Source organism: Dermacentor silvarum, chromosome 4 (genome assembly GCF_013339745.2).
Source record: "Dermacentor silvarum isolate Dsil-2018 chromosome 4, BIME_Dsil_1.4, whole genome shotgun sequence".
NCBI classification, from domain to species: Eukaryota; Metazoa; Arthropoda; class Arachnida; order Ixodida; family Ixodidae; genus Dermacentor; species Dermacentor silvarum.
In genome coordinates, this window is record NC_051157.2 from 172,400,771 (window position 1) to 172,472,859 (window position 72,089).

Sequence of the window (72,089 nt, forward strand, 5' to 3'; positions counted from 1 at the left end):
AAATGACAGAGAAAATGCGACGATACGCATGTTTCTCAACTGTCATTGCATATGGCCGCTCATTACCACAATTCGCGCGGCTCGTCGCACCACAAATTATGGCGGAAAATATCTGCAATGGCGGCCCAGCGCAACGTCACGCAACGTCAAATTGACGTTTACGAAACTGCCCTTCCCGTGACGCTCTTTACGGCATATTCCTTCAGCCAATCAACAAGCTGACATGCCGGCTATCTTGGAACGCCACCACATATTCGCGAAATTGCAGATGCATTGCACGGGCTTCTGCATGCTACCGTCCACTTTCTTTTTAAAGCACTAAAGTCGCAATATAGGTGCCAATGACCACAAAAAAGTATTAGTCGATAAAAATTGCAGCTTCACGTCACGTTTCGTCATTCTGACGAAAACGCAAAATTGCATTTTGCAAAACTTCCGTTTCCCGGCACAAATTTCAAAACACGTGACCTCTGAACAGCCAATGAGACAGCCAAGATGGCGGATAATGGCGGCCGTGCAGCCGCCATGCGTGTCCAGAATAGAGCCCACGGATTAGTTCATAGCCAGTTGCCAGCGGCAGCAGTATAAAAGCTGTGATTTGCATGGACAAAGAGCATTGCAGGAATGTGCAGTCTTATCATGGAATAAATTCTAATATATGATACTTGGCGTAAACGTTGCAACTAGAAAAAATGCATTTTTATTTCGCCCTTTATGTAAATTGCTGGCGCCATCTGTGAATCTGAGCACATAACGACATGTCGCTATGTGCCTTGCGCACGTTGCCGCGTGGTGATGGCAAAACACGGCCACCGGTATTGCGCTGAGTATTATTTACGAATTTTCTTTGCGTTTTCGCTAGTCTCATCTGGCTTCAAACTGCTAAGGTCGTTTTTTTGAGCGCGAAGGTGTATTAGGCTGGGCTTCACTGAAAATCAGTCCCATGTACGCACATCAAGCGATTCCTCGAGATGGTTGAGAAAGTTGGCAGAAAGATGTTAAAATTTGTCAAGCAATTGTGCTTTCATTAACGTATATTTGTCTTAATTAGGATGTTTAGGTATAATTTGTTTTATTGCTGATTAATTTCATAGAAAAAGTTATGCCCGACAGTCTGGACAGCTATAAGGGTAGTAAAGATGGTACAGTGTTCCTGGAGCGTTACTGGCGTTTTTCGAACGGTGACCTACGAAGCTGTCACCACTCGGGTGGCGCCGCGGCCAGGCCTCGGAAACTCCGCTGGTTTTTTGTCCACGCGAATTGCAGCGCCATCCATGAGATGGATGCGAAACCAAAATCACTTTTCCTTTTTTTTTCTTGTCAACCCTCTCTCAACTTTGTCGTTTCTCTGTCGACTTCAACTATCGGCGGCGCGGCTGGCGCGGCCGCGCTCGTCATCGGCCGTGTTGATAACGGTCAAAACGGCAGAATTTTTTTTCCCGGCATTATGCGGTCAGTTTTTCGCCTTCCGTGCTAGCAGTGTGGTCCGTGCGGTAACCTACCGTTGCACGTTTGTCGGCTTTCCCCCGCAATGTCTCGCAGCTGTCGCTGTTCGTGTGTGGTTCAGTGGTGTGCGAACACATCAAGACGAAGTGAGCCATGCGACGTGAAACTTTACCGCATCCCTAAAGACAACAGGTGAGCACTGTGCAGTTTACTTCCCGGTTTTTATTTGTGATAGTAATTGTGCGCAGTCGTACATGCATGCTGTCCGGTGGTGAGGCAGCAGCTAGCTGATTTGAAAACACCACAGCGATGCAGTAAATCGTTATGTCAACAAGCAGCGAACATAAAGCTCCTTATAAAAATAGTACCACCTGTGCGTATCGCAAGGAACACGTGTGTAGGTGTGCACTTTGCACTTATTTCTAGCTAATTGGTCGCCGTCGTTTAAAAGTGCGTTTCTGAGAATTAAGGTTGACATATCACGGACTAGTACTCGGCCGCGCCGCGAAACGAGCTCAGTTTTGTATGTTCCAACTGCGATGTTGTAATTTATGATCTTCACTATTCTTCAGGATGGAAGCGTTTTTAACCTACGCAGGAAGGATGGGCCTAATGGGTTTGCCCATAGACAAGGTCAACAACCGCAGAATATGCTCGGCGCACTTCACGGAGGTCGATTTTATGGACCGTGCGAGAAGCAGGCCGTGAGAAGCTATGCTGCTCATTGGCCATTAGATCAATTACAATAAATGTTTTTTTCACGTGCGTAGATGAAACACCATCCGTGTTTTGTTGCATTCTATAGTGTGTTGCATTGTCTGCTCCAATTCTGGTTTTCACAAACGAACACAATAAAGTGAGTCCAAAGAACTGTTGTGTTGAAAGCGGAATTATTTTTAATACAATTTGGGCAGATGCTTGCTTGATTGTAAGAATGAACGCGACTGTGTGCATGAAAACACAAAAAGAATGCACTGCGCACAAGCACAAATGCACGAATGACACGGCTGGACTGGAGAGGAGCGCGGAGCGCGCGCTTCGGTCCGGCGGTGCGTCTGATAACGCTCGACAAAAAAAAAAAAAAAGAAAAGCGCGCCGTGGACAGCTAAAGAAATAAAAAGAGCATTGCGCGAGGCATGAGGGGAGGATGAGGTGAGGCATGGGAGAGAGATATGAAAGTCAAGAGGAAAAGGAGAAACGAGCGGCACAACGTTATCATAAAAAAAAGGAAGGAGAAAAGTGCTATAGCGAAAGAGGGAAGGTAAACAAAATCGCGCCGCTTTTCTTTTTTTAACACGAAAGTGTTTTATGCCGGGGTCCACCAAGTCTTCACTGACGTATTTCCGTCACGGAAATACGTCACACGAACATACACGAACATAATACAAAGAAAGAAACCAGAAGAAAAAGTTCCACAAACATGCAAAATTTGGAAATCGAACCCACGACCCTCTCGGTTCGCGACGATAGATCGCCGAGCGTTTAACCCATTGCGCCACAAACGCATTTGCAGAGAGCTACACAGACGCGCCTTATATATCTAACACTCCTCCGTGTACCTGCGCTCTTGCTCGGGGCGGTGCCGCCGCCTACGAGCAGAAAAGAGAAGTACTGCATTATGACACTAACGCGCACCGACAGTGAACGCTTCGGTGGTCTCAGCACTACGACGCCTCGATGCCAGCATTCGAAGGGACGCTGGCATCAAGAAGCACTACCAACGCCACCTAGGTGGCGTTCACCGTACTCAGCACAGCGGAGCGCGGCCTCCGCAATTAGCTCTGAAAATGTTTCTGAAGTTGATCGCGGAGGCTGCAATTACGACGCGCTGTACACGCTGATTTGACTCGGTGACGATTCAGTTACGTGCTTTGTCTTGCGCGTTGTATTAGTGTGTCAGTTACGTGCTTCGTCTTTCGCGTTGTGCTAGCGTGTGCAGCGTAGTGCAGCTTCCATATGCACGACGGTTGCTCATGGTCATCGACGTTGGTAGTCGTGATGGAGGAGACGTGCCACCAGGCGTCAGCGTGGGTGCATCAACGCCTAAGGGCGCTTTAGCCACAAAACACCAATAGCCATTATATATCAATGTGCAATAAACATTACACTACTTCTGTGAAGACACGTTTCACTTTCGTGTTCTATACCGATTCCTATATAAGAGGGATCAACCACATTTTTTTTTCTCTCTTTTTCGCCACCGTAGTACCGTCATCCATCCGCTAAGGCCTAACTGAAGTGCGCCTTGGCGCTAGCGTCGACTGAGCGTCTGCTATTGGAGAACCAATGGGAGGTATAGGAAGATCACCCCGCTGCCGCGGCGTCGCAGGCTGCTTTTGCGCATCTGATAACCGGCTCACCTTTGAACATGATGTGTATGAGCGCGCGAGGCCAGCTGAGCTGTGCAGTTTCCTCACACACACACGCTCATCGCCGTGTCGGATATACATTTGACGCGTGGTTTATGCTGCGCAGTAGCACACGCCTCGTGTGCTTGCTATCGCTGCCATTTCTTCGCCCTTCGAGCTTGACTGCAATTATCAAAAAAAGGACTGTGCACATCTCCGGATTTGTATTTCTAAATGTGCAACAAAGCTGCCACTGTTTCTTAGAATGCATTTTTTCCTTTCGTGATAACACTAATTCCGATAAAAGAGGCATCAACTATTTTTTTGTTATTTCGTAGAGCAGCGTGCTTATTAGCCACCTCATGGCCTGGCCATCTTCATTACCATGGCTCTTCGCCATGTGATGAGACGCTCTAGTATAGCAGTGTATGTCTAAGCTTTCACAATATTGGCCAACGTGACGCTGGCGTTGTACTAGAGGGCTGAAACTTGCTATACCGTGGCTTTGCACGTCTTCATAGCCCTGGTCGTCAGGGAAGGACGCAACGGTAATGCTGCGTCCTTCCCTGGCGGTTCCCAGGGAAATATGTCCCGCTGGTGACGTCAGCTCATTTATTTCAGGTATAACGAGAGGGTACGGCACCGGCCGCCCCAGGTAACGAGCGCGCCCACCCGCGCGCGGCTCACCAGGCAAACGGTGGCTCCGTCGCAAGTTTGCACGAATAGTAATTATACAGGCCAAATCAAGATTGAATCAAATTGAATTGGCTATCGGATACATACTTTTTCAATAGTTGTCGAATAATGAACAACTAAACCGAGAAAGTGTGAGAGTGGAGTTGAAACTTAATATCCAAAATACAAACAATGTTCATCAGCCTGGCAAATGAAGAAGAATTCTGGATCGCCAGTCAGTCTCTGGAGTAAGTACGCCTGCCTGGCTCAGTTACTCACACGGGACCCTGTTCATGAGAAGGAAATTTACAGAAGAATAAAAGTGCATTGCAATGAATAAGGCAGGCATTGCCAAAGCTTACCACTGTCGTTGAAACTAAAAGTGTGCAATCATTGCATTCTACCGGCGCTAACATATAAGGTAGGAACTAGGAGGTTAACAAAGAAGCTCGAGAAGAAGTTAGAGACCCCTCGAAGAGCAATTGAACGAGAAAAAAATGTTAGGCCTAGCGTTAAGAGACAGGAACCAAGCGGCGGGAATCAGAGCAAACGGGGATGGTCGATATTCTAGTTCACATTAAGAGAAAAAAATTGAGCTGGGCAGGCCATGTAATGCGTAGGATGGATAACCGCTGGAACATTTGAGTTACAGAATGGGTGCCAAGGGAACGGAAGCGCAGTCGAGGACGACAGAAAACTAGGTGGGGTGATAACATTAGCGAATTTGTAGGGGCAAGTTCGAATCAGCTAGCGCAAGAGAGGAGTAACTGGTAATTGCAGGGAGGAGACCTTCGTCTTGCAGTGGACATAAAAAAATAGGCTGCTGCTGATGATGATAATCAACAGCCAATATTTTAAACTATGTTCACATTCTAGTATTAAAATTAGCAAGTTCCTCTTATTACATTGCCGTTATGAGGCGTTTCGAAAAAAAAGTGCCCTGAATGAGCTTTCGTAACAAATTAGTAGTTTCTTATGGCAGCAACGTAGGAAATAAGGTATCGTCTTTTTCGTACGTGCGTCCTCAACCTACAAGTTCCGAGATATGTATATAGAAGGACGGAGAATAAAGAGAGCCGAGACGCCCAGTTTTTATTATTCATATTATAAGAAGCCAAAAAGACACCACGGACAACATAGGGGAAATAACTTGTACTTACTAATTGAAGTAAAGAAATGATAGAATACTGGGAATGAAAATTGAATATATATATATATGAGCTACGGTAGCTGAATTGGTGATAGCAGCGCACGCGTAATGTGAAGACCAGTTGGTGTCCCACCGGCGGCCTCTTGTTTTTTTCGTTTCAGTTTAATTTTACCTTATAATTTCTACATTTCAATTCGCATACAAGTAATTAGCCTTATGCTTTCCTTGTTCTCATTAATTGTTGGCGTTGTGTGCTAGTGACGGACCAGACAACTGTCAGTTGCACTATATACCGGGTGCTCAAAATGAAAAGTTATAAGGAATTTTTAAAAATCGCATGTCGCAGGTAGCATAATGCTTATCTTTGAGCTGGGTTATTCGAAGAGGTGGACATTAGTAGCATTATAAATCGACACACATATTCAACTAATTAACAAAAATTGAGTAATGAACTATTTTGTTAATTACTTCACGACGGATATTGCAATTTAGGAATTATAACCGGTGAACATACAAGACACATCCACTTGAAATGAATTTCCAGGATGACACCAGTTTCGAGACATTATTTCTAAAAATGTGGGACGCAATACAAGGGCGTTCCAGTTACGTTTGTGCTTCTATGTATGAAACAGCATTTTGGTAAAAAAGTAAGTGGAACAACAGTGTATTTTTACAGTGAGTTCGATGGCGCATATCTCCAAACTGCTGTTATTCTGGAAATTCATTCCAAGTGGGTGCGCGTGACTAGCTTAGCGGCTAGAATTCATAAATTGCAATGAGTGTCGTAAAGTAATATCTACACAGAACTTAAAAATGACTATCTTGTATATACACAGTGTCCCAACTATGATGCACCAAGATTTCAAAATATGCAAATACCCCGTAGCTAGACAAAACCAAGGTAATGTTGTTTACCGTCGCTTGGAGATGCTCATATTATATTGTGCATTCTGCCTAATTACCTAATTTGTCTTAATTAATCAATCAATTTCTCAAATATACTAAGATTAAAAATGTCAATGAGCAAATTATGGAGCAACTTGAGAAACTTCCGGTACAGCTTTCTGTAGCTCAATACGTGCTACATCAAAGTGTTTTTCGATTGTGAAAGAAGCCCGCGAATACACGCCAAGTGCCTCGAGCGGCCAGACGCGCGGCAATTTTGCGTGTATTCGAGGACTTCTTTCACGCTCGGAAAAACACTTTTATGCAGCAAGTATTGAGCAACAGAAATCTATACACATAGAAACAGAAATATACACATATAGTGCAACTGACAGTTGTCTGCTCCGGACCACCATCATCTGCAATTAGCTCCTCGATGAGGGATGACGCTTGTCGATTGAGCTCCTGAACAACACTCTGCAAAGTGGTGAACGTGGTTTAAATCATGTATCCGAGACTCAAAAAGTGTAGTGGTAACGCATGTCTCGCGCATTTAGCGCTAAATGGCTTAGAATTTTTTTAGAGAAAGCGTCGAAGGTAATCAGGAAGACTAAGGAAAGTTCTGCAGTTTGACTTCCTTATTTCCATTACCCAGGCGGTTTCACACGCCTTGCACGACGAGATAGCAGGCATTGCTTTCTGTGCGTGCGCACATGATAAGAGCTAGGGAAAGCAAGGATCATCTGTTTCAGCCACTCCGTGGCTGAAACATTGTACGTGACGCAACGCTTCAATGCCGATGTTGCTGCAACAGCCCGTCACGTTGAATTATTTGGTACCGCGGCGTTATCTTATGTTCATGCTGCTTGTCCTCCTCTATCTCTCGCGTCAAATATTGCCGGCCTCTACGCCGGCACTCAATGTCTATCTGTTCTCAGCGGCAGAGAAGAACGACCACAACAGCAAACTCGGTCCCGAAGACAGGAGTGGCGGTCGACAATGAAGGCTCGAATCGAGGATGGCATCGTATATTCGCCCTATCCTGAAGTTGAAATTTTCAATTGTTCGTTCTTCGAAGCAACAAAGAAGGCGTGTCTCACGGATCCCGACAAGCCTGCTTTGGTAAGCGGTCTTCTTTGCCACTTTTATAGAAGTGCACATTTGCATAACTTATATCTGGCCTTACTCTTTGTCCTAAATTATAGTACGTTTGCCTAAATAATTGTATTTTGCCATATAAAATGAAATTATGCGTTATAAAGCATAATGCTGCTTATTGTGTTCACCAAAAGCCAAGGGCATGTAACTGCAACGTAAGGTGCCGTAAAGTCACAAGTTAGCCACCTGTCACTGAGTTATTGGTTACGCTAGCTGCAGAGTCAAATAGCTCTTCTGCAATTAAACGTTAACCTACGTGAAAGCTAACCGTGAAACGAGTGCCATCACTATACACGGACTGATGGCGACTCTGTTTTCAAGTTCAGGAACAATCTCCCGGTGTGCATATAGTGTTCGGAGTTGTTGAGCTGGGGCCACCTTATTGCTTAACAAATAAATGTGACCATTACTGCGAAAACAAGCTGAAATCGAACGACATTTTTAGTTTGTCTGAAATTTGTCTGCGCGAAAAGAACCTAAATAAAATGAAATATTTAAATATTATTTTACTGGTGACAAGCTTATAGTTTCCGACGAAGATAGAGGCGGATCGGGTGTCAGCCATGTAGTTCTCTTTTTAATGTTCAGCGATGAATACATAGTATATACGGGCCCATTTTTATCGCTGCATCATTTCTTACCAAATGATTACCGTATAGAGAAGCGATTGCAAAAATGCAAAAGAAAACCCAGCCGCCGCTGTGAAACGATGCGCTCCCACACTATACCACATGCCGTGCGTTATAGGTCGTTCTTTATTTTTCTTTTGTGCGTAGAAAGCGTATCGCGTATACTGCAGTTAGTTAGCATCAACATAAACATTCGTCTCGCGAATTTCTGAACACATCTTGTCGAATGAGAATAGCTTTCATAAAGAAATATGCTGCTCACAGGCGAAACATTCAACAATTGCTTCAAACCATTTCGCAGTGCGAAATGCGCAGTGCGCAGTGCGAAATGTACCATTTCGCACTGCGCTTAAAGCTTTTTATTCGTCAGCAAGTATACAGGGTGTTTCACTTAACTTGGGCAGAAACTTTAAAAATATGCCAATGCTATGTAGCTGGACAGAACCAAGCTAATGTTGTTTTCCGTCGCTTGGAGATACTCCGATTATTTATGGTATTCCCCCTAATCAGGTAATTAGTTTTAATTAATTAGTCAACTTCTCAAATATTATAATTAGTTTAACAGTGCCAATGACCAAATTTTATAGCAACATATGAAAATCCCGATACAGCTTTGTGTTTCTCAATACGTGCTATAGAAAATTGTTTTTCCTCGCGTAAAAGAGTATGCTGTAGAAAGATAGCGTGCTTCATGGGAAGCATGCTGTATTGCGGCCTGCACCCAAGAAAATTACTCAAGAAGCTGTAATGTCACAGACGCGAAAAAATGGCTGGGACATGCTGCAAGAGCGACATTTAGTAAATCATAGAGTGAAACTGTGCCATGATATATTTCATTCAATAACAGGTATAGATCGCATGCCCGACTACATGTCTAGAAGATCACGAACTTATTGTGAAATAAGCTTTATGTAAAACTAACGTGTTTAGTAAGCCTTTTTTCCCTAATAGTACTCGAGCCTGGAATCGGTTACCAAGTGATATTGTCACCATAGCTTCAAATGGTATGTTCGTACAGTCGCTTCATGATGTAATAATATAGACATGAACATGGTGTGGTGTTTTTTCCTATACTGCCTGTATTATGTTTATCTTCTTCATTTTTTATGTAATCCCCCTTCCCCCCACTGTAACAACTATTGAACGCGCTACACGAGGCAAATGAGTAGTTCCAGAAAGTGTGTTGTGCTATAAGAACAATGTTTACTTCTTTTTTTTTTTTTACTAAGAGGGAGCGCTAGCTCGGGAGTTCGCATCTACTCGTCAATAGCGTACATGGGCAATGAGAACTTGTTTTTCTGGGCATCCCATGTACCAAAGTTATTGAAGATTGTTTTGCAATTAAAAGAAAGATTTCACATCTGGTAACGGTAGGCGGGAAATGTTTACTTACGCAGTCAACTATTGTAAGTAAAATTGTTCGAAATACGAAAATATAAACGAAACGCAAACATCCGGTTCTGAAACTTTACTTTAGTAATAAAACAAGACATTACATAGCGTGAAACTGCGTCTATTTAAATATAGCACGAGTAAAATTATGTATAACACGTTGCTCGGTAGTTTACCACTAACTTACAATGAGAACCCTTCCAAAGCCTCTGAAAGTTGGCACACCCTGGGACACCGTGCACTGCATGAATTTTTCGCAACCTGCAAACTTTCATATCAAGTGCGTCCGCTCTAGATGGTCTGATAAATTTTGCAGAACGGGGATTTATCTTCGTTGCGCAAACTTACAAATTTGTAAACTTACTGTTTGAATTGTTGGCAAGCTGGCTGATTTTGGACATTTTTCTCAGATATGTGAGGATAAAAAATCAAGATCTTGCTGATTAAATTTTTTACAATATCGAAATTGGAGTTGGCCTCGCGCAAAACCTTCTTATGACACCAGGAAAGGTCCTACACACAGGCCAGGTTAGCCGCGGTATATAGGCAGTGGCGATAGCTTCCTGTTGCTGTATGCGACGTCCCGGTGTCCATCCTGGCCGCGGCGGTTGCACTTCTATGACGGCGAAACGTAAAAATAATAGCAACGCTCACAACAGAACTCCGACTAAAAAGCTATTGCCGGAGGGCGTAGTTGTCGCGGCTTCCACACGAAAGCCTTTTTCCCTGTGAACAAGCCTTCAGTGTGGGAGCCAAGACATCAACCCCCTTCAACAACAATAGTTTGGTCGGCGTTCGGTTTTTTGCGTTTTTAATATGAATCTGCTTCCCGAGCAGATGACATGCCGCGCAGTTATTGGTATCAGATGCAAAACTGATTGCGCAGTTATTTTTAGGCGCATGTTATCGAACTCCAGGTGGCCAAATAATTGCGGAGTCCCCCACTAAGGTGTACCTCTTACGTCAGTCGTTATCCTGAAAGATTCTGCGTAAACTGTGTCTCGAATGACTGAAAAAAAATTGAAAGTTATGCTCATGAAAAATATTTATGAACTTCTATCTTACATTTAGGTTAATGCATTGAAGCTCTCAAGTATCGCATTTCTTGAAGTATGGAAGATAATCTGCATTTCCCACTTGCCTCGCAGATTGACGATTCCGTAACACTCACTAAAAGTGAGTTTGTCGCTCGGCTAAGGCGTTATGCTGCGGGTTTGCAACGACATGGCGTCCGGCCGGGTGATCGCATCTGCGTCCACGTGGGCAACAGTGTTGACAACTTCGTAGCCATGTGCAGCTGCTTAGTGGCTGGGGCAAGCATCGTCCTCGCCAAGCCATCGCTCACCGAGAGTAGGTTGCGGTTGTATCTTGCTCACTCTTTTTTAGCTTTGAAAAGGATGTTGATCGAATTGTGAAATACGTATTTAGAGCCGGTCTCTACCTCAATATGGTTTGATAGATGAGTTGTTATTCCACTCGTCAGGCGAGCACCATGAAACATTACTTGATGCAAAGGGAAGGATGACGAACGCAGCGCTGGTGGATGATGCGCAACCAGATTATATGGTTGATGAGCACCCAGAAACTTTATCTACGAATATCCTCTACCTAGAGTGATTTGTCAGTGTCTTGTTGCCTGATATTTCGCATTTATATATATATATATATATATATATATATATATATATATATATATATATATATATATATATATATATTGCTACACGCGTGTGGTATTTGATTGTTTGACCGAGGCGCGCGGGCGCCATCACTCGAGAAAAGAACAGGAAGAACGAGCTGGGCTCGCGCTGTGAACCTAACCGGTCAGCGCTGCAACTGCTAAATACAACCTGTAAATAGTTGCCCGTCCTACTGACTGGTTCTTCGCGTAACATCGCGGTGGAGGTGGAACGTTCCCCGTCCTCGCCACGGAGCTCCGAAGCGGCCACACCGTCGTCTTCTCAGCCATGGCTTCCGATGGAAACACCCCGTCGCCACCTACACCTGCGGCGCCTACCACAACGTACGTTACGCTTCCTAGTCTCCGTGATCCTGGGACATTCTCCGCCCAAAATGGCGTTGACGTCGACGACTGGCTCAGCATGTATGAGCGTGTTAGCCGAAGCCACCACTGGGACCCTACCATCATGCTTGCCAATGTTATATATTATCTGGACGGGACACCGCTTGTCTGGTTTCGCACCCATGAGGTTGAGATATCCAGCTGGGACACTTTCAAAGAGAGGCTTCGCGACCTCTTTGGCAACCCATCAGGTCGCCAACAGGCTGCGCGAAAGGTGCTTGCTACCCGTTACCAGTCGTCGACAGAATCGTATGTCGCCCACATACAGGAAGTGCTCGCGCTTTGCCGGAAAGTCGACGAGCACATGAACGAGGTTGATAAGGTGGGCCATATCCTAAAAGACATCGCGGACGACGCCTTAAATTTGCTCGTCTATAACGACGTCTCTACTGTCGACGCCATCGTCAAAGAATGCCGCCGCTTCGAGGTAGCCAAAAGCCGCCGCGTCGTCCCACAGTTTTCCCGGCTCCCAAACACCCCTGCCACGTCCTCTTGCTCCGCTCTTCCTGCCACACGACCTTTTCAAGAGAACGTCACAAACCCCCCCTTCATCCACGACCCCTCGACGGTACCTTTGACCCAGCGGCCCCTACTATTTCCGTCATACAAGCAGTTGTGCGGCAAGAAATTGCAAACCTTGGCATCCCTACCGCCTGCTCTGTCTCCCGACCTGATTCGGCATCCATTCCCATGGCCACATCCTTCAACGACCAGTATTTCGCTCCCCGACAACGCAATCCTGCTGAATGGCGTACCCCCGACGACAAACCGATCTGCTTCCGCTGCCACCGAGTTGGTCACGTATCCCGCCACTGCCGCAGCACCTGGATGCCGCCGTACTGGAGCTCATTCCCTGCTCCTCGCCCATACGCCGACGCTCGCCGTTACTCGCCTCGCCGTCCGTACTCTACTTCTGATGCCCCTAACAGCCGTTCCTCCGGGCGATCGCCGTCGCCTCAACGGCGTCGCTCCCCGTCGCCCCAACCTCGCCGCTTTTCCTCGCCAAACCGCCGGACGGAAAACTAGGCCATGCAGCTCTTGGAGGTAGTGCTGCTTCCCGTCCGTCCTGTACAATTCCTCCGCTGACGCTCCTCACGAACGCGAACCTAATTGACGTAGACGTGGATGGTGTTCCATTCAAGGCATTGGTTGATATTGGAGCCCAAGTGCCCATAATGAGCGCTAATCTTTGTCGTCGCCTCAAAAAAGTTCTTACGCCTGCCATCACTCGGGCCGTACGCGTCGCCAATGGCGCCACTGTTGCCGTCAGTGGTATGTGCACTGCGCGCGTAGGAATTGCTGGCCGCCACGTTCCAGTCCTGTTCACCGTGCTGACCAGTTGCCCTCACGACCTCATCTTCGGGCTCGACTTTCTGACGACGCAGTCTGCCCTCATCGACTGTTCCACCGGTACGCTGTGCCTCGAGCTTCTTGTTTCCGACGTTCGCCCCGAAAAACCGAACACCCTCTGCACTACAGCGTTTGTTCGGTTACCTCCAAAAGCCCTAACCTTCGTCGAATTGGCCTCAACGGCAACCGTGCCTGATGGCGACTTATGTCGTTGCACCTATTCGTGACGTCCTCCTGGCGCGCGACGTCTCTGTGCCCCACTCCATCGTTACCCTTGCTGCTAATCGGATGTGTCTCCCCGTCATCAATTTTGGCTTGACGAAGCAAGTGTTACCTGAAGGCATAGTGGTGGCCACGCTCCGGTCTGTGACAGACGACCACGTCACTGCTTTTGCAGCCGACGCGTCTCCAGATCCTCCTGATTACCCACAGGATGCCTTGAACCTCGAGGGCCCATTACGTCCCATGGTCGCTCCGGACCTCGCCCCTGACCAAGCAGCCGCCCTATATCGCCTTTTGTTGTCCTACCACGACATATTTGACACTGAAAATCGCCCACTTGGTCAGACGTCCCTAGTTCAGCATCGGATAAACACTGGTGATGCTTTTCCCATTCACCGCCGACCGTATCGTGTGTCCACGGCAGAGCGGCAAGTTATTCAGCAGGAAGTAAACAAGATGCTCGCCAAAGGCATTGTTGAGCCCTCGTCGAGTCCTTGGGCGTCGCCGGTCGTGCTAGTCAAAAAGAAAGATGGCACGTGGCGTTCTGCGTTGATTACCGCCACCTAAACCGAATCACTAAGAAGGACGTTTACCCTTTACCACGAATTGACGACCCTCTTGATTGTCTTCACGGTGCCAAATACTTTTCGTCCATTGACCTTCGATCTGGTTATTGGCAGATTTCCGTCGATGAGCGAGATCAAGAAAAGACCGCTTTCGTCACTCCAGATGGCGTCTACCAATTTAAGGTTATGCCGTTCGGTTTATGCAATGCCCCCGCCACGTTCGAACGCATGATGGACTCTCTGCTTCAAGGTTTCAAATGATCAACTTGCCTTTGTTACCTCGACGACGTCCTTGTGTTTTATCCTACGTTTGAGACGCACCTTGAGCGCGTTGCAGCCATCCTTGACGTCTTCCGCAAGGCTGGGCTCCAATTAAACTCATCGAAGTGCCACTTCGGGCGCCGACAGATTACAGTGCTCGGCCATCTCGTCGATGCTTCCGGAGTACAACCCGACCCGGAGAAGGTTCGAACAGTAACGGCTTTCCCTGTTCCTCAGTCTGTCAAAGACGTCCGGAGTTTTGTGGGGCTCTGTTCTTATTTCAGACGGTTCGTGAAAGATTTCGCAGCAATCGCTCAACCACTCACAGAACTTATGAAGAAAGACGTGCCTTTTACGTGGGGTTCCCCTCAGGCTGCCCCATTTTCACGCCTTATCACGATTCTGACTAATCCACCGATCTTGGCCCACTTTGACCCGTCCGCACCAACAGAGGTCCGAACCGATGCCAGTGGTTATGGGATCGGCGCCGTCTTAGCGCAACGCCAACACGGACACGACCGCGTATAGCCTACGCTAGCCGACTCCTGACAACTGCAGAGCGCAACTATTCGATTACCGAGCGCGAATGTCTTGCTCTCGTCTGGGCTGTTTCAACGTTCCGCCCATATTTATATGGCAAGCCCTTCTTAGTAATCACAGACCATCATGCGCTGTGTTGGCTTTCGTCGCTGAAGGATCCTACTGGCCGGCTCGGTCGTTGGGCTCTCCGACTACAAGAGTATCCCTACACAGTGACGTACAAGTCGGGACGCCAACACCAGGACGCAGATTGCCTCTCTCGCTACCCAGTCGAAGACCCGACCTCTACGTCTGAGCCTGACACTGACGCCTGCGTTCTCTCTGTTTTTCCACTGGTCCATGTCGCCGACGAGCAGCGCCGTGACCCGTCCTTGCGTGTCATCATTGACCGCCTGGAATCTCCACTTGCCGACAGTTCCCTTCGCTTATTCACACTTCAAGATGGCGTACTCTACCGCCACAACGTTCACCCCGACGGCCCAGCATTACTCCTTGTGATCCCTAAACACCTTCGCTCGGCTGTTCTCCACGAACTTCACGACCTCCCCACTGCCGGTCACCTCGGTGTGTCACGTACCTACGACCGGATCCGCCGACGCTTCTTTTGGCCTGGGCTTGCTCGCTCCGTTCGAAGATACGTAGCTGCGTGTGATAAATGCCAGCGACGCAAGACACCATCGACGCTACCTGCTGGGTACCTACAACCAATCGACATTACCACGGAGACATTCTTTCGGGTTGGTTTAGATTTACTTGGTCCCTTTCCTCTTTCTACCTCTGGGAACAGGTGGATCGCTGTGGCCACAGATTACGCCACGCGCTACGCCATCACCCGAGCGCTCCCTACAAGCTGCGCCACAGATGTTGCCGATTTTCTTTTACGCGACGTGATTTTATTACATGGAGCTCCGCGACAGCTTCTCACAGACCGTGGCCGGACATTCCTGTCAAAAGTTATCGCTGACATCCTGCAGTCCTGTGCCACGAGGCACAAGCTATCCACGTCATACCATCCGCAAACTAATGGCCTCACGGAGCGTCTTAATCGCACTCTCACAGACATGCTCGCGAAGTATGTCTCTTCAGACCATACAGGACTGGGACCTCACTCTGCCGTTTGTCACCTTTGCCTATAATTCCTCGCGCCACGACACAGCCGGCTATTCCCCATTTTTCCTCCTGTTCGGCCGAGAACCAGCACTGCCCCTCGACACAACTCTCCCTGTCCACGCGGCACCCACCAGTGAATATGCACTTGATGCCGTCGCCCGCGCTGCTCACGCAAGGGAAATTGCCCGTGACCACCTTCTGAACTCCCAAGATAGTCAAAGGCGTTTGTACGACCAGCGACACCGAGACGTGCACTTCCCGCCTGGTTCTTTGGTGCTTCTATGGTCCCCGTCGCGTCAGGTCGGCCTGTCAGAAAAACTGCTGTCGCGTTACCCAGGCCCCTACCGAGTGCTTCGTGCCGTGACTCCCGTCACATACGAGATCGCCCCTGACGCCCCATCTGCTTCCCAGTTCAGCGATATCGTGCACGTTACACGACCGAAGCAGTATCACTCTCCCAGTGATGACATTTAGACGCTCCGGGACGTCGCTTCTGCCGCCGGGGGATTATGCTACACGTGTGTGGTATTTGATTGTTTGACCGAGGCGCGCGGGCGCCATCACTCGAGAAAAGAAGAGGAAGAACCAGCTGGGCTCGCGCTGTGAACCTAACTGGTCAGCGCTGCAACCGCTGTTGTAAATACAACCTGTAAATAGTTGCCCGTCTTACTGACTCGTTCTTCGCGTAACAATATATTTCTATCACGTGTTCATAGTGAAATCGTTTTGCGTGCACAATCGACACGGACACAGTGAAGGGGGGACAAACGAGCGCTTACTCACAACTGTTAATTTTCGGAAAGATACAAAGCATATATACCCCAGCTATCTGCACTGAGCATGTGCAACAAGAGTCGTCAGTATAAACAGAAAAGATTAAAAAGGTTTACCCAGTTTTCAAAAATGTAAATTCTTTGTCAGAAATTGCAACCGATGGTTGACTTATGCATTTTCAGCACACTTCTTGATATGGAACGCTTCTGTTATTTCACGTGTTAGTTTGTTTTTATCTGAAAACAAAATCACAGTGTCAATAAATACCGGATCACAATGACATAGATTACAGTGGTTTGATAAATGTGAACGATTTTCTTTACCGAGAAAACGTTCATGTTTTTTTAAACGGGTGTTTATACAGCGACCGGTTGGTCCTATGTACATCTGGCCACAGGCCAACGGAAGTGGGTCATCATCATCCGCAGCAGCAGCAGCCTATATTTTATGTCCACTGCAGGACCAAGGCCTCTCCCTGCGATTTCCAATTACCCCTGTCTTGCGCTAGCGTATTCCAACTTGCGCCTGCAAATTTCCTAACTTCATCACCCCACCTGGTTTTCTGCCGACCTCGACTGCGCTTCCCTTCTCTTGGTATCCATTCTGTAACCCTAATGGCACACCGGTTATCCATCCTACGCATTACATGGCCTGCCCAGCTCAATTTCTTCCGCTTAATGTCAACTAGAATATCGGCTATCCCTGTTTGTTCTCTGATCCAAACCGCTCTCTTCCTGTCTCTTAGCGTTAGTCCTAAGATTTTTCGTTCCATCGCTCTTTGTACGGTCCTTAAGTTGTTCTCGAGCTTCTTTGTTAACCTCAAGGTTTCTGCCCCATATGTTGGTACCGGTAGAATGCAATTATTGTACACTTTTCTTTTCAGCGACAGTGGTAAGCTCCCAGTCAGGATTTGGCAATGTCTGCGGTATGCACTCCAACCCAATTTTATTCTTCTGTAAATTTCTAATTCTAAATTTCGAAAATTTTCTAAAGCGGCCCGAAGGCCGCTTTAGAAAATTTAGAAAAATCTTGTTACCACCGAATAAAAGATAGCTTTGCCAATCAGGTAACAAGGCAAGCTTCAGCGGGATTCCCGGAACACTATATAGTCAGAGCGGCCGCAAAAGTAGTTAAAATAGTAAAGGGTGTACAACCCACCGATCCAAGGAACAGGTTTAGCACAAACCGAAAGCGTCTTGCAGTTGTACCTTACGTTCATTATTTTTCCCATGGGCTAAAGAGTGTAGCCAGCCGGTATGTTGTTGAAGTGGTTTTCAGTGCATCTAACAAGGTGCAAAAACTGTGCCAAGCTATTTCAAAAAAGTTTGATAATAAGGTAAACAAATGCAGCTGCGGTCTTAAAGAAGATAAAAAATTCACAAAATGCAGAATAGGTGCTGTGTACCGGCTTCCGTTGACCTCTCGCCAGATGTACATAGGACAAACCGGTCGGTGCATAAACACCCGTCTAAATGAACATGAACGTTCTCTCGGTAAAGAAAATCATTCACATTTATCAAACCACTGTAATCTATGTCATTGTGATCCGGTATTTATTGACACTGACATTTTGTTTTCAGATAAAAACAAACTAACACGTGAAATAACAGAAGCGTTCCATATCAAGAAGTGTGCTGAAAAATGGATGTCAACCATCGGTTGCAATTTCTGACAAAGAATTAACATTTTTGAATACTTGGTAAATCTTTTTATTCTTTTCTGTTTATGCTGACGACTCGTGTTGCACATGCTCAGTGCAGATAGCTGGCGTATATATATTTTGTATCTTTCCGAAAATAAACAATTGTGAGTAAGCGCTCGTGTGTCCCCCCTTCACTGCGTCCGCGTCGATTGTGCGCGCAAAAGATTTCACTATGAATTCGTACCAACTCGCCCAACTATCAGTTCTGCTGCAGTTCATTTCTGTCACGTGTTTGGTAAGAGTATTTATACTTGTGTGATTTCAATACATCGCTGCTTTTATCTCCGTTGCCTTTGTATTAAACCATTTTTCAGTGCTTGTCTCAAGAATGGTTTCTAATTTTATAGACTCCTAGATTTTAAATATTGCCGCGTGAGCGTCGACCGCACGGGATCAGCGCTTTATAAATAGCGAAACACATAGTGAGATTTTGCGCGGGATCCGTACTACGACTTTTCGCACCAACAGCCGCACCAGACAGGTTCCATCAGCATGCGGCGTCGGATCGCACGCTCGACCAACTCGCTGGATATGGTCATACCGGGTAGCACGACTGCTGCGTCGGTCGGATGTTCGCAGCAAATGGCACCGCCTCGAGCGGGACATCACGGTCACGTATTAGACCAGTCCATTCGGACCCGACGGTGCGGGGCCGAGCTAGTCGATCGCCGCTCCGATTATATGGACACTCCAAGCGGATTTCTGCCGTCTCCGTCATCGTCCTCTCGCCGTGAGGTTCCGTATAAAGACCAAGGGCGATAAAATCTTCGCCGCGCGCCGTATGCTGTATGTGCGAGGTACGCACATACAGCGCGCGAGGGATGCGCGCTTTCGCTGAGAGCGAACGCGCGGCGGAGAGCAAAGGCGACCGCCGCGCGCAAGGCCATAGGGGGATGAGAGGGAGGGAGGGAGGGAGGGGGGAGGCAAAGTTGTGCTAGAGTGACCTAGTTGTGCTGCGGCACCAACGGCCCAAGGGTAACTGGCGAATCAGTGACTCAGTCTCGCACGCGAAAGGAGGAAAGCGGGAAGGCAGCGTGGGAGGGAATGGGTGCGGCTTCTACTTTGACTGGAACTGTGTACTTGCACTTTGCCTGGCTGCGGGCGGTTGCCCGCACCGTATCTTGAAAGCGATCTGCAGGCGGCTCATAGCTTTGTATGCGCTGTGCTTTCACCGCTCAGTTTCCGTTCAAGCGATAGACAGCACGAACTTCGCTCGCTACTGCTGCTGCGCTTGCTCACGGCAGCGTATTGACAGCGGTTGTCTGTGGTCGTCGAGTGGGATCGTCGAATGTTTGCTTGTGCGCGCTGACACCATGATTGTTAATTCAGTTAGTAAGCGAATGTGTCCAAGTTTATACAGCCGATAAAAATTCTATCCTTACTGCGCTCTCTACTAATTTGCTATCGCAATTTATGCTTCGCTTTTCGAGAGAAAGTGCGACTTTTTTTTTCTTCCCGGTGAAGACGCTCGCGTCTTTCACCGCTGACGGCTGCTAAAAAATCAGCTGCAATTTGCTCCTGACACAAAATAATAGAATAAGGTGGCCTTGAACATGTGCCTCTTAAAAAACGCTGCGCGAAATAGTAAGTCTTTGGCCTGATATCGACTCGCAAGCGGTCAGAGCCGCCACAGAAGCAATCGTCTAAGGGAAGCAGCTCTCCTGGCTGGCGCGCTTGCTCATCGCTACGGATGGCGTCGGGAAAATTAAGCGCACTGGCGGCTGACAGCGGATCCGACACTGCGGACGACATTTCTGCTTGCATAGACGTGTCTTTATTGGCATCGTTTGCGTAAAACGAAAGACCTGTGCGAAGACGTTTGTTTTCAACTTTGTTTGCGAAGTTATGAAATATTCCGAGCGTCCATGCAGGGGCACCGGTACTAGGAGGAGCGACGCGCTTCACGCTCGTTCGTACCATGTGTCGCAAATCGTGTCCGCCACGTTGAACCCTGACACTCCGTACGACGAATCGCACGAAAAATCGCACCACGTGTCTCCCGCTTAGCGTCGGATAGCGGCGAGATCAGCAATAGTTCGCAGAAGCTCCCAAAACCGTCTTGAGTGCGGGCGTCGTGTACTAATTGCTGTTCACTTCAGGACCGCACACAGTATGTGTATCGATCTCTGAGGCCTAATCATTCAAATACGATATCTCGTTGTACTATTAAATACCGATTTGGTTAAAAGCACGATGAACAACACGGGAAGTAACAGAAGTGATGGGACTTAGTGATAATTCCTGTAACTTCGTTTTCTTCCCATGGAGATGGTCGCGCTTCTCACATGCATTATGCAACATTTTCACCATGCCCGTTCAGCCACCTTTGTTATATTCCTGTATAGTTTTTTTATTTTGTCATATTTGTACCACGGCGCTTCGTTAGGCGAGTAATACGAAAGAAAAGTGCAAAGCGCTTCGCAGATGACATATGTTGCCTGCGTGTAATACTTCACACCGTTTTTTTTTAATGCGTTAGCATCCTTATTGTACTCCACGCACTTTCCGAGGGCCAAGTATCTATTTATGTATGTTTATATGTATGTTTATATCTATGTATGTTTGTTAGTTACCGGTCCAATGTGTAGTGCATCGGGTGCTGAGCGGAGGGAACATGTTTGGAAACCAACCGTCGGAACAGGTTGGGAATCTGAGTCTGTGGCAATCTGTATAACTGTGCCACTCTATATAGGCATGTTCGGCGCACATATCGAAGTTATTTCGAGGCTTTAGCACAAATTCGGGCCATCATACAATAAAAGAAAAATTCAAACCTCTCCCCTACCGGGAACAGGGGGACACGCGAAGCTTGTCCTGTGAAACCGTAAACCAATCCCTTGCTAAATGTTGGGTTGTAGTTGGTAAAGGGTAAAGGGTTGGGCATTCGGTTTGTTGTCGTTACGCTTCTGCTTCGGCTTGACGAACTCCTTCATCGGTCCAGCGTTGGTGTTTCGCTTCTGCTTGTAAAACTAGGTCATCGGTGCGGCGTTATCGTTTCGCTTCCGCTTGCCGAAACTTAGGATCACTGCGGCAAGCTCGCGCACGTTCACGGGCCCGCTCCCGATGTCGTTTTTGAAGCTGCCTCCTGTTCGGCGGAACTAGTGTACTAGACAATGGTGGAGTGGGCCGAACGGCGCTCTCCCGGTGAGGCGCCGCGTGTGGAAAAATTGTGCGAGGGCGCTGCGAGCGAACTGGATTGGGGCGGAAACGCGCTCCGCAGCATATTCAACGTACTTTCGCTGCGGGCGCCGATGCCGATTGCACATAGTACGCTCTTAAAATAGTTCTATATTTCAACTGCAAAATTATGTTTGCACCATTTTACAAAACATATATATTTGAGGCATGGATTGTACAACGCGACGTCTTCAATTTTGCTGTCGTTGTCAAGCGCGTCGTCTGCTAGCGAGCACGCGTTCGCTACGCGGACGCTGGCGGACACCCAGTTTTTCTCGCAGAACGTCTGTGCAGTATATTTGTTTTAATTTTTTTAGTTGCTTTTGTGCGCCCATGACTCTTGACGGCCGGTACCAAATGTAGTTTTAGCCAGGTGAACTGTTGTTTTTACCACTGTCTTCTAAAAGTAACTGGTATCTCTGCTACTTCAAGCTACGTAAGAACATTTTATATTTGATGCGTCATTTTGCGCGCGCTTCTTGTTGGTGGATATTGATCAGGGACAATGATCGAAGAAAACAATATTAGAGTGAAATAAATCAGGCTTATTAACTGCGTGGCGCGAAGAATGGCGAATATATTTCTAGGCAATTAAATCAAAGGGTACATAAACCTATATATTCACAATATATGTGTCAGGGAAGAAATAAGAAATATTCTAAATGCACTAATTGAAAAAGTGATAACTCCCGACCGGAGGGGGGGGGGGATAGGCACACGTGTTTGCAGTAACAAACACACTTATTAGTGAATACTGCACATAAAACTCTCATTCGCAGAAATAATATTCACAGCAGGCTAAACCATCTTCTATATATATATATATATATATATATATATATATATAAGCAAGTGTTATTGTTATACCATACGACGCCGAATAGTCGTTTCCGTTCGAATGTAACGCATAACTGCACCATTGAAGTCTCGAAGGTGAGTGACCGATGCAAGTGATGACTGTTATTCCGTATGATTGTGCTGCCGGGGAGTTCTAGCTGTTGCGCAGAGGCGCAGTTCCTGAGAGAATTAACGCACTGGTGTTAGTAAGTCCTGCTTAACAAGTTCCAGCTGTCATTCAATATAAACGCCCCCGTTTGGGGGCAGCCTGTAAATCTGCTAACTTGATTCAGACAAGGAAAACTTTTTTTTGACAGTCTCACCATGTTTGCAACCCATTAAAACTGGGTGCCCCATGTGGTACAATTATCAACAAACGCAACAGATCGGCACATATCTCCATGTGCATGTGAGGTATGCCGTTCCTTTAATTGTTTCATTATGGTCGTTATGATAGTGCACCGGATAACTGAAAGCAGCCGTTTATAATATACAAGCTGCTGAGTTGAGCGTTCATACATTTTGGAACGGCATTACATTTATGTATGAAATATAGGATTAGCGTAACATTTTTTTCACGGAAATCAGACTCGAGAATAATTTACAACGATTTTGTTTACACCCCTAAAATAAAGCTGAAGAACGCAGCCGCATGGCTTTTCTCACTCTTTTTTAATTTAAATAAATTCTTGGGTCTACGTGGCAAAACCACGATATGATTATGAGGTTTAGTTTTCACCACCTAGGCGTCTTTAACGCGCACCTAAGTAGAAGTACACGAGTGTTTTTCGATTTTGCTCCCGTCGAATTCCGCGACCTGGATTGAACCCGCGGGTTCCGTGTAGTTTAGCAACCCAACGCCGTATCCACTATATAGCCACTCCACTAATTAGGCTACCGCGCCAGCTTGCTTTCTTTCCTTCTTTTTTAGAAGTATGGACAGGGAAAAAAATTCCACGTACGGCTTATACGGCCAAAGATGAGAATATAGAATGACTAACTAAAACTGTTTTCGGCGCTCGAGGTCCTACCGCAATAAATGATCCCGTAGCAATTTTACTCCGCATTCTGTCACGCGAGGAAGCCGGAAACTTGAATGAAATGATGCGCAGCAGTTTATTTTTTTTATCTATAGCAACGCTTCCCGTCAATCTGAGTACAAGGCGCCAGATGGGGCAGATATGCTGTATACTTGTTTGAAGCGGCAAGCCGGAAGGTTACATGTGTTTCTCTGTCTGCGTTTCGCAAGACCTACTGATGGAAAACTATATGCGCAACAACACACGGGAGAGATACATGCTGCGTGAAGAACGAGAAAAATATTCGTTCTCGAAAGGGAACCGTACAATAACGTAGTAGAATGAAAGCCGACACTGCGGCCGCACTGCACGCGCATCACCGAGCGGCATTAAAAAATAAAATAAAACGAAGAAGAGAAAGCAAGGAATTTTTAAGGCATAAATACATGTCATATGCAATTATGAACACCATTTGAGCGGTCTGAACGCAAAGTATTCCATATAAACCTTATATGTTGCCCACGTATGTGAAGCTCTGTTATGCCTAACTAAAAATTACATAAAACCTGGATGTCTGGTGTCGGCTGACCGACATCTCTGAAGCAGACCCATCTCTTAATAGAATGGCGAAATATATAAAACGGATTTACTTTTTGTACATTTAGCCACTCGGTATGTGCCACGGGCCGTGGCTCATTATCTTTAAAGCCTCGAGAGGGGTTTGTCCCATTATGACACACGTGGCACAGAAGCCCTTAAAGGGATACGGACACAAAAGTTGGCGGGTGGTTTTTTGCGTCGGAACAAAAGTGGAACTGTTGACAATGACGAATACAACAAGCTGCTTTGAAAAAAAGATCGAGAAACTTTTTTTTGTTATTTTCTGTTGCACCTTGCCTCCAAGCGGCCGCCGGAAGAAGCTGAAATTTGACTTCATAACACCCACCCGCGGCCAAGGTCGGCCACAGCTGTCGCCGTGTTTCCAGGGGTGTCGGTCCCTTGCAGCGTTTGTTTAACCCCTTTCGGGCGGCGAGGCGCGCGCTCACAAAAACGCCCAAAATAAAGCCATCGGCTCAAAAATGAGCTAAGTGACTACTTCTTTTCGGTGTAATCACACAATGAGCATTCATTTTCGGCATTTTCGTAAAATTTTCAGATTTTGTGTCCGTATCCCTTTAATGTTGCTCGATACATGTCATACGTTTTTGTGCATACACCTGTCATCACTAAATTGCATGAATCGCTGTCAGTCGTAAAGCAGTTAATCACCCGCTTTACCTAAGTTTCTTTCGGATAGATTCCAACATGTACGTTGAATGTGCAAATGTATTTTTCTTGTTTTCGTATAAAAATGTCACAGTTTCGCCCTAAGGCGAAGCAATGAATGCGATAGCAACACAGCAATGTCATACGAAGTAAGGTGAGCGGCTTTGGTAGCAATATGAATTGTAGTAAACATGAGCTGATTAAGTAAGCAGGTGTGCTGCGGCGTAAGTAGACCGACATGAAAGAGACTCGATGACCAGGAGAAGGCGCGTATGAAACGGTGGTGTTGATGAGAAGCGCTTCCCGTGGGCAGCGCGTGCGAAGGGACACACCTGTAGTGATGCACTGCCGATCCGGGCAGCATTGCATGTGTAGCGTGCGTTGGAAAAAGTCGCCCGACTATTACTAACTGAATGAACAAGCGTGGTGTGAGCGCGCACAAACAAACATGAACAGATCACACTGAATGACTGCAGACAACGACTGTCAAAACGCTGGCAGCAAGCACATACGCCGCCGCGGGCGAAGGTACGTGCGGTCTATCGCTTCAACGGAAACTGAGCGGCGAATGCACGGCGCATAAAGGTCAGAGCCGTGTGGAGATAAGAGACGGTGCGGACGAGCGACGAGCGCGGTTGTTGGCAGCGTAGAAGTGCCCCCCCCCCCCCCCCCCCCCGCGCTCCCTCCGGCGCTGGCTTCCCGCTTCCTTGCTTGCGCGTGGGTGATTGAGTGCGTTCGCTCTCCGTGATAGCGCGCGTCCCCGCACGCTTCCGCTCGGGCATAAGGCGCGCGGCGAAGATTTTATCTATAGGGAACCTCACGGCGAAGGCGACGGCAGAAATCCGGTTGAAGTGTCCATATAATTGCTATCGCAATAAAAATAGGGGTAGCTTCTGACTAGTGGTGCGAAGACTGGGTAAACAGCGAAGATGGCGACCCCACCTAGCTTTATCTCGGTTGGGGCAAGTTTTTGCGAGGTATATATGCTTCAAGGCTCGGCCTCGTTTTGCGCAAGATCACCCCGGAATCATCGATAGCCCAAGGAACACTCGGTAAATAAAGTATCGGGACGCTTCTGGACGCTCAAACGCTTTTGCTCGGTTTCGCGGGCTCGTAACTCCGGATCCTCTGTGAATCGCCGACTTTTCGCCGCCGCTTCGGAAGCGCGATAATTGGGATACTCCGCACGGCGCGGTGACGTCATTGCTCGGCAAAGATAAGGCGAAGCGATGCGGCGCGCGCGATGACGTGACGGCTCACGAATCTGTGGCGAGGCTGGGCGCGGTCGGCGCAGCTGGGGCGAAGCGTGGCTAGGGGAGCCATGGCGACGTCATCGCCAGGCGGAGGTTTTGCGCCGTACACTCGACGGACCATCCTCGAGCCTTGGCAAGTTCACAGGGGTATGTGCCATTGCGCTAGGGCCCTTTCTGCACAACCGCCAGGATCGGCCCACATTTTCTGTTCGCTGTGCGCGGACCAACGGTCGGCTTAAACAGCTCCTCTGTTAAAATAGAAAAAGTTGGCTCATTGCGTTGAATGTGTGCGTTCAAAATATGCAGGAGAACTACGATACCAGATTACGGACAGCGACAGCACGCACCTTCTTGTGGAGCCCGAACTGGCTGGAAAAGGCTTGAAGGTGGCATCCGAATTGAAGCTGAAGGTCAGTAATGCGCGAGATGCTCTGTTCATAACCAAAATAAAATGGCAACAAAGAATGCTTCCGCAGCAATTACTAAGTTATTTTTAAAACAATAACGCTTCAATGCATCGACCCTAGGCTCCTGAGACCCGAATACAGCTATGGGGACAATCGCTCTTCAAGGTGCTTTTTATTGTCTATACTGTTACGCAATGAACGTGAAAAACAATGTTTAAAATTTCATTACCACCGTTTGATGCCAAAAGCTGCATCTCCATGTGCGTGAAAAATAACTACCTCCTCATGTTTGCTATGGTAAAAACTGCCTTTCAGTGCCTAAATGCACATATGAAATGGAACTACGTGTATACCATTGACATGTTGCTACCGCGTGCGGTATTTTCACGCAGTCTCAGTGATTGCGAAATACGCCTAAAGGTTTGTTTCCGCCGTCTGGGACGACACAGAGGTCTAGATCAATTTTTCCTTAATTATGCTAACAGAAACATGGTACCATGATGACTCAGACGTTATTAATTTCGCAGGTTATAATTTATTTAAATGGGAAAACAAGGACAGGAGGTGGCGTATGTATGTATGCTAAACATGAGATGAGATATGAATTCCTTAACGAATGGTATCAATGCACGGATGATATTGAAATTGTATGTCTTAAAGTAGGTAACTGTTTTTTGCAGTATACAGACCACCCGATGGCAGCATAAACAATTTTATACAGTTGTTAGATAACATAATTTCCTTTGTTATTGACAATGGATATAGACTCGTTTTGGGAGGTGACCTGAATATTTATATGTTAGGTAGCACAAATAAGCAAAAGGTTCTTTCGGCATTTCTTGATTACCACTTTTTATCGAATGTTATTGTCACTCCTACTCGTATTACTGACTCGAGTGCAACATTAATAGACGTGTTCATAACAAACTTTCCTTCCGATTCAGTACTTTCTGGCACTATTTGTACTGCTATCAGTGATCACCTACCTATTTATTTTATTGTACACCAATCCCGCTGCACAACCTGACAGGCTGCTTCTGCTATATATTATAGAGCTGTAAATTTAACCTCTCTTTCGCGCTTTCGTTATGAAATTGAGCAAACGCAGTGGGATGACTTATTTTCTATCTCCTGTGCTGACTTAGCTTACGACTATTTTATCCGAACCATGAGTTCAGTTTATAATAAACATTTTTCACTTCACGTTTTTAAAAAACCAAAGCGTGCCCGCAAACCTTGGATGACTACATAGATTCTAAAAATGATGAAGGAGAAGGATAGGCTATATCATGCATTCTTAGTTTACCAAATCCAGATGCTTTGAGAATGTTTAAGAAATGTAGAAATTTGATCGTTAAGTTACAACGGCAAGCAAAACGAAATTAATATTATACTATGTTTGAGGGAGTCACAGATATTAAACAAATATGGAATAAATTACACTCCATCATATCTCCAGGTAGAGCAAGAAATAGTTTAGAAGAACTTGTAATTGACAATAAAGTTATCAAAAACAAGGAGTTAGCCGACAATTTCAATGAATACTTCACATCTGTAACTGAGAGCTCACATCAAGATAGCGCTTTTGATTACTTACCCGTGCCGCTCAAGGAATCAATATTTCGTTGCCCAACTGATGAAAACGAAGTATTAGGAGTATTTAGAAACTTTAAGATAAGTAAGAGCGAGGATATAAACGGTCTAAAAATGGAGCCGATTAAATATATTATTGATCTTATTAGCCCGTGTGTGACACATATTTACAATCTTTCCTTACGAACGGGCATTTTCCCACAGAATATGAAGAATGCTAAGATGACGGTAATATACAAAAGTGGAGATAAAAACATTCTCGGTAATTATAGACCTATTTCAATTTTGCCCCTATTCTCCAAGGGACTTGAAAAAATTATTCATCTTAGACTGTCAAACTATCTTGACAAACGTTCCGTCATAACAAAATCGCAATATGGATTTATATCAGGCTTTTCAACAGAAAGTGCTCTACTTTTTCAAAAAGAATTGATTCTTAAAAATATTGAAGCTAAACAATTCACACTCGGCATATATTTAGATATGTCCAAGGGCTTTGATAAAATTATTCATGAAACATTAATAGGAAAGCTGCAGTGTTATGGAGTTCGTGGTGTTGCCCTCAATCTAATTAAAAACTACTTAGCTAACAGACATCAAGGTGTATCGATAAGCAGAATTCTGTCTTCTATGCAACCTGTTAAATACGGAGTTCCCCAAGGCAGCATATTGGGGCCGCTTTTGTTTGTTATATTTATTAATGATATTCTAAATGTTGACCCTTCAGCCCAATACATAATCTATGCTGATGATACTAGTCTTTTCTTTTCAGAAACAAATATTCATGGTCTCGTGAATATAGCTAACTTGACATTAGATAAAATATGTGGCATGACACTTAACAATTCTTTACAAATTAACTGCTCAAAAACTAAAGCTGTTCTTTTTCCCTCTAAATCCCCGCTTTATCAGCCCACTCATTCTTATAATCTCATGTTGAATAATAATAAAATTGAATTTTCTTCAACAGCAAAATGTCTAGGTGTAATGTTTCACGAATATATGAAATGGGATCACCATACGGAACTTTTATAAAACAAACTTTGCAAGGTCTTGGGCGTACTGAGAAAATGTCAGCGTATATTGCCAGTTCCTCAAAAGCTTTCGATATTTAAGGCACTCTTCTCATCACATCTACGTTATTGTAACTTAATTTGGGTGTAACAGAACACAGCAATCCATAAATAATCTTATCCTACAAAAAACGCCCTACGTTCTGTTGAAAACCTACCATATATTGCACACACTTCAGAACTATTCGTTAAATATAATGTAAATAAATTGAACGTGCTATATCTGCTTTAGATCTGATATTGTGAAAAATCGCGATTATATACACAGTGTAGCTAACTTACAACTAAATACTTCTTCGCGCCAAAACAGACACTCGCAACAATGGTATGTGCCACGGCCGCGCACAAACAATGGCTTTCAAACATTAGGTTATTGCTTTCCGAAGACATTAAATAAATTCGAGATTTCTTATGAAAATGTTCGCACACTCTCTAAAACCATTGTTTTAAGCATGCTGTGTTAAATATATTGATAGTTCAATTTCACTTTTTTGTAAATATGTTTTCCGTGGATATCATGTGTTTTCTCATTTGACACCGATGTTGAAATGTACTTTTCTTTTACTGCCATGCTGCCATAGTGAACCGGGGACGTGGGCTAGTCAAGCTGTTTTTAATGCAGCTTTTTTTTCCCTCGTCCCAACCACTTATGTGAAACTCCATGTATGTGGTAATTAAATGAACTTGAACTATATTTAGCTTAATCACTTCCGAGTGAATTTCGAAAAAAAAAGGTGAAGGCAATGAGCAATGTATTGTACACGGCGTCTTAGGAGGTTAGAAAAGTAGCTCCCTCGTTACAAAGAAATCTCTATTCTCCAGATGAATAGTCAAAGCAGCATGCTATATAATCTACTCCTATATTATGTTGCAATTGAGTCCTGCCTCAATGAGTAACCCTTATGTCGTCCAGGTTCAGAGTCAAGAGGCTGGCAAAGATCAAATTAATACTCAGCAATTTCTTGTGCGCTGATTTTCAGCATTTTGTATAACTTCGTGCATCGCAGCATGAGCTGCCGTCATATATTATTTAGGGAACAAATATTTGCGGAGGTGCAGCCTACCTGTCGTTTACTGCTAGCGCTAACACGGATTCCCGGCGAATTTGAAAGATTTTGTCTTTTCATATTAGAGGTTTAAAAAAGGAGTTCATGTGTAACTTATATAACATACACCCTGCATTAACGGAATACTAACAGATTTAAAGTATGTGATTAAAAAAATCTTTTATGTACTCCAAAGGCCCAACGGGCATTAAAAAGAGGGGGAGCCAGAATAATAAACGTAAAAATGCTAGTAAGATACAGTGACGTAATTATCTGTAGCAGGAGAAATACGTATGCAAGAAAGTACGGCGGGCAAGAATAATCAGACATTTACGAAAACCTCCAACTCGCAAACAAAAACATCATGATTAACGACATAAACAATGTAATTTGGTCGCTTATTTCACTGACATATTGCCAACGAAGCATTGGATTACCATACGAGTTATTATTGCGTGCAAAGGGGGTTTACTATAAATGGCTTATCTAAATGTTGAAAATAGAATGCGTTGCAATGATATGAGATTTACAGAACAGGGACAACGTATAAACTATGATATGAGCGTTATTATTCCGTGATTTTGAAAGGAGGACAATGAAAGGGTAACTTGATATATGTGATGCTGTAGTTGCAAGAGTATGTCTTTGTGATAAATCTCGCTACCTTATTCTGTATTGTTTGGAGTTGATCGATCACATACGCTTGATGCGCATTCCAAATAATGGAGACGTATTCTCCCTCACAACGGACAAGTATGCTAATAGTTTATTACAAATTTTTGCCAAATTTATGCTGCTTTTAATGAAGCCGAGTTTCCTGAACGCCTTAATGGCTATGGTGATTATGTTCTTGTTCCAAGACAAGTCATAGGACAAATGAAGTCTGATATATGTGAATGTGGGTGCTTTTTGAAGAGGGATTATCTGACTTGCGTAGTAGTTTGGTTACATGTTATGCGCGCTTGCAAATGCCATGGCCTTACTTTTATAAATGTTAATTTCCATTTGCTACTGGCGACACCAAATGCAATCTAGTTACGCTACACTGAGTAAATTACAGCACTGAACGACAAAAACTAAGAAAGCTGCAAGGAACGGGCTCTCACTGCATCAGTAAATACACCTAAATATGATAAATAAATGCGCTAGTCCTGAGATACAGAATAAAACACACTTTGTTCTTACTTCCAACAGCAACGTTTGTTACTGTTACTGCCTACAATACACAAAAAGAAGGTAAACTGCTGAAATACTAAGTATACATACGTTGCACCATTGTCATAACCTTTGAGAATATCTTTCACAAGATGCAAGACGACCGGCCGGGGTGAATCCCGGCCGCGGCGGCCGCAATTCGATGGAGGCGAAATCCAAAAACGCCCACGTGCTTGCGTTGTAGTGCACGTCAAAGAACCTGGGGTTCTTTAACGTGCACTACAGCGGTAGTGCACGTCAAAGAACCTACACCCCAGGTGGTCAAAATTAATCCGGAGCCCTCCACTACGGCGTGCCTCATAATCAGAACTGGTTTTGGCACGTAAAACCCCCGAAAGAAAAAGAAGATGCAAGACGAAGCGTCGTAAAATTGAAAGGCGCACAGCGTTTCTTCGTAAAATGTGATTGTTTCTACTTTAGGTTGCATGCTGAGCAGTACGTCGTAGTCGCAGAATGACGGGTCACGGAAGCATCTTGAACAGTCGTTAAGAAAATCTAAAGATGCAACTGTAGTTTTTGTGCAAGAAGTAATGATTAATTTAAACGAGAACCGAAAAAAAAACACTACAAATGTTCACAGAGCATTTGAAATCCGTTTCTTCCATCAGGGCTTTTTCACCACGGGCTTCGCCGATGGATTCATATCTATGGAGCCGTTTGCAGAGTTGGATGAAAGTTTGTTTCGAGAGGTGCCCGTTGCCGACCCACAAGAGTGTCTCTTTGCCATCATCTACACGTCAGGAACCACTGGTCTCCCAAAGGGCGTTGAGCTGACGCACTACGGTTTTCTGGCCAACATTGGAATGTCACGGTACTTTGCTTCCATCCATAAAATTAATAATCACATGACATTTTCCGAAATTTACCGTCGTATTCCAATAAGAATATTGAAACGAATGTCGAACATTTTCTCACAGTCCACTTGGTAAAAAAAAAAGAATCAGACTCACATATACTGCCATATACAAGTAATACCGTTCCCAGTTTGACGTCCAATCAACTTAGGAGCTTCTAAAAGATGAATAACAGGTTTCCATTGCCTGGGCCATCATGGTACCACCCCACATTATTTAAAAAGGATTCAGACATTTGAAAATGGCCAAATGGTAAAATACATTAAATTTGTATATAGACTGCCTAAACACGAGTCATGCTTGTTGAATGAGTGGGCATCATTAAGCAGGCGTTAATCGCCCATGCGGTTGCTCAAAATAGGGAATTTGTTTAACATCAGCCGATACCCTCAGTCAGTCAGTCAACAAACTTTAATAAGGTCCTAAGGAAGTACTAAGTCGTAGTTGCAGGCCGCTCCCACGTTGGGGCCGGAAAACCATGGTACTCCGCCCGTTCGCGGGCCCTTTGGACATCCCTTAGTTGGTCCTGGGGATCACCGCTTTTAAGGACTTCCTCCCAGTCCTCTTGTTTATTAAAGGAGGCATTTTGTAACGTAGAGCATAGCCAGAGCATGTGTGCTAACGAGCAATACTCTTCATTGCACTCAGGGCAGTGTGGTTCGGTATCCGTAGCAAAGCGGTTAAACCTTCCTCTCGACGGGCATGATCGCGTTTGTAACGTTCTCAATGTGGAAGATTGAGGTCTAGTTAGCTGTGGGTGTGGAAGCGGGAATTGCCTGCGCCCAAGCTGATAGTCTGTGATTATTTCATGAAAAGACAGCAATGAGTCAGAGTTATGCTCACAATCCGGACTGTCTAGTATATCAGGACGATCGCGGAATGTCAAATCTCGAGCTTAGTCAGGGACTAGCTCATTCCCGTTCGGTTTGCTGGGAGTACATTGCTTCTCATGTGAGCCGGGAACCATGCGATAGTGTGAAAAGCATCAGGCGGTCTTTGCTTGATTATAGCCGCCGCCTCTATTTAGATTAGGCCAGATAGAAAGGCTCATATCACTGATCTCGAGTCAGTGTAATTCTAAGGCCGCGAGGGGTCGTTCATAGCTAGCGCGATGGCAGCCTGTTCAGCCGCCGCTACCGTGGTGTGTCTTACCGAAGATGCATTAGGGATTTTGCCCTGGGGATCAGCTACAACAGCTACAAATGAATCTGTGTGCGCATACTGGGCAGCATCTACATAGGTAGTTAGTTGTAGGCTTTTGTGCGTAAAGTCAACGAGAGAGTGGGCTTGTTCTTTGCGTCTAGCCAAATTATATTGTGGGTGTACATTCCTTGGGAAAGGGCCAATCCGAAAGGTCTCCCAAACGGTGTGAGAGAGTATGGTGGCATTCTCGCCAATGGCCAAGGGGGCCAGACCTGCGCACTTTAATATGCTGCTTTCTGCCTTGAAAGATGAGAGGCGATACCCTGCAGCAGATTTATTTGGAACCGTCTTAACACCCATCGTTCTGTCTCTTTCTAAACTGAAGCAATAAGTGTTTTTACCCTTTATATTCTAAAGAAACGAACATTCGACAACCTCTAACTATTAATTCTGTAATTGAATACGAATCAAATACCAAAAACTATCTAATTAGTATTCGACGTTGTTGAATATTTGCACACTCCTAGGACATGTCATCGTCTCTCTCTTTCTCGCTGTGTTCTTGGGTCCCGCCTCGTGCGGTCGTTTCATAGTAGCGTTCAGGGACGCGACATTATGTCTGTGTGAGTCCGTAGAAATAAGCAGGTATAACCATTGCTTAACAATGTGGTTTACTGCTCCCACAACTTTTCACTGTGAAGCCTCCCGCGAAGACAAGTGGCAGCTTGAGCGAAGGCACCGACAAAAAGCATTTTTAGCAGAAGGTTTGGTTTGAGAAACCGTTTGGTTACTGTGTGGTATGCTCTGGTTTTCAGTCACATCCTGTCGCGATGTTCTGAGTGGTGCGCTGGACTAATGTGTTAAGAAAAGCGGTCAGCCTTTTTCTTTGAAGTGAATTAAATCGCGGGCTATAATTGGCGCTCGAGCGATTTTGCGCAATGCAAAACAGCTCGTCTGTATAAATTTTGTGCACGTTAAAGATTTACAGGTGGTTAAATATGCTAGGGAGTCCCACACTACCGTGTGCGTCTTAAGCAGAGTGTGGTTTCACCGTCACCGTTGCCAGTTCGACGTCGATGCAACTTGTGAGCTTGTAGAGGATTAATAACAGGTTTCAATTACCTCGACCACCATGGCACCACCCCATGTTACGTAAAAATTATTCAGGAGGAAGAGTAGAGTGTCGCTACGTTCCATAATAGCGGGGTTTTAAGTGTTCTACGGTCCCGCTGCTGTACAGTGCCCTCGAAGGCAACATAGAGAGGGAAGCGTCAGGCCGGGCACGCCAAGTTTCAAAGCGACCTCCCCGGATGGCGCCCCTAGCTTTCTACGCTATAACGCGGCGACGAAATCGACGAAGGCAATCCGCACAAGGTGCGAGTGCGTGCAAATGAAGGCATTAAATATCACTTTATTGTAATTTCTTGTTTCAGTGGGCCTAGGAGTTAAATGTTTTGTATTAGGACAGATGACAAGAGCCACTAATTATACGTTGATGAAACCTAAGGCAGTGTGTTGGTGCATTTACTCTTTTTTTTCTGTCTGAGGAACTAACCTACAAAGGGAGAGTAAACGAGAATATTTCAACCTGAATTTGGGGTGTTCCGTTAAATTATTCCATCAAATTAACATGTTTTTAAATGTTGAGAAAGTATTTAGACGTTCTGAATAATTTATATACGGCTGCATATGAAAAAAAAATCGTAAACTTCCATATAACGCACCAAAAGCGAAATAATTTCGGCGTGTTTAGCTGAAGTCGCATTGAAAATGCTTAGTGCTTCCGGGAATTGTGGTGTTACAGTAACCGATGATTCATTATACAGCCTTTCAAATAAAAACATACGTTCTATGCTTTCCCCAATGATAATTTTTTAACAGCATCTTGGAAATTCGCATTCTAGCCTTGCTTCATATTATTTACGAGTCAGAAAAATCGCACGTCTGTATTGTTAACGACCTGTTTATTTTATGAGCTCTCGCATTATATCAGTTCTCGCATCGTGTGATCGCGTAAACATACCATGGAGTTTCACCCCTACCACGGCGTTCCAGGTGGACCTTTCCATGGGATGATTCCGACGTCGTTTTGCTGCCGACTCCGATAACGCATGGAAGCGGCATACTGTCAGTCACCATCAGCGTCCTTTTGGGCACAACATGTGTCATCGTTCCGCCTAACTTGAGCCTTGCGGATGTGTCAAGGGCTGTGGAACAGCACAAGGTACAGGAAATACCATATTTGCCCGCAATGATGCCGTTTAATTTCTAAAACAGGTGTCTTTTTTCCTCCTGACGGTTGTATTCTAAACAAAAAGATAATATATGCGTGCAAAAACCATCTATGGTGATCGTCAATGTAATCAAGTATACGAGCGCTTTTATAAAGCTATTCGCTCCAATAAAGGATTGACGCACCTAAATTATGTTATAGTGAGCATAATTAAGCAGCTTTGGTCGTTCCATTACGCATTTCGTTCAGCGCATCTCTAGCGGTAGTATACGTTAATAGCACGTGCACCTAATAGAGCTATGAACGTTGGCGGTCGGCAAAGAATGGGCCCCCGAACGAGAGCACGAGCGAACTTTGCGTCGGCACCATTGTTCGTACATCTGACTAGCAACCTGCAACCGCCAACCACGGAACACAAAAGTAGGCGTTCAATATATTAAACTTATCATTCAATGTAATAAATTCACAGCACCCCATCCGCAACACATATCTCGTCGTCGAGCGCGGCTGCTTGATGGATCCATTGGATATAGGGATAGTAGAGACTGCTTAGGAGTTTGAACTGGGGTGCAGCGAATAAAGCAAGATATGCCAGGTCGTGGTCTCATTTGGCACTGTGGTTTGCTTTGGGATTGCCACTTTCTATGTCTTCTGATGTGCCCATAAGGTTTTGTGATTCACGGTCGGAACTGAAATTGACAGCAGGTCCCACAAGAATTTTGTAGCTGACATTGACGATCATCCGATGATTTCTTCCACAATTTCTTTTCTTTTTGATTTCTTCGCCAATAATTTTTATATTCCAGAGACACCACCGGCGGTCATGCAAATGACCGCGATACTGAGTCCATAAGCGTTATTGGTGTAAAATATTAAAAAATCATAGGAAAGTTATGAAAATATTTATAAACGGAAACAAAATTACACCATCTTCCCGAGGGGAACCATGGGCTGATGCGGAGCATCGCGGTCGTTATAACGGCGTTAATTACGTTGTTATTACGGTGTTATTAACGTTGCTAACTTGGTGTTATTACGTTTTTATTACGTGTTAACTTGCGTTGGTCACCATCACATCGCGTGAACGCTATTATAACGACCGCGATGCTTCGCATCAGCCCATGGTTCCCCTCGGGAAGATGGTGCAATTTTATTTGAAGAAGAGTAATGAAATTGCGTAGACGAAGGTGAAGCGGTTAACGAATGTCTTTATCGAGCAGCGTCTATTTGAGGTGTGCACTTGATTTGAGTATGATGGCTTTGTGGTCGGTGAAATGAACTGTGAGTGGATCTGGTAGCAGTGGTTGTATCTTGAAATTGCTGAAGACGTGATCGATGCATGTTCCGTGAATGGTAGTTGGCTGTTGTTTGCGGTCGTCATGTGATGCGTGTTGTAGCGAGTGGTGTGATGACATGTACTCAACCATCCAGTTGTTCTTCATGATGTCGACATTCAAGTCGCCAATGAGCATGCAAGGTTGTGTGTCTGCGTATTGTTGCTTTCGGTATTCACCCATGACCTCGTCGATGTACTTCTCCAAGGCTGTGCGTGAAAGGTTGGGTGCGAGGTACATTGTCATGACGTTAACGCCGTAGACGCTAGCGGCACAATGTTCGCCGTTGCTACATTGGTCAGCAGTGGGGCGCAGTTCTAGGTCCAGCGCGTTGACGGAACGTTTGTCCGAACGCTTGACGTGGATTTCCACACTGCCCGCAGGTCGTCCAAACCCCTGCGTACGCGCGACCGTAGCGTAGCCCGCAATGTCGACGTTCACGGCGTTCCACGTCTCCGTAAAGCAGAGCAGGTCCACTTTGCTGAGCACCGGATCTCGCTCAATGTCTAACGCATGAGCGCTGAGCGATCTGGTGTACGACGAGCTTGTACGAAATTGTACGTAATTGTACAATTGTACAAAATTGTACTGTGCCAGACAGTTCGTTGACAGATTCGTTGGCGTCCATTCAGCGCATCGGACGGCGCAGCGTGACTAAACCGAAGCATCAACTGAGGCAGCGGCGCATGCACCGGGTTTATATAAGCAGCTGGCGCGGAGAGGAGGAGGAGAGAGAGAGGCGCGCATGCGCGCGCTATCGCACAGGTGGCGGATGAAGACACGGAGGGAGAAGCGCGTTATCGAACAGACGGCGTGGGGAGGGGGAGAGGAGAAGAGAGGCGTTATCGCACAGCTGGCGTGGAGAGAATGAGGAGAGGTGCGGATGGACGCCGACGCCAACGACGCCGCGGGACAGGCCACCGCTATAGGATGCTCCGCATCTAAAACATAAGTTTTATGTCTACTCAGAAACTGGAAAAGATTCAAAATGAAAACAAAGCCGCGATTTCCCCGGAACATAACGAAAACAAAAGAGACGCCATTCAGGCAAAGAACAACAGTCAAAATAATGTCGAAACACAGTCCGAGACCCATTGGCCCGCATGTACCGTATATGTCTTTGTTATTGTGGTGGAGGCATGGAAGTTGCTTGTCTTTTAGAAGGCGAACTATGCAGACGCGAACACGCAATCGCTTCATAGGCGTGCCGGAACGGAGACTTACGTTACAATCTTTACATGTTCAACTTTTCATATCTGCCCACGAGTGCCATCCTGAAATGTTTCATGTAACTAAAGTAACTATTTCAGTTGCTAGTAAGTCATGTCTTGTTGCCTCCTTCATGTCCTGCTCGTAAATCTGGGCTGTAGACTACAGCATCGAAGGCTGTTGTCGCTCCGTAAGGTTACACGCCTACCGTTTAGCAATCATTATTTATTCGCAATTTTGTTGAGTCAGTTTTAATCAAGAGCAAATTTTTACACAGTGTCTTTATCATGTATGCTTACTTTAAAACACGTGCTTGATTATGCGTTTAACCCTTTAATTACGACCCTACATAAATACGTGAATGAAACATCTATTTTCTACCCTAATGGGCAAAACACAGTCGAAAGTAAGTATAATCAACGAGAAGAAAAAAATATATTTTGTCGACACTGTTTCTGGAATAGGGGGAGAAATACAAGGAGAAAACTGAAAGTGGGCTTCAGCCCAATGCACCTATGGCTTCGTTCAGAATTTGAACAGAGAGCTATCGCCATATATGAACCACAGGTATACATTTCACACAACTGCTGCCGGAGATCTTTCATCGGTCCGTATCCTCTGACCGCGCTTTCAAAGGAAGCCGCTTGCCAAACTTCTTCGTCACGTGGTCGTGCGCTACGAAAACAAACGACGCTTGCTGCCGGTCATTCGGTGTTGGTTGAAGACATTTTAGCCAGGAACTTCGTACTCAATGCATAAGCTCAGCCCAAAATAATAATTATTTTCTCTCGTATGCTGCCTGTAGGCAACACTCGTCAAGAAAAGGTTAATCATTTCAATTTGTTTGCATGTCATTCACCTGCAGCGTATAGTATACAGACCCGATGTATGGGGATCGCCAAACAGGGAGCATGCTTCAGTTCATGCGACCAGATGCTTGCGAGCTTACGTGCAGTGAGTCACTTTTGACGCCGAAGCACCTCGTTTAAAAAGCGGTGATATTTGTACACGCACTGTTAATTAGGTTTAGGAATATCGAAAGAAATGCATTGTGCGTGGGAACGAAATTTTTCTGCGATAACGTGTACAGTATTTTCCAAGAACACGAATGCAGCGTCCTCCATCGTTTGCGCGATGATATGCCCAAAGGCACGTTCCCGTAAAGTGTTATCGCCTTTCATTTGATGATCTTAAGGATGAATCTTGCGCAAGATATTATTGTGTCCAAGAAGTGTTGGTATCTTCCACTCCTTTTTAGTGACCTTAATGTCAATGGTGTACAACCAGTTTTGTAGAACTTGATTTGTAGTAAGCAGAACAGGGAAGCAGGTTAACCAGCTCGTAAGCGCAGTGAGAAAACTGCACACGTCAAGGCCTCATCCTTCCTATGTGTAAGTTACTTTCATTTTTCCCCCAAATCGAAGTACGCAAAAAAAAAGAAAAGAAAGGGCATCAGACGAAAATTGGTCCATGCTATGAACGCACGAAAAACGTCTGCCAATCTTTATATTCGCTTCATGTGTCAAAACTGCTACCAATTTATTGCTTTGTTTAACGAAGACTGCCACCGTAATGAAATCGACATCACCGTCCTAGAGGCAAAACCTGAAAAATTACCGTCTGTGTCTTCGTGTGCGCATTGAATAAATTACAAGATTTCATATAAAATAATATAAACAATAATGTAAGGCCAACCAGTTCATTTGTTCCCAAAAAGCAAGGTCTCCGAAAAAAGCATATCGCGTGTCGCTCTCATTGTTTGTTTGTTTTTCGCCATTAACATACATTTCACTGAAAGGCCAAGTTACAAGTATGCCGCATGCTCCAGTGTTCAGTCACTGTCTGTAATGCTCGCTACCTATAATTTTAAAGTTATCGGCCTTTGAATAAACTTGCCAATTTTTTTTTCTGTTACTCTGGCGGGATTGCCAGCTTCACGGCATTGCAGCAATACATCCGAATGCATGTCGCGTATGTGGTTAGCACTGTTGAATACTCTATATGCCCGTAAATATAGCGGGAGGACAGACTTTCGGTCTGTCAGAAAGAGAAAAACAAATGGGGTTATAACGGGAAGTGATGCCGAAACGACACATAAAAGCGGATGCCCCCATAGCTTTATTCATTGCTACTCGGAACTGCTGTCGCAACATGAGGTGAAAGGCCGAGCGCTGACGTCTATGTAAGTGTCGGCGAGAACGGCAGTCGCCCACCGTGACACTCACGAAGCTGTTTGGACAGGTGCTAATTCAGAAATGCTCGCGGCACAATCCAACACGGCGAAGCCTTTCACGGATTACGCGGTGATGCACCACGCAGCATCGTACGGCGCTCACTCTACGCACCTGCCAAACAGCAGCGATCATCTTGCCCAAGACAACGATTAATGCGCTGTAACCACATGGATTACGGATCGTGGATGGCGTAATACGCAACGACCAAACGCGTGGACTGCGAAGCACACAGCTGTCGGCGGCGCACACAAGAGGGTTCCGTACGCACTAGCGATCGCAGTGTTGTCTAGTGATTTAGTTCACCGAAGTTTCAAGCGCTGGAGAAAACACATGAAAAAGAAAGCAAAAAAGCGCTTTTTATTCGTGTCACGATTATGTAACGCGAGGCGGGTTCTGAGGCCAGAAATTTCGGGGGAAAGAAAGCTGACGTTATATTAGTGCAAATATGGTATTTCTGTGTATCCACCCCTTATGTAATGCCAACTAGAGCATTCGATCTTCAAGGTCACAGAGTGAAGTCAATTGGAAATACTAAATATTGACGGCCAGCATGTCTACCAAAGGTTGCATTAGTGCAGCACTTCGAAAGGATATCGTACAACCGGAATACTCACTCTTAGATTGTTTTTAAATACCTAATCCTATATCGCTAAAAAAATACCTCTTCACCCGGCATATTTTTTTAGCAATGAACCGCTTTTTAATCTGAAAATAGTCTTATAATTCTTATGTGAAACAGACTCCCTGAAAATTATTTGGCCAGGTAATGTTTTAAAATTATGGGGTTTTGCGTGCCAAAACCAAGATCTGATTATGGGGCACGCCGTAGTGGAGGACTCCAGAAATTTGGACCACCTGGGGTTCTTTAACGTGCACCTAAATCTATGTACATGGTACATGCGTGTTTTTGCACTTCGCCCCCATCGAAATACAGCCGCCGTGGCCAGGATTTGATCCCGCGACCTCGTGCTCACTCAGTCCAACCCCGTAGCCACTGAGCAACCACGGCGGGTGGGCCAGGTAAGTTTTAGCATGTGATTAATAGCCCTTGTATTCACGGGCTCTCTACAAGCGCTAGTGTCACATTTGTTATAGTGTGATATCTGCTACATCATGCTTTTTTAAGGAAACTCAATTTCTATAGCCCACATCAGTAACTAGTCAATATCATTATTTTAGTACTTATGTGTTTTACGCCATTTACAGCCACTGTTTTAGGCCCTTTTACAGCCTTGTCGCATCTGCAATGAGAAACCTCATTGCCCAGGTCATTAACAGCTAATCGACAACGTTAACACTTGTCATGGCGCTCTTTGGCCACACCTGGCCCTTGCGCCATAAAACACGACACATCATCAAATACATAATCCTCCTTGCTTTCCGTCCATATTGGACGTCCGTGGAATATGCATCTAAGTTATAAATTTGTTACGCTCTTAGCCTCTTATATACAAAGGTATCTGCTAAACGTGTAAATTATCTCTTCAAAGATATTTACGTAGCAGGAATCCACAAAATTTCTGTAGAAGCTTACATAAAATATATTTCATGGAAGGATGTGTCTTTACTCGAAATTTCCAATACGAATCAAACTGGTTTTGCTTCACGGTTCGTATTTGATTAGAGAACTCACTTTTCGAAATACGAATATTGTGCTTTTTTTCAACATCTAAGGAATAACAGAACTTTTGGGAGTCTGATAGAACATAGAACGATGGAAACGAGGACTCTTGCAAATAAGTCTGCTGCAGCGGAGCTGTCATTCCTGCGCAGCAGCTCCGATTCCCGAGCCAAGGAACGGGGCAGATAATTTCTCAGTATGAATGACTCCCTTTTATGCAGCCTATGTGCGAGTTTGTTTTGGTGATTTAGGCAAATCACCAAAACTAATTTAGACAGTCATCCTCCTTATTGAATAAATGAAGGAATGAAGTTCCGCAAAGCCACTAAACGCGGCTTTTCGTACAAGAAAGGCGCGGCAACAGGCACTACGCACGGTAGCAGAGCACAAGTGTACCATCACTCATCCGCAAAAAAAAGAGAGAAAAGCAAGAGAGAATCATTTCTGGGCCCTGCACACAAACTAAGTCACACAGGGATTCTTATATAGTGACAAAACAAAGTACAGACAGGCATTAATACACCCAAAAAAGGCATTGAAATATTTTTACATTATTTGTTAGTAAACTGTAGCTTCGAAACTAAACAAATTGAAGAAATAAACTACGAAGTCATGCTGTTAGTACTAAGAAAATAATAGTGTTCAATGTAGCACTGCATAGATCAAAATATATTGGCACACTGGGGAGAAAGTGAAATTTAAAGTTCTTATAGGGCAACGATGTACCACACTTATCTCCGTCAACAAATACACCACTGTAAGGGAATCTGGTGACGCGCTGCTTCCTGTATTTTGTCAACTTCAAGGTGCACCCAGGTAAGTGAAATCAGCTCTTTCTCATTTACAAGCTCTTCAGTTCACCACACGTCCATTTTCGAACGACATTGCGTGTAGTTTTACAGGGTTATCGTCTTTAAGTTTTATGGAAATAGAAACTTTATAGAAACTTTATTGGAATGTAAAAGATATTAAGGAGGGGTGGTCGGAGCCTCTCAGTCCAGGGCCCCACTGGCCTCTGCCACCTGCCTGACCTGGCTAATTAAAGACTTTTGTCTTGCCAGGTCGGAGCTGGCGAGCTGTGCCTTCCACTGCTCTATTGTGTCACTGGTATTTGGTCTATGAGGGTGCTTAGCGCACTCCCAGGTTACATGTACTAGGGTAGGTATGCGACCGCACCAAGGACAGTTGGCCCTAATAGGAGTGGGATACATGGCGTTTAGCAATTTTAAATCGGGGAATTCCCCAGTCTGTATTGCCAATCGGTGGCCTATTCCCCGCTAAGTTGTGGCTGAGGCGGCGGGTATTTTCTGCGGACTCCGCGCTGATGAACAAGCATGTCTTTGGCATTTAAATTGGTGGAATTTTGTGAGGGATAGTGCGAGTGGTTGGGGTTAGAAGAGGACGCCGTCGCTCGGTTATTAAACCCTCGAGCTAACGCGTTAGCCTTTTCGTTCCCCTGTACCCCCGCGTGGCCCGGGCACCAGAGTAGGCGATGACGGTGGTTGAAGGATTTGAGGATTATCGCGAGGCTAGCCGCAGTCACGTGCCCCTTAAGAAACATGCGACACGTCTCCTGCGAGTCCGTGACAACGACCGAGTCCCTTTGCGAACGCTACGCGTGAGCGAGTGCGATCGCCACTGCTAATATTTCGGCCGAGGTGGGGGATCCCGCCGTGGCCGATGCGGTTATTTGCTGCTGGCAGATCACGTTCACGACTGCCAGTGCGCTCCCCGGTCGCCTCTGCATACACAGATGCGTCCGTCTAGTACGTGTTGTACCTATGGTTATTTGAGTACGCTGATTGAATGTGTTGTGCGCGTGCTTTCCGCCTTTCTTTGTTGTACTCGGGATGCATATTCTTCGGAATTGGGGCTACTGTAATTTTGGATCTCACCGAAGGAAGGAGAGGTACGGCCTGTTCGGTGAGATACATGGGGTATGCTGGGATATTGAGTCTAGCCAATATTGCTCTATCAGTTTTTGTGAAGCTGAGGCGTTCCCTCTGTCGCATCATAGTGGCCTGCCTCAGTTCGCCGAAAGTATTGTGCACTCCCGAAGCTAACATGCGCTCCGTGGAAGTACATTTAGGCAGGCCCAGAGCAGCTTTGAAAGCGGTTCGATTATTTTGTTGGCCTGCCTTTCCTCCTCCCTGTTCAGGATTTGGTACGGTAAGCCATACGTGATTCGACTAACCACTAAGGCCTGTACGAGCCTTAGGGTATCGTCTTCTCGCATTCCCACTTTTCGATATGTCACGCGACGTATCATTTGAGCTATGTTGTGGGTTGTGGATTTCAGGGTTCTGAGCGTCTGTACTGCTCCCCCGTCGCTCTGCAGCCACAAACCCAGGACTCGCATCGTGGGTACCTCTCGGACTGACTGGCCCTGAACTAGCGATGTTAATAGATCCTCTGGATTTGTAGCCTTTCGCCTGTATCCGGATGACCTCAGATTTTTCTGGGCGCGGACTTCACGGCCGCTCCATCTGAAAAAATTCTCTACCGCTAATACTGCGCTTTGGGGCGTATATTCCTTATCCCCTAGTGAACCTCTGCTCGTCCACAGCGTGATGTCGTCCGCGTAGAGTGTGTAACCTAGGTCGGGTATCCGATCCAGATCGCGCGCGAGACGACATATCGCCATGTTGAAGAGCAGAGGAGATATTATCGCTCCTTGAGGTGTTTCATTGTTAGGCATTTTAAATAAATCCGATGTGATTTGGCCAATACTGATGCTCGCCTCGCGGTTAGAAAGAAACGCTCTTAATTAATTGTATGTGCGCTCACCACAACCCGCGAGTTCGAGTTCCTCCAATACTGCGGCGTAAGAGACGTTGTCGAAGGCTCCTTTGAGGTCTAGTGCTTTAACTAATCTCTCGTCGCCGTACGGTATATTAGTTAGAATTTCGTCTCTAAGTAGGAGGGACGCGTTCTGGCAAGATAAACCCGTGCGGAATCCTGTGGGAACAATCCACCTCAAGGACTGGAATTATGTTATCCGCGATAGGCGATCTTAGAAACTAAGCTTTATGGAAGTTTCTAAGATAGCCGGTCGCAGATTACATAATTCTAGTCCTTGAGCTGGATTGTTCCCGTAGGTGGACATTATTTGCACAAAAATTCTAAATACATAATAAACAAATGAACAAAAATTCACTAATTACCTTTCTATTAATAAATGTAATGGACATATTGCAATTTACGAATTGTAGCCGGTGAGTTTGTCAGGTTTATCAACCTGGAATGAATATCCAGAATGACATCAGTTCGGAGATATGCGCCATAAAAATCTCCGTAGGATGCACTTTTGGCTCACTTACGTTTTCTAAGAAAACGCTATTTCATGCATTGAAGCACAAGGGTAACTAGAACACCCATGTATCTCACCCCACACTTTGGGAAATAATATTTCGAAACTGGTGACATCCTTGAAATTAATTTCATGTTTCAAGTGGATGCGTTTGCAAACTCAAAACTACAATTGTGCCATAAATTAATTAAATGCAAAGTTAATTAGTAAATTTCTGTTAATTCGTTGAATATTGATTTCGATTTCTCGTGCCAGTAACGTCCGTGTCCTCGAATCATCCCACTTATGGACAAGAATCATGATATCTGCCACAGACAATCTTTAAAAATACCGTGCAACTTAAATATGATCACCCCGTATATGCCTGTAAACAACCCACGTAGATAATTTCAATGAACGGTTTCTTTTAAAGCGAAACGTTATATGTATAGGCGAAATCCTATATGGACAAGCGACATCGCCTCTGTACAAAAAATTATCATCAGCAGCATTGGCTCGAGCATCGTCGTCTTCTTCCACAGCTCGCTCGTTGGCGCGCCTCGGCGCAACTGCTGGAACGCGCTCGTGCCCCTGATCCCGCATTCGTCGTCGTCGTCTCCTTCCACAGCTGGTTGCGTTGCCGCTCATCATTCCAGTGTGGAATTTCACTTCCCTTCTGTCGTCGTAATGGGGAAGCCGCGTTTCCGGGGGTATGAGCCATTGCTTAAGGGTGTATGAGCCATTCATTGGCTTACGTAACAGAGGGATTTATTTTGAAGCAATTGAATTTCGAAGAATCGCAAGCTGCAACGGCGGGCGAATGCTGTTAACCAAGCCGCCGAGAAAACTGGATGATAATCGAAGCTTGTCCTTTTTTATACCTAACCGTGCCCTTTTCCATCAACTTTATGTTTACTGGAATGTGCCCTTGTCACTAACGAGACGTGCATTGTGTGGAAACTGGTGACGTCAATGAAGACAAGTTGGCAGTAAACTAAAACACATGTTTATTGAACATTGGAAACTTCACCGGTAAATTTTTGGCAAGTGAGCAGAGTAGCTTGGTGATCACTGTGGTATGCTGCAAGGGGTTCGGACATCTCGACGTCACACATCTTGTTTGCAAATGTCAAATCTACACATTGACGTCATATAGATTACACTGATGAGGGACAAGTTGTTGTCGAACCACAAACGCTTGTGTTCGATGTCTCGAGCTTGCTCGGTTGCGTGGTTAGCAGCATCCGCCCATCATTGCCGCGGTGAGATTCTTCAAATTAAACTGCATCAAAACTAAATCTGTTCGGCACGTAAGACTATGAATGGCTCATTCCCCCTTAAGCAATGGCTCATACTCCCCTGAACACGGCCTCCCCATCCGATGACCGAAGAGAAGTGAAATTCTACGCGGTAATGATGAGCGCCAACGGAGCCAGCTGTGGAAGACGACGACGACAAACGCATGAGCAATGGCACGACCTCGTTCGCGCAGTTGCACCGAGGGGCGCCAACGAGCGAGCTGTGAAAGAAGACGCCGATGCTTGAGCCAATGCCGATGATGATAGTTTCTGCGAACAGACACGAACGTTCAGGCTAGACATAAACAAGCTCGTTTGTAAAAATGAGATATACATCAAGCAGTGGTTAAGTTAACATTACAGACAATTGGAAAAAAGTAAACAGTGCGAAGAACAAGAAAAATAAATACAGATATAAAGCAAATAAGACAAAAATGGCAAAGAAAACTTTGCAATCAACAAGCAATGTGAGTTAACAGTACAACGAAAATGCGAGCAATATAACATGTAGTGTTGTATTGCTACGTCACTTGTTATTGTTACGATGACAAAACTCAGTTGTTAGGATGGAGACAGTTGTTGCATAAATAATTCCCTCCTATAGACATGAAAGCTGACGGTATTAAGTGGAGTTTTTGTGTTTTTGGTAATATTGTGAAACAACTGTATATTTCACGAGGCAGCAATACCACTGGTAGTTTGATGTCGTTAAATGGTCCGCGCAGGTGACCTGCAGCCGTGCTGTTGCCCTGGCACCTCCAGACTCTCGTCGGCTGAAATGCGGCGCACAGGCCAACGGCTCGCAGGACTACGACGCGTGTGCACCGGCGGCATGCCTCTCTCTCAAGAGCAGTACAAGTCAATGCATGAGACATTCGGCGAGGGGCTTCAAGTGCTGGCGAACGTGTACGCCATGACCGAGGCGACGGCGTTGCTCTGCTCTCCTTCCCGGGAACACGCCACTGGCGTGGACATGGGCTTCCCAGCGCCGGCGGACAAAGTTCAAGGTGGGCTCACGTGTTGTAGCTCTGAGACTTACTGGCCCCACGTATCTGTGGCGTGGCTCTAATGCTCAGCTCCTTGCCTCTGCGCTTGACATATAGACCCGTAGTACACCTGAATTGATTTCCCGTACATAGTTCCACCTTCGAATCCCCTTAGTTTTCACGACAGTTACAATATTCTTTTTTAAAATAAAAGTACCGCTACAGAGGCCGGCGGCAAAAGAAGACAAACGCTTGTTTCTTCCTTCGCAGTTGACTGTGTGCGACAAAAAGTGGCAAATTAAATTACACTTTGTGGTTTTACCCGCCAAAACCACGATCTAAATATGAGGCATGCCGTAGGGGGGTCTGTCTGTCTCGACAGCATTAGCTTCTCTTGCACGTGTCCTATAGCGGGGCATTTTCAGAGAAGTACCGCTTATATCTCCTTGACGCTGAAACAGGCCGTAGCATACTTCTCAAATCGGCCTTTTGCAAGCTCAGAGCCCGCATCTGCAGTAGCGGCGAGCGCCGGAAACGTTAGTTTTGAGTGCTTCTTAGGTCATGGAGCAGAATTTGTTAGTTCGTGGAACGGCGTCATTGGTTCGTGGAGCAGACGAAGCGCGCGTATGGAATCGCGCAGGAAGCCCGCAGCATAATCGATGCCGACGCTAGCTCATATTCTCGGTCACGGTGTTAGAAGTATTCTCGGCTCATTGCCGACGACGCGGTATTTCCGGTAGTGTTTCGGTAGAAATGCCAGCTGTTGACAGCGATCCTCGGGTAACATGTAGTTCGTCACACCATAGGCAGACACGACAACGATGCCGACAAGAAGTCGACCTGACGCCGGCGCCAACATTCGGCCTACAAGTTGTGAGACCGTGTCAACGGGAGATATATATATTGCCATACTAAGATTAGGCCGACTCCACCGATGTGAGCGAGTCGTCGTGGTGTGACAGGCTTTTGTGCCGACGCCGCCGACAAAACGAGTCTGCAGATCGCGGTGCGATTGGTCGCTGAGTGAAAACATTGCACGGACGACTCTGTCGCACACACTGCGCTTTTATACATATTTATCGACTGCTCAAAGGGAACCGAAACGCACCTCCTACGTTGAAATTCACGATTTCCAGCCCTTGCCAGCTGTCCACATTGAGTTTGAGGCGCTGTTAATCGCGTTTAGCACAGCCGACGAGTTGGTGCACTAGCGTCGGACTTGAACTACGGGATAAGGCAGTTGGACGAAGGAAACTGCATTTATAGCTCAGTCCTGCTCTTTGCATAGTGGGATCCGCACAGAAGTGCAAACCAGCGACACGGCGCGGTGCCAACACCGGTACGTCACCGCTCTTGATCGAAGGCTGCCGGGCGCATTCGCCTGTGCTTCCATGAACGAAATGCCACGAGGTAGAGTGGTATACTTGTGTGTATTGTTATGCTGACAGATTTCTTAGTTACCGGGAAGCACAGTTTGCTTCTTATGCCTAACAGGCAACAGCTCAATTTCCCTTCGATACTTCAGCGTAAAAAAAAAAAAAGAAAACGTGGCTCAGTTGCCACGCGAGTGCGGCAGGCATCGACGTTTCCGCTCAGGTAACGTTACACGCGCTCTCTCAATTAGCGCTTATGCGCGCAGAGTTAACTGTAACAATACGCCCTCGAACGCACAAATTATATTCCCAATGAAGATCCCGAAAAGGGAGACCCAGCCATCAAAAGGAGCAGTAACCCACCCTCCACATAATATATTTATTTACTTATTTATTTAGCATTGGTTCAGACACAGGGAAGGTCTTGGATGGCAAGGCTAAATGCAGAACATTGTGTGCCTGACTAAGGCCTTGTCACCCGTACATTGCCCAATGGTGAGGTAGCATAGCATAAGATATAGCATACATACATATCAATAGCATAGATTGCACGTGCATAGCATACACTATAAACATACGTGCACTAAATACCTCTATCGTTGTACAACTTTATAACTAGTAACAGTTTAGGTTCAACAGAGTATATGTGTAAGAAAAAAAGTGATAAATATGTACACGCATAATATGAAACTGACTTTAAAATAATTACACATAAAGCACACAAGAAACTAATTGGCACACATTCAATCAGAAAGGGAAAGCAAGTATATTTTTCATGCCACTTCAAAGGAGTTAGATGATCAGAAGTTTAGCGCAATAGCGATCGTCTTACTATGTGCATTTATGAAGGACGCGACAAAGTGTTCTAGTTGTTCTGTACCGTAGCTTGTCCTGCAAAATCGAAATGTAAAATTGCCATGCCTGAAATTGTATCAGGTCTTACATGATAGGTAATCAGCATAAAAAATGAATGCATTTTTCTTGAGTTCACCTCGTATGTATATAGGGAGCTTAAATTCGTATAGTTGATTAATAAAAAAGCCATATTTTATGTTTAACAAGTTTGTGTTTTTCCTATCTCAATATTTTTTTTCGCCGCCAGAGCGCGGTGGTATGTTGTGTACCTTTTCCTTTTTCAACACCCCCCCCCCCCCCTCACTGTAATGCCAGAAATGGCGCTGTGGGTACTGTGCTAAATAAAAATATATGTCAAGAAAAAAAGGTGCCGTGTGATCGCGGTGTCCTAGGTTTTCGATACAGCGACCTGGTTGTTTTTGGAGACATATCAGTCGTTCCAAATATGATTGGCATGTGTAGTCCCCCATATCAACAAGCGATAACTAAGATGGGACTGAATCAACGTATAAACAGATGGCGTTTGAGTCAAATAGGAACCAGATATCTAATCCTAAACAATATGCCTATTCACCTCCAAATACTAGAATGAATCTTCGTTGCATGAGCTTTAAACCTCAGCTTTTCATCAATAAGTACAGATAAAATTTTAAAGCTATAGTCCGCTCGATTACACAACTATCGAACTTGACACTAAAAGCCCAATCAGGCCTTATTGCTAGGCTTAAGAACCACATATATAGTTTGATCGATGTTTAACTGTAGCTGGTTCACTGGTAACAAAACTAAGATCTGATCTGACAAATTATTGGCTGCAGTTAGGAGCACACGTACGCTGTAACCTGAGAAAAACAAACTTGTGTCGTCAGCATACCAAACTATATCTGGTGTAACCCGTATCTTTACAATATCGTTTACGTATATAATAAGGAATAGTGGACCTAATATTGACCCTTGGGGGACACCGATTGCTATTCCTTTCTTTTGGGAACAAAGCCTGTTATAGCATACGTATTGTAGTCTAGTAGTGAAGTAATCTTGAATCAGTTTTAGGGCCACCCCGCGAATTCCACAGTATTACAGTTTATTAAATATCATGGTATGTTCAATGAAGTCCAACGCGTTTGTGATATCCAGGAAAAGACCGATCGCATATACTTTGTTGTCAGAGTTACTGGGCGGTTTTTCTTTAATCTTAACACGTGCCATTTCAGTAGATCTGTGTTCACGGAAGCCAAAGTGTTGTTCCACAAGGGCGTGCTTTTTATTGCGATAGCAATTATATGGACACTCAAAAGCAGATTTCTGCCGTCGGCGTCGCCGTCGCCGTCGCCGTGAGGTTCCGTATGACGTCAATGGAGATGAAATCATCGCCGCGCGCCGAACGCTGTATGTGCAAGTGAAAGGGCCCGAGGGACGCGCACTTTCACGGGGAGTGAACGCACGGCGGAGAACAAACGCGCGTTCTGCGCTGTGCTCCCTTAAGGGCTGCAGAAGTAGGCGTCTCTTTCCTCCTCTACAATCACCATATATGTAGAGCAAACGTGCCTTCTTCCGACGCGCGACAGGCCGTGGGGGAGGGGGGGGAGGGAAGGGAGGCGACGTTTAGCTGCGGCACCAAGTACTTATTTATATCAGAGGCTCCGGCAACAGTCACCAACGCCGCACGCATTTTGAGCGAACGCGGGCAAAACGCCGACGGCGTCGACAACAGTTCTGCGTGTTGCCGGTGCTGCTGCATGTCCAAGTTTATACAGCTGATAAAGCTGCTATCATTACTCCGTATAGCTCTCTTCAAGTTTGCTATCGCAATTGATGCTTCGCCTTTCAGGTGAAACTGCGACAACTTTTTTAACTAGGAATTTAGTTAGGCAGCAACTTAGGAGTCGTTCCAGCACTTTGAGAAAAGAGGAAGTATGGATATCGGGTCTTTAATTATTTAAATCAGCGACGAAGCCTCCCTTACGCAATACAATCACTTTGGCGATTTTCATAAAATCGGAAAAGATGCCATTCGCGAAAGCACTGTTACACACATGGCATAATGACGCCGAGACAATATCAGCAACAGCTATGATTGGTGCTGCTTTTATGTCATCCGTCCCGGTTGCAGTACCCTTTTTTAAGGCCTTAAGAACGAAGAACATTTCCATTTCAGTGCAAGGTAGCCGGAAATTAGAATTGGACCTCTTGTAGTTTATATATTTTTCAGATGCCATTATAATAAACCACTAGAGTGAGATGTCCCACCAGGAAGTAAAAAATGATCATTGAATTCGTTGGCCAAGTAAGTTTCGCTGTATTCAGTCTCATCAAACGTTAGAGTATTCGGGTTTGTGTTTTGCTGGTTTTGTTTAAACTTGCGAACTGCATTCCACAATTTCTTTGGATCGTTTTATACCTTGGAAAACACATGTTCATAATACCTGTTTAACTTTCTTGAGGTCCGGAGTCAACTTGTTTCTTATTTTCTGGTGTTCACTTATTATACCAAGATCACTGTAGCGAAAAAATTTTTATCAAATAGTTTGTCACGTTTCTGCATTCTTTTATACATCTCTCGGTTACCCACGGCTTCCTAGCTTTCTTGTCCGTTCTCATTTGTTCTAATGGACAAGCAGCATCTTAACACTGACTTTATTATCTTAATAAGCGTATCATACGAAATATTGGGATCATTATCACTATAAACTTCAGACCAGTCTCTGTTCTGTGTCACTGAGTGAAACGCATTATATTCTCTTCGTCAAAGTGGCGACAGAAAAAGGCTGAGATCAAAAACGCCTTCATTTGTTTTCATGTCGAGGCAAAAAACAGAATACTGGCAAATCATCGCTTAAATCAGAGGTAAGAGTTCCCCCCAAAAAACATCATTTGGATCGTGGTTAGTTATGCATACATGATTATTGATTCGAAATATGGCATTATGTTGCCTGACGAACAGATTGTATTATGGGAATTATATAAATGTAGTACGTCACAATATTGTTTAGTTTCAGCAGAAGGTAATATTAAGTTATATATATTACAATGAGTTCATGTCGTCAACCAAGACAACCGGGAGACTCTGATTGGATGCGTATTCCAATATTTGGGTAATGAATTGAATAAATCAACCAAGATAACCTGAAGCGGGTCGGGACACCGATGCCATTAGATATTTACAACATTTTACAGCAACAAATTCATAGAAATCAGAAGCGTACGAGCATTCTGACAGTATCTCGCAGGAGAGATCTTTTTTTTTTCAAATAAGTAAGTACCTCCACTATGGTGGCGTTTACGATAAACACCTTCGCATTTATATCATCGTCATTTATATCACAATGAATATCATCTGCGCTTGGGAACCACGTCTCAGTAAAAGCAAGAACTTTAAATTTATGTTCTAAAGATTGCAAATAAGTTTCAGTTTCCATATATTTATTTTTAAGGCCCCTAGCATTTAAAGATAGATAGTTTGGTAACTTTTAGGAATAAGAGATGCGTACACGGCAGAGGTGAATGAAAAACTGTCATAGTAAGCTGGGGCCAGATTCACAAAGCATTTCTTTCGTAAGCTCGCTTTGTCATTGGCTGGCTCCCTTCTCCTAATGATATGTCCGACATCCGGATTGGCTAAAATTCTTTCTTTCGAAAACTTATAGCATAAAAAGTTTTTGTGAATTCGGGCCCTGATGTGCATGTGCCCGCCAAGAGAAAAGAATGTAATATATAGCGCTAAAAGGGCACGAGAAAATCAGCCCTGCACACGAACAATTTGCCGTCCCTATACCAGGCGAATTGGTGATGTTTTTTCTGACACCATAGCGTCATTTCTCACAGAAGCTTCTCGTTTTCTGGCGTCAGATTAACAAGAGAGAAAACATTCAATTTCCTTGTTTTCAAATTATCCTTTTTTGTGCATCCATTAGTCCCGTGTGACACGGGATAAAAAAGCGAACGAGCACTACGGGTTCATTGTCTGGTTTAGGGGGAAGCCAGTGAATACGTTCGACATATGCTGGAGGCAGTTCGACAAGTTGCAGTGTTCTTGCTAAGTTGTTTACTTTGTCAAAGAGGACCTCATTGTCACTGTGCCAGAGTCCATCAATTTTCAAATTTTGGTACCTGCTATACTGCTCAAGTAGGTAAATTTGCTGCCATAGTTTTTGAATTTCTTGTTTGCCATTGCTTGCCTCAGCTCCTCCAACCTTTTTTTTTTCCAAAACGTTCTTCAGCCATCTCTGAAGAACGTTTTTTCATTGTGACCAGCACTTGATCGTACACATCCCAGAAATGTTGCACAGTCTCCTCTAATTTGCCTACTGTATGCTTCAACCGCATGAGTTCTTCATTCATAATGGCAGGTAGCTCCATCAACTGCTTGGTGATTTCAAACAGCATCCGTTCAAGTCATGAAGCTTGTTCGGGTTTGTGTGCGCCCCAGCATTCGACCAGATATGGCCGCTGTTTTCAAAGTACCCTGGATGCTCATACCTGCCTCCCACAGTGTCATACGATACTTCTCATATGCGTAAACCTGTATGTGGTACAGCATTTAGACATTATTTCATGTCGTCAGGGCGTTGGTTCCACTGTACTTGAAGTGAACAGCGAGCGGTGGCCGTGTACGTACCGATGTAAACAAATGCGCTCTGCTACTGTTGTGTAAGTAGTATGCACGCACTATCGTCCTTTTAAACAGCTATGGCTGCTATGGTGAAAACGTAACTTTAAGAGCAGTTTTTATCGTCTTATTGCGTACGTTCAGTGCAGAAGACAAGTGCATGAACTCGGCTACTACACTATGGCTGACCTCCACTGAGTGGAACCAGCCGCCTACCAAACTTCATGTGGGCGGCTGGCAAGTGCACAAGTTGGAGCATTTTAATTTCTGAAGCATGTTTAGATTTGTTTTGGACCCAACTAAGTATTAATACAAGCGCAGTCATTGTGACAATCGCGTTACGGTGCGATGTATTCGCTCAGTGGCCCATCACACGGTTACACGTTTTGCCGGCGTAGCTGCACGAAAGCCCGTCGTCAGATGATGACGACTAGCGGTTGTCGGTCGTGCCGTTGTAAAATGGAAGCTTTCTATGTCTCAATGATTCGTCCATGAGCGCCGAAAACGCACTGCAGGAAATCCAACTTACACAATGAAACTACCTGCGCATCGGCGCACACAATCATAGAAATACAGTTTACATTCGCAGTTGTACCAATTAGGACAATGGGAACTGCACCGCCACACTACGCAGACGAACTGTATATATCTTCATTGCATTACGTGCGTCACGCAATGCACTCCCGGCCATCACCATGGTTGGGGCGATTGTGCAGCGCACCGCAGAAGAGGAGGCTGCCGTACGCGAACGTAAGCGCGAGCGCGAACGTGCCCGTAAGGCCAATCCCGTGTATCGCCAACGGCATGCTGTCCGTCAAAGCGTGAGTGTTTGCGTGTAATAAATGGCTGCATAATCTAAAATAAAGGCTATGCAACTTAACGAAATGTGTTCTCATTCAAATTCAACGTTGAAAAACTACAAAACTAAACAAGAAATCGAATCCCTTATAGATCGCGTCGGGTCGCTCTGCATTTCTTGGGTTCGTTGCGTGGTCGTTGGCTTTGGACTTTGACTTTGATTCAGCTTGCATGGGCGAAAGCGTCGCGTTCAATCATCGTTCTTTACGAAACGGGCTTTGATTTTTTTTTGTTGGCCTCGGTGTCCTGTCGGAAACCGTCCAGTGACACAAAACTAAAATTACAAGAAGCACTGGCAAACGCACAGACACATTCCAGCTTGCTTTATGAGCCTGCTTCTCAGCGCCCTGCGGCACACCAACGCCGCACATGTAGCGGCTCGCGGCGGCCGCTAGGCTGGCGCCGCAGCTCATTGCAAAAGACGGATTGCCTAGAAAGAATAAAACGAGGCTACTGTTTCAGGTGAAAATACGTATTATGTACTATGCGCATTCCTCACCACTGCAGGTAGTCGACAGAATGACTGATAAGCGATTGGGCCCCTACCAAACCGGCGAGCTCTGCTACAAAGCGCCTACAGTTATGAAAGGATACTACAAACGACCCAAGGAGACGGCCGAGTTCTTCGACGAAGAAGGATGGTGCAAGTCAGGTACACAAGGGCACACTTCATGGATATACAAAACCCCACCATTGATCCTGATGAGACTGTGGTGCATTATGCCTTGAGATCCTCGATACGTTAAAATTCTCGTTACAGAGTGATGCATTACTATGGAGGCGTGTACTGTCGCAATTCTCCTTTCGAACCAAACTGAACATAACCTGAGGTATACTGATAGAAACTAAGCAGAGTATGGCCGAGTGTACAATATGCCGATTACATTGCAATGCGATAATCCACCTTTTTTGTGTAATGAAACAGGGCTTTCAAAATAGGGACAAATTTGCCCACACCTTTTATTGGTGTTCCGTTGCGTTCTTGCACTAAATGTTTGTATATTTAAATCGTCAGGTGCGTTAGCGAACCTATGAGCGCCCGTTTCGTTTTTTAAACAACATATTTAGGGGCTAGGTATTGCCATGTCAATGTAGTGTAATCTTTATTTATGAATGCTGTATGCAAAGGAGCATGTCTCGTTTCACTTTAAGTCCTTGTACATGCATTAAAACGTATTTCTAAATGTAATACATTGAAGACTGCGGGTGGACTTGCTTACTGAAGGATCAACTCTTGCACAAATTGGTCAGCTTGTCCCTGCTGGAGCCGATGTCTCTCGATGCGTCAAGGTCACCTTTATTAACGCCATAGCGTTAAGGGCCCCGTGTCGCAAAAAATCCGGCCTCGGCGTGCGATGTCGGCGGGTGGCGGAGAAAATCATCCCCAACGACGCACGCCCTCCGAATATTTTTAGGTACATGTATATGCCACGCCTTCTTATATGACATGCGGTATATGCGGGTTATATTGCTACGCCATTATATTATTAATGTTGCTCATACCTTGTCTTGCATTCTTGACAAAGCTATTCCTGGGAATTTTGAGAATTAAAATCCACAAACAAATGTCATGAAACAAAACACGCACAGCGCATGCTCTTTATGTTAAATCTTCTCAGAGGGAAATATTCAAAGTACAAAAAATATATGAAAACCTGAAAATTGTGCAATTTTTTTGGCGCGGCTGTGCAATATCTCCCGGATCACACCACGCAAGAGGCCGCTTTTCTACCAGAAAACTCGCGTTCGTGCATAGCGTTCGCCGCCAGTGTTTCCCGGTAACCATTACGGTTGCTTAAGCTGCAGTTGTCGGGAAGCGTGACAAGCAGTTAGGGATCTTTGAATGCTGTCGCGTTCCACTCTTAAAAAGCGAAGCTTAAGCGTCCTCCAAGTTTTCTAACACTGCGAATTATGCCCCTTGGTGCCGCTCTAAGTGATCGCACGCCCATCTCTTCATTCTGTCAGGCGATGCAGGCTACTACGACCAGGACGGACGCATTTACTTTGTTCAACGCTTTAAAGAGATGATCAAGTGCATGGACAACCAGGTTGTGCCCGCAGAGCTCGAAGAACTCTTGCTGCGGAAGCATTCGGCGGACATCGTCGAGGTGTGCGTCGTCGGCCTACCGAACCCCAGCTACGGAGAAGCACCGGCTGCCGTGGTCGTGACGCGATGCGCAGAAGTCACGCAGGACCTCCCCGAATTGTCGACGCGGATCAAGAAGACAGTAACGGGTACGCGAATCCGCTACGCCATCGAATCCCATAAGGGCTGACAAGTGCAGCGGATAGTATCGCTAATTGAATGTACAGCGCTAGAAATTTCCATCTTGATTGCATCGAGAGTCTGATTATGGTGCATGCGTAATCCTTTTCTAGAGGTTTCAATTTTTAATTATTGCTTAGTCTAGTTCGAGACTTCCGCGTGGCTATACCAAATATTTGCTGTCGGCGATGAGTGCCAGCTGAAACCTACCTTGGGCAGACTGTCACCTTCGTTATTTTTAATTACGATATAGCAATTGCGGTTTCAATTTTTTTTTCAAAATTTGGCAAACGTTTTAAAGCACTCATTTTCATCCGAAAATGTATTTTTATGTTGATATACTGTTAGAGGAAACTAATATGCGCAGGGGTATACATTTACAAGGCAAGTAATACAACGATGTTGCAACAAGCGTTGGACAGAACGCCACCCCGTCGTCATCATCATTATCATCGTTGTCCGAGCTCTAAACACCTGATCATCAGCATTACAGCGTACTAGGTTGCTGAAGAGTGTACCGAGCTCGGGTGGTAAATGGGCCGTTTCTGTGATGACACCGCGAGGCAGCGTTTTCTGTAGCAGGCTGGGATGATAGCTGGCTAACGAGACGATTGGAAAACAGTGAATTAGGGTTTGATTTATTATACATGCGTAATGGGCAAATGGTGCAACATAAGGTCACTGAACACATGTATGCGGACGAACTTGAGTTCCTGGAGGACAATGCAAGAGATTTGCAGAGATTTGCCAATATGTGTGGCAAGACAGCGACAAATATAGGCCTTAATCTTAGCACGGAGAAATGAGTAATCGTGATCTTTATTCAAGAGACAAACGGTTCGAAGTTGCCAGTGCCCGGTTCGGCAACGCTGGAGATTACTCCCAACAAATGATTTGTGAACTTAAGCCGATGAAGTAGAAGAGTAGGGTTTAACATTATTATGTATAAGATAAAGGCTGTGTTGAATAGCGTAATTTATATAGAGCACGGCAAAATTTCTTGTGTGTGGGCCATTGGGCAGCATTACTAATATTATAGAGTACTTTTGCATCAGTGGAGCTGCAAAATGGCATGACTGACTTCATAGCAGCGCTAGTTGCAAGCGGTTGTTTGAAATATTCTGGCGTTTTTAGAGGACGTAATGTGGTGGAATTTTAGTTCACTTGATTTTGTTTTCTTAACGAGTTAACGCTGATGAGTGTGATAAGAAGTAATCTATTTTTACTTTTCCACAGAAAACTGCGCAGTGCACAAACACCTGTATGGCGGCGTCTTCTTTGTCGACTCCATTCCAAAGACCGAATCCGGCAAGACAAACCGCCCTGCTGTGCTGAAAATGTGCGTTGCCTAACATAAGGTCCTTCTCGAAACTCACATCAGTACCTGTATAACCGTGAGCATATCAGCTGAAAGACTCAATGGAGCCCAAATGATATGCTCAGAATAATCACCGATCTGTAAACATAACTGTAATTATCGGAAATGCTCACGCACTTAGGATTCCGAAAATCAATTTTTTCAGTTTTAGTTATCAATAAAGCTAGACCGTTTATTTGGGGGCCTCCGGCATTTATTTCAACGAAACAGTTACCGTTCTTCAGCAATAACTTGTGTTTGAAATATAGCACTGCACGGGCTCGGGCTTACCCGAAAGCCCGGGCCCAGCCCGGCCCACGGGCTGCCTTACTAGGGCCGGCCCGTGGCCGGGCCGGGTAGGGCAGTTTTTTCACGGGCTCGGGCCGGGCTCGGCATGTGCTTTTTGACCCGGGCCCGACCACAGCATGTGCTTTTTGACCCAGGCCCGGGCCGGGCTCGGACTTTCTGGTGGTGTGCATGTAACGTGCAGCGAGTTATCCTCGCGCATCTCGACTCTGAAAAACCTGTTCCCACGGTGCAGCTGGAAGCTAGCAGTGCTACTCCTGTGTACTTCCCTTTTATTCTTCCGTCGTATTTGGCGCTGTTTGAACAGAATGTCAAACAGAACAGAAAGACCGAAGTTGCCTGTATTCCTTACCTAAGTCAATGTAAATAATGTTTTCAACGCGGTGCAAGCGCGTTCGCGACTTGCTGATTCTTCAAAGGCGATTGGTAAAACGATGACTTGTAAGAAAAGATAAATTCGCCACGCGGCTGAAATATGTCACTACGTCCATCCATGATTACATGCATGTTCTCAACCGGCCGCCTAGCAGCAGCGCATTGCACTGCACCATGGACGAACGAGAAGCTTTCTTTCTCCATTTACTCCATCCATGCGCTGCGCTCACGACTGGACGTGGCTGCGCTTCGGCTATAGCGCACTAGAGAATACGGTTGAGTGAGACGGGCGGCTGCGGCGGGACATGCTTTGCAGTGAGGCGCCCGACGTGGGAAAATGCTGTGGCGGCGCTGAGATAGAAGTGGATTGGGCCGCATCAAGGTCGCGCCATTGGACACTGCTTGCGATACTGCTCGGCAGGGTCATTCGTACTACTTCGCGCGCTGGTATTTGCGTTCAGAACGCTCAAATGGTGTTTCTAATTGCATATGACATGTTTTTATGCCTTTAAAATAAATTACTTTCATTCTCTCCTTTGTTTTATTTTTTAATGCCGCTCGGTGATCTTTTTCGATCTCGGGCCGGGTTCGGGCCGGTTTCGAGCTGGGCTCGGGCCGAGCTCGGACATAAGGTAAAGGGGCGGCGGGCCGGGCCGGGCGGGTAACGTAGATTACTTCCGGGCCCGGGCCGGGCCCGGGTCTCGCCATAAAGCTTTTGTTCGGGCTCGGTTGGGCAGCCCAACGTAAAAACGGGCCCGGGCCGGGCCCGGGCTGGAAAAATTGGCCCGTGCATTGCTCTAGGGCCCTATTGTTCGGAAATGATTCTAAACTGTTTTTATTCCAATTTCTGCAATCAGCCTCCACGATTGGTCAAACCATTTTCGGGCCACTCCCAACTACGCCTGTCTGTCACGCGACGTCACGAAACTCGCGATAACTCCCCATCTGATATAACGTGTACACAGTGATTATGCATGATTAAACCACACAAAAGAAAAATAATCATTCCTGATTCGACGCCGTTTCAGCATTAGCCCTCTCTATTGGTCCAGTGTTTTCTGGCTGCGCCCACTTCGCCTGTCTGTCACGTTACCTGACAAAACGGCGAAACCTCACCACGTCAAAGTGACGTGTACGCGAAAAAAATGCGATTAATATGCCGAACGAAACTCAAAATTTTTCTGAATAGCCACAGACTGCCCCGTTCCGAAAGAAATCGAAGATGGCTGCCGGCCGATCGCTCAGGCCCTCGCTACTCGCACCTGCCGGTGAGCATGTATTTATTTGCGCCTGATAAACCTTTTTCGTGGCAGTAAAACGCTATCAAGCCCTTTCGGCACGTATACGACACCGCTCTGCCAACTCTTCCTTGCTGAGGATCCGTTTGTGCGGCATTCTTATCCTTCCGTTGCACGCCGCCGCGATTTTCCACCAGCCACCGCAAGCTAAGTAAGGCGAAGCGGACCAATCGGAGAAGCCGGCGCCACCCTCTTCATGCGGTTACCTATTTTCACTGCGCTGGCTCGGCCCCATCGAATCCCTCTTCACTAGAGCGTGCTCCTCGCCTCTTGTCAGCCAAAAAGATAACACCGCTGAGTGTAGGCAATGTTATTGGTTTTGAAAGCGAACAAAGGTGACCGCCTATAAACGAGGAGAGTGTTTGATTGGGTTGTTCAGACAACGCTGTCGGTCACCGCCCAATGCTTGCGTCGGTGGTTACGTAAATTTGACGTCAGGAGTTTGGAATCAAAACAGTTTGGAATCATTTTACGTTATAGCGCCCCTAAGTTGAATCACATCTAGTTATGTGAGCATCGTAAATGTGAGTATACATGCTTGCAGTAATTATGAAGCCTACAGACAATTAAACCAATGAAAATATAGCGCTAATTTCCTGCTGTAATGTGAATGTAGCAATGATATACTAAATAAAAATAAAAATTATCAATAAGACATATTGCCGCAGCCAGGACAAAGATAACCTGCCTCTGACAGGTATTTTTTCGTTCAATTACCTTTTCTACGCCTAGATATTTGCTACATTTCAATTAAAACCAGTAATTTACAGTATTCAGTTTTATTTCATTGTATGCTGGCTTCTTACATATATGACTAGCCAACCTGGGCCTCACAGCTGCCCTTCTTAATAATTATATAGATGTATACTTGTGCCGTTTCTTAATAAAGCCATTTCTTGAAGTTAACGCATAGGTCGTGTCTTTCCTCATTCGACCTTTTATTTGCTCGGTTGTTTTTTAATTGTGGCATGCATGTAAAACATGGGGAATAGTATTGAAAACACTACATTTACTCAGTATCAAAATATGCTTGATAATGCACGCGTCGAAGCCATGTGTAGTTCTGTTTCTAATCGTTAAGGGCGCTCCATCTTAACGCAGCTCTTCTTCTAGTTCGAAAATAATTTTGGACAACCTGCTGCGTTTCACCTTTCTAAATTCATTTCAGAAGAGATGAATATGACTTGCATAATAAATGGCACTGGTTAGGTATATGATGAAAAAATTCACTAATTAACATTGTAAATATTCGCTTCTATGATACGTTGAAATTGCGGAATTGAAGCCAAATAGTAGTGATATGATGCATTACTAGCAGAAATAGGAGGAGGAGGAATAAACATTTATTGCGGAACCAGCACTTTAAGATGGCCGGGCCTAAGCCTCCCATGAGGGGACGTCGAGGGCTTGCCTCGCCGCCGCCTCACGGGCGTGCTGGGTCGCCCAGGTTTGGTCGTCGAGGGTGGAGCTTTGGAGGTTTAGTCATCGAGGGTGAATATTTAAATAATATAAAATGAGTGTGCATGTGAGCAACGTACGATCGAAACTTCTTCATAAAGCAGGTGAATAGTGGCATATGTTGTCACGATGCACAAACAGCAGGAACTTGGTAAACAGGACAGGTCGCTTTAATTAGACAAACTGAAAATGATTAAGCATGGCCCTCGTCTTCGTTTCTGCCGTGCGCGAGATCTTCTGCGTGCCCCATATTATATGTGGCATTTACCTCCCTCCTGAGAGAGCATCGTCCCGGTGCTCACCCAAAGGCAGGAAGATGTCGTGTCAGACGAGAAGCGGGCACTTCATTCTGAACAGCAGGGCTACATACGCACAATGTGCACCACTTCTGGTGGACGCTAACTCACCCTGGAGGAAGGACTGTCAGGGATAACCTCATAGTACACGTCGCTGAAGCGTCGTACAACCTTGTACGGACCAAAGTACCTCCGGAGTAGCTTTTCTTTAAGTCCTCGACAGCGAATGGGACTGCAGATCCACACTTTCTCGCCTGGCTTATAGGTTACGTATTGGTGCCGTAGATTGTAAGGTCGAGCGCCGTAGTGCTGTTGTCGGGCGATTGTGACCCGCGCGAGCTGTCTCCCTTCTTCCGGCCGTTGAGCGAAAACTTCAGCGTCTGTGCCTGTATCACCGCAGTTTGTGTGGTAACATCGCATCGAGCATCGTCGTCACTTCACCGCCATGAGAGAAGGCTAAATGGTGTCTTTCGCGTTCTTTCCTGCTGCGCCGTGTTATAAGCGAATGTGATGTACGGTAGAATGTCATCCCAATTTTTGTGTTCCACGTCTACGTACATGCTCAGCATGTCGTAGCGTTCTGTTAGGCTGTTTGTTTGCGGGTGGTAGGCAGTGGTTTTTCGCTGAGCCGTGCCGCTGAGGCTAAGCACCCTCTTTAGGAGTGTAGCCGTAAACGCCGTCCCTTTGTTCGTTATTATTACAGTTGGTGCACCGCGCCTCAGAACCATATTTTCAACAAAGAATCGCGCTGCTTCGGCTGCGGTGCCACGTGGAAGCGCCTTGGTTTCTGCATAGCGTGTCAGGTAATTGGTGGCAACTATTACCGACTTATTTCCAGTATTGGAAGTCGGGAATGGTCAGAGAAGGTCCATCCCAATTTGGGCAAAGGGCATCATTGGCAATGGGAGTGGTTGAAATAGCCTAGCTGGTTTCCAATGTGGTGATTTGTGTCGTTGACAATCGAGGCACGTGAGCACGTAATATTTCACAAAGGTGGCCATCCTTGGCCAGTAATATTTCTCTTTTAGTTGGGTCAGTGTCCGCGTGGAGCCGAGACGGCCAGATGTCGGTTCATCGTGGCAGGCTTGTAAGACCTCTTGACGGATAGGCGTAGGGACGACAAGTAGGTGGCTGCTTCCGCTTGGAGGAAAGTTCTTGTAGAGAACATCATTACGGAAGCAGAATGATGGCAAGGTTCCTGGAGATGTTTTTGGGCGCGTTTGTAATGCAGCCTTCTGAAAAGTCAATTATGGTAATCAGCTCGCTGTCTGCACGATGCTGACGAGCAATGGTGGCCGTTTCTAGAGCTGCTATAAAAGCCATGTCTTAATCGTCTGTGACTTGCCTGCTCAATCGGTGACTTTGAAAGGCAGTCGGCGTCTCAGTGTTGCCGTTCGGACTTGTACACCACTGTCATATCGAATTCGCTTAGCCTTAGGCTCCAACATGCAAGTCGACCGGATGGATCCTTCAAGTTCGTCAGCCAGCAAAGGGAGTAATGATCGCTGACAACACTGAAGAAACGGCCATAGAGATATGGCGAAACTTCATAATTGCTCATACCACCGCAAGACATTTCTTTTTGTGTGGTTGAGTAATTAGACTCGGTACGTGAGAGCGTCCTGCTTGCGTATGCAATGACTCTCTCGGCGGAGTCTTGCCTTAGGACGAACACAGCGCCTAGACCTACGTTGCTAGTGTCCGTATGTATCATAGTAGGTGCGTCCATGTCAGTGTGAGCGAGTACAGGAGCCGTTTGCACACGATGTTGGAAATCATTAAACACTGCTTGCTCTTCTTCGCCCCATATGAAGGCAACATCTTCTCTTGTCATGCGCGTTAACGGCGAAGCTATATATGCGAAAAATTGGCAATAAATCGTCGGTAATAGGCGCAGACCTTGAAAACACCTCAGTGCCTTCTTATCCGTTGGCGCTCGATATTTTGCGATGACCGTGATCTTGTCGGGGTCAGGGCGGACACCTTCATGACTCACAACACTAGAGAACTAGAGTTCTTTGAAACCAAAGTAAAATGTTTTCTGCTTTGCGTGTTAGGCCGGCGGATCGCAACGTTTCTAAAACCGTCAAGTCCACCAGACGTAACGAAAGCAGTCTTTTCTCTGCCTCTCTCGTCCACCTCGATTTCCCAATGCCATTTTTAGGTCCATCGACAAGAAGTAGCGGGCATGCCTCAGCCTCTCGAGAGAATCGGCGATACGCCGTAATGGGTATATGTCTTTCTTTCTCATCCGGTTCAGCTTGCAGTAGTCGACAGAAGAAAATCGTAGTTTCGCCCGAAAGGCAAAGCATCAATTGCGATAGCAAATTAGTGGAGGGCTATGCGGAGTAAGATAGTACTTTTATCGCCTGCATAAACTTGGACACATTCGCTTAGTAACTGAATTAAAAAGCATGGCGTCAGCGCGCACAGGCGAACATGAATAGATCACGCTCGATGACCACAGACAACCACTGTCAGAACGCTGGCATGAGCAAGCGCCGCGGCAGCGAGCGAAGGTTCGCGCGGTCTGTCGCTTCTACGGAAACTGAGCGGCGAAAGCACAGCGCACACAAAGGTAAGAGCCGTGTGGAGACCGCTTTAAATATACGGTGCGCGCGACAGCCCACAGCCGCGCAAAGTAGAAGTACGCAGTTGCTGGCAGAGTAGAAGCCGCACCCCCTCCCTCCAGCGATGCATTGCCTCCTGTCGCGTGGGGGATTGAGTCTAGAGTTCTCCTTGCGCCCGGACGCAAGGTACGCATTTGGTGCCGCAGCTAAAGGTCGCCTCCACTCCCTCCCTCCCATTTCCCTGTTGAAACGCCTGTTTCAAGTATAGTGGTAGCGTTGTCTGCTGCACTGTGCGGCGCATACAAGCCGACGAGAAAGAGGTTTAGAGTAGTGCGCGTTGGACGCGGAATGCGGTGCATGGGCACGGGAGAAGAACGACGAAAAAAACCCCTGAAGACGAGCTGACGCATTGTCGTTTGGTATGAAGGCTTGTCCGCCCTGACGACGAAGCCTGCTCTTTCTTTCGAAAAGGCTCTCGCCTTTACGTTTGCTGCCGAAAACCCGAGAGCAGGACTCGACTTGGATGCGCCATGGAGCGCTTGAAGAAGATGGGTGCTGCACGAAGAGCTCAGAAAACGCGACTTGTAAAAGGGATCGGCGATCTTATTGAATCCAATGAATTCAACCTTGCACCACAGTGGACTATATTTCAGCGTCTCGAGCAGAGCAAGAATGAGCTCACGAAAATCAACGCTGAGCTTCATGCCGAGATGTCCGACTGTGAGGTCGCAGCTCACTACGATTCTGCACTGGAATATGACGATCAGGCCGCAGGTTTTCTGGGACCGCTGCGACACCATAATTTGGAGCTGTCTAATCCTCCGACTACCGGTACAGGTGTTCGTGTAGAGCCGCCGCCCATACAGCCTACCAGCGAGATGCCTTGTGGCGAGAACGGGCCCCAAGTGAGTGTCACGGCCGCACTTGGACCAAGACTGCCCAAACTAGATCTGCTGAGTTTCGATCGATCGACGATAAAGTGTCAGACGTTTTGGGGGGTGTTCGACCACAACGTGCAGAACTCCCGCCTCGTGACATCAACAAGTTCCAATATCTCCGCTCTCTTCTGGACGGCCCGGAAGCCAAGGCTATCGCAGAGATCCTTACTACCGAGAACAGTTACACCGATGTCATTGAGATTCTCAAGGAACGTTTCGGGAACGCCAAGATCATGGAGGCAAAGTACCTTGAGTACCTGCGTACCCTCACTCCGGTGAGCTCTTCGACCCATGTCACGGGATTGCGGTACCTGTACGATTTCGTACAGGTGAATATAAGATGATTGAGAGGCCTTGGAATTGCTGCATCGCCATATGCAACAATGCTCGGCGAAGTGTTAACGAAAGCCATCCCTCAAGATGTCATGGTAAATTACCATTGACACGGAAGCCTTAAAGCAAAAGAATGATCGGAACCTAAGGCCAACAGTGGAGGAAGACCTCGAAGATCTCCTGCAGTATTTTCGCGTCGAGGTTGACTGCAGGGAGAAAACAGCACACGGTCCACTAGAGGTGTCCAGCAGATAGTACTTACTGCCCGGATCCTGTCGAAGAAAGACACCAGCGTCATCCGCAGCAGTGCTTAAGAACAGTGCTACTCGACCGTGCGCCTTTTGCGAGAAGCAGCATGCTACATCACACTGTGGCTCCGCCTTTGACTACAGCGAGAAAAGGCGTGTGCTCACGGCAAGCGGCAGCTGTTTCCGGTCCACTACCAAGGGGCATCGGGCCCAGGATTGCCGCCGCAAGGTTAGTTGCACACACTTCGTCGGCAGGCATGCTTCATCTATGTGCTATATGAACAGATCGCAGGTGGTTACACCTGAACCGAAGCAGTCTTTCAGCAGTGCGTCGATGCATGTTACGCAAGTAGGAAGCAAGAAACGTTGCAGAGTTGACACTGCTATTCTGCATCAGGCATTTAGAGCATGGATGCGGGGACGCAATCTTTGCTGCTACGTTTGAGGTATTCCTGATAGCGGCAGCCAACGTATTTTTGTTAGCTGAGAACTAGCTCGGCAACTGAAGATGAAGTCATAGATGAGGTTGATCAACGCATACGCGTCTTTGGCCATCAAAGTCCCAGCCGCACTGCACGACGAAAGATGGTTAAACTTGCACTGCAGAGTCAGTTTGACTGGACCCTTGTTGATATTGAGGGTATTGAAATCGCGCACATATGCGAGGACATGGTTCGGTCTGTCAAGGACAGTCTCAGAAATACTCTTGGCACATCGTTAACCAATTACGAGCCGGTAGCCATTGTTTTAACGAATGTCAAAGGCACCCTACATAGTCGAGCGTTAACATATTTGTATGCTGCACCTGATGAACCAGAAGTCTAACCCCCGCTCATTTCTTGCCCGGTCGGAAGTTCACTGTCCTTACCAATTTAAGAACACTTGAGGTTCAACCTACGACGCATACTGAGCTGCTTGAAAAGTGGATTCAACGGTAAGAAATTCAAGAAAGCTTCTAGAAGCGCTGGTATAAAGAGTATCTGGTTTTGCTCAGAAACGCCCATAATAAACCCCTCTGGCTGCAGCACAAATACGGGAAAATGACATGGTTATTATACAAGTTAAACTGTGCGAAGTGTTCCCTGGAAACTCGGAAAAGTAATGAAGACTTTTCCTGGTGCTGATGGGGTGGTTCGTGCCTGTCGCTTGCGATTGTTGAACGGCCAGGTAGTCTCGCGACCAATGCAGCGTTTGTACTCTCTAGAAATGCGCCCCTAGAGCATCTCGCGCCGGGAGTGTTGGAACGCCTGTTTCATGTATAGCGATAGCGACGTGTGTTAAACTGTAGGCCGCATAGAAGCTGTCGAGAAAGAGGTTTAAGGGAGCGTGTTGCACGCGGATTACGGTGCATGGGCACAGGAGAAGAACAAAGAAAAGAAACCCCGAAGACGAGCTGACGCATTGTCTCTTGGTATGAAGGCTTGTCAGTTCCCCGATGACGAAGCCTGATCGTTCTTTCTAAAAGGCTCTCGCCTCTACATTTGGTGCCGCAATCCCGGGAGCAGCACTCCACTCAGATGGGGCATGGAGTGTTTGAAGATGCGTGCGCCTTTACACCCCCCACAGCCATTCGCACGACGGAAGACGTCGCGTTTGCTCTCCGCCATGAGCTCGCTCTCCGTGAAAGCGCGCGTCCCTCGCGCGCTTTCACTCGCACCTACAGCATACGGCGCGTGGCTACGATTTTATCGCCTTTGGACTTTATACGGAACCTCGCGGCGATGACGACGGAAGAAATCCGCTTTGAGTGTCCATAGAATTGCTAACGTAATAAAAGAAAACTACGTCACTCGGGAATTGAACCCGGGTCACCCGCGTGGCCGCAGAGTATTCTAACTATGAACCACCGATGCCCTGTGACGGATATTTATACATAATTTGGATAGTTGCGCAACATCTCGCTGCGTCTTTTGAAAAACTTGGGGAATTTTCGCATTAGTGGCGCGAAGACTGTGCAAACAGCGAAGCTGGCGGCCCCACCTAGCTTCGTCGGGAGACGCTTCTCGTAGGATCCGCACCGCAGTCTCTCGCTTTTCGCAGTCGCGCACGGAGCTAAGCGTAGACAAGTTCGTGTCGAACCACAGTCTATCGCACACTCGGCAACTGTGCCTAAACTCACGGTTCAGAAACTCGCGGGCAAACCTGCCGCTAAGAATTATTCAGGTATCGCAGGCCCGGATCGTTTTGGAGACCCTTCTAATTGCTCAAACGGGTTTGCTCCCTATCGCCGGCTCGAAAATGGATCTTCTGCCATTGGCTGTCGTTTAGTCACCGCTCCGCCGGCGCGATACTGTGGATCGACCCAGTCGTGTCATCCGCTCTCGAGTAGTGGCGCGCTGTCTTTCGCGCTGCACTTCCTCTTCCTCGGGAGTGACGATCCTCTTCGGTCGCCCCATTCCCCTCCGCAGCGATGTCGACGCAGCGGCGACGCGGAGCTGTATATACCACGGAGGACCCTGACGTGACGGCAGCGAACAATCCGCATGGCGTGGTGACCCCTAGGCGAAGCGATGCGGCGCGCGCGATGACGTCATGGCTAGGCTGCCGCAGCTGTTGCGAGGCTCAGCGCAGCTAAAGCTCCTTGAGCTTGAAAGTAGCGACACTGTGCTCCGCGGGTGCGACTGTTTTCACAACTCCGTGCAGGGGCGAGGCCTCGCCTCAATGACGTATCACCATTTTCTTTTTTTTTCGGCGAAGACGGCGACGCTCGAACGCAATCATGTCGTTCTCATGAATGCTTCCTCCGCAAGCGTGACTGTATGGCCTATTGGTTACGACGCTCACTTCGGAACCGGGAGGTACGTGGGTTTGAATGACGCCTCGGCAAGAAGTTTATTTTCTGTCTTAATACCACAATTTTCTTCTTTTTTGCCTCTCTGTTTGACGGCGCAGCCGGTTGCGCCCCGGTGCCGTGGCTGAAGCCGCTGTGCCGGGCGCCGACGCGAAGCGGCGGTCGTCGGGGTGCGTCGGGGTGTTGCTGAGCGCAGCGTAGCAACACCCGAAATAAAGAAATACTGCTCCAGTCAGATAGACTGCTCCCTCCCTGATAGTGAGATTATATTTGGATCATCAAAACAGTGATGCGTTTATTTAGGAATACCATCGAGCCCTGAACAGCCACAGTTGTGCCTAGTCGCCAACAGCCCAGCGTGTTCTTCGTTCCAACGCCGTCAAACAGAGAGCAATAAAAAAAGCAAAGAAAATGGTCATACGTCATCGAGGCGAGGCCCCGCCCCTGCACGGATTGGTTGTGCAAACAGACGCACCCCTCCTCCGCTCGCGCTTTCCTCCTCAATTCTCCTCGGATTTCTCCACCCTCCGGGCCGCGTATTTCCAATTGCTAGTATATACAGCGCGCGCTCGACCGCTGGCGCCACGCTGCGCCGCTCGCGCGTACCATGTTTCGAGCCGCCGCCGTTGGAACGGAGGAGGCGTTGACGGAGAAAACGCTGGGCTGGTGGTGACTAGCCTGCTGTTGGGATCGGTGGTGGTATAAACGCATCACTGTTTTGATGATCCAAATATAATCTCACTATCAGGGAGGGAGCAGTCTACCTGACTGGCGCAGTATTTTTTTATTTGGGGTGTTGCTACGCTGCGCTCCGCAACACCCCAACGACCGCCGCTTTGCGTCGGCGCCCGGCACCACGGCTGCCGCCGTGGCACCGGGGTTCAAGCGACCACGCTGGCAAACAGAGAGGGAAGTCAAATCAGCGCGTACAGCGCGTCGTAATTGCAGCCTCCGCGATCAACTTCAGAAACATTTTCAGAGCTAATTGCGGAGGCCACGCTCCGCTGTGCTGAGTACGGTGAACGCCACCTAGGTGGCGTTGGTAGTGCTTCTTGATGCCAGCGTCACTTCGAATGCTGGCATCGAGGCGTCGGAGTGCTGAGACCACCGAAGCGTTCACTGTCGGTGCGCGTTAGTGTCATAATGCAGTACTTCTCTTTTCTGCTCGTAGGCGGCGGCACCGCCCCGAGCAAGAGCGCGGGTACACGGAGTGTTAGATATATAAGGCGCATCTGTGTAGCTCTCTGCAAATGCTTTTGTGGTGCAATGGGTTAAACGCTCGGCGATCTATCGTCGCGGACCGAGAGGTCGTGGGTTCGATTTCCAAATTTTGCATGTTTGTGGAACTTTTTCTTCTGGTTTCTTTCTTTGTATTATGTTCTATGACGTATTTCCGTGACGGAAATACGTGACGTAAAAGGAAAAGCGTGATTAGGAAAAAAAATTCTAGTCAAGGCGGGATTCGAACCAGCGTACGCGCGATCCCGAAGTGAGCGCCGTAACCACTCAGCCATACAGCCTGCTTCCAACGGCCGCATTCCAGCGAACCATATGATTGCGTTCGAGCGCCCTCGGCGAAAGTATAGTGCACTAGAAGCTCCAGTGGCTCGCTGCAGCCGCGTTAGAATCAATGCGCGCGCATGTTTATTCGGCCCTTTGAAGCGTTATATGGTAATTTATCCCTTGTGAAACTGTCATGACGTAAGTACGCTTCCAATAGAATGGCGTGACAATTTTTTTTGAAGACGCTTCGATAAAAACAAGCGGAAGTGCTCCGAAAAAATGAGTACCAAGCAGCGGCTGAGCGGTTTGCCTCTCCGTCGCCACTTGGGCTGTTCGTAACGCGGAGGTGTATTGAGCGGATATAATGTAAGCAGCATAGAATTACACGAGAATTTGTTTCATAATCGTGGATCTTAAAAAGCTCAAAGAAAGTAATCAAGAAGACATGTGACAGTTTATTTAAAGCGAATTCGCGTGGGCCGAAAGCCCTTGTACCAATGTCACTGTGCAAAATACGTGCTGTGTTTGCGAAATGGGTAATATAGAATTTAACGCACGCACCTGTATTCTGGCACAATGAAACGACGAGAAATGCTACTCCATCACCTCTGGGACTACCCTAAGTCTCTAAAGAAAGAGAAAAAAGAGGCTGACTGCTCACAGGGAAACTTCTAGGACTATGGCAATTGATAATCAACTTACAGCATTCAAGATGTAAACATTTATCAGAGTTCAGGGAGATTATGAAAGCGCGTGGCTTGTAATTTATGAGCATCCGCGAATAACTTATGTCAGATACCTATAACCTTCGCTTTCTTGCGTACGGCTATTTACTTCACGACGGCTGCCAGGGTATCATTGAGCGGTTGTTTATTGACTTATCTTTACTTTCGCTTAATCAACTTACGTTCATAAGCCTATATGCAGGAAAGAGGATAATTGTTTGTTTTTTTTCAACTAAATAATTTTTATTCGCGCTTTTTCGCACGATGAAAATCGCTACCAGTGTTCCGTAACTAACGCCACTGAACTACAGAACGATTTGGCGGCGCCGAAGATTGCGGACCGGACGGGTAGGTGGTTCGAAAAAAAGTGTCATGTTAACGACGAAGTATTTCGACTCGGCGCTCACTCACACGAACACTTACAGACACACGCATGCGTACAGACACACGAACACACGCACACACTTGCACACACAGATACATGCACACACGCGCACACACACACTCGCGCGCACACACACACACACACACACACACACACATAATTAC

At 46.2% G+C, this 72,089-nt stretch overlaps 1 protein-coding gene across 1 annotated transcript; it reads left to right on the forward strand.

Annotated features, from left to right (window-relative positions):
- The first annotated feature begins 7,450 nt into the window (after positions 1–7,450).
- LOC119449043 (uncharacterized) lies at positions 7,451–59,875 on the forward strand. The gene is made up of 10 exons (XM_049666626.1): positions 7,451–7,629; positions 10,835–11,036; positions 26,153–26,256; positions 31,789–31,991; positions 35,233–35,425; positions 44,108–44,168; positions 47,121–47,443; positions 55,584–55,728; positions 57,042–57,311; positions 58,579–59,875. Exons 1-10 carry the CDS (start codon positions 7,507–7,509, stop codon positions 58,692–58,694), a joined length of 1,740 nt encoding a protein of 579 aa, XP_049522583.1. The 5' UTR covers positions 7,451–7,506; the 3' UTR covers positions 58,695–59,875.
- Positions 59,876–72,089: the final 12,214 nt, after the last annotated feature.

Coding starts and splice junctions, on each gene's coding strand:
- LOC119449043 (XM_049666626.1), top strand. CDS start 7,507: ATGAAGGCTCGAATCGAGGATGGCATCGTATATTCGCCCTATCCTGAA. Junction 7,630..10,834: donor ATCCCGACAAGCCTGCTTTG/GTAAGCGGTCTT, acceptor CTTGCCTCGCAG/ATTGACGATTCCGTAACACT. Junction 57,312..58,578: donor GATCAAGAAGACAGTAACGG/GTACGCGAATCC, acceptor ACTTTTCCACAG/AAAACTGCGCAGTGCACAAA.